The 69,224-nt window shown below is 40.4% G+C and overlaps 2 long non-coding RNA genes across 2 annotated transcripts; one reads left to right on the top strand and one right to left on the bottom strand.

Annotated features, from left to right (window-relative positions):
* Nucleotides 1-29,552: 29,552 nt before the first annotated feature.
* LOC114693807 lies at nt 29,553-36,483 on the bottom strand. The gene is made up of 3 exons (XR_003734606.2): nt 36,397-36,483; nt 29,778-29,902; nt 29,553-29,701 (listed from the first exon to the last, which is right to left on the bottom strand). It is a non-coding gene; the product is annotated as an uncharacterized LOC114693807 (long non-coding RNA).
* A 277-nt stretch (nt 36,484-36,760) lies between these two features.
* On the top strand, nt 36,761-59,349 carry LOC114693806. The gene is made up of 3 exons (XR_003734605.2): nt 36,761-36,831; nt 37,631-37,780; nt 59,295-59,349. It is a non-coding gene; the product is annotated as an uncharacterized LOC114693806 (long non-coding RNA).
* The last annotated feature ends 9,875 nt before the right edge of the window (nt 59,350-69,224 follow it).

The following is a 69,224-nucleotide window of genomic DNA, read 5'->3' on the forward strand; positions in this document are numbered from 1 at the left end:
TATCAACACAAAGAGGAATGTTTGGTAAGTTCAGGAAATTATGAATGAAAAAACAACTACTATTGGCTGAAGAGGTTATAGATTAGAAGAAGGGCCATCAGAAATTTGACAAAGTTCTAATGGCTGGCTGGCTGGCATGACTAGTGTCACTGGGAACCAACTGTATGTGTGTGTGTGAGAGAGAGAGAGACAGAGACAGACAGACAGACAGACAGACACACACACACACACACACACACACACACACACACACTCACACACACAGATTTTTAGAAGAAATTGATACATGGGATAATGGGGCAGAGTGGTCAAATGTGAAGGTAGAGAGGTAACAGGCCAGCAATCTGGAACACAATTCCTTCTTTCTGAGGAGTTACCATCCTGCTCTTATATGTACAAGAACAGAAGGCAGTCTTACCCAAGCTAGGAAACGAGCTCTATACTGTGGTAATGTCTCTAATCCAGCTTTTCTCTGAGAGTCCTATTCAACTGACTGGATAATACTCCTGCACATTGTGGAGGGTAATCTGCTTTACACAAAGTCTACTGACTTCATGTAATGTTGGCTAAAAAAAAATAATTTCATTGAGTAACAGTCAGTACTGTAGTCAACTCAATTTGACCCATAAATTAACGCTCACATCTAGGAAAAAGGAGGCGCTAACTGGGGTAGGAAATGAACTCTAGGTGAATGTTCTGGTGTTGTTAGAGTTTATAGTGTGAAGACCACATATGTGCACAGTAGGCAGACGACTTACAGTTCTACAGTTCTATTTATTTGTGGAACGTTTTGAAGGTTGTTAGGTCACTCAGCTGCAATATTTAGGAGATGTTGGTATTTTTGTTTGGTTGTTTTTGTTTCTTTTGCTAGTAGCGGTATGAATACCAGATGCTCTTCCCTTATGATGCATACATCCCAGCAAACCTCTCTTGAGTTGAAAAATGTGTAAGCACAAAATACACTTAATTCACCCAGCCTCCTTGACATCATAGTTCACAATAGCTTATTGTAGATGTATGCAAACCAACTTACTTTGCCCACCATAGAGCAAAAGGAATCCGACATGAAGCCTAGTCTGTGCTGAAGTACTATGACCACAGAGTTTGGTACTGTACATTGCTAGCTTGGAAAAAGTTCAAAAATCAAAGTGTGACACCTGGATTCTCATCAGCATGTGTTGCTTTGCACCGTTAACAAATCTTAAGTCAAATCATTTCTGCCACAGTTACAAAAGACAGGGCAAGGATGAGCGACACAAATCTATTGTTATGCAGACGTGAAAAAATAAAGCCAATCATTTACTATGTATCAGGTATTACCCCAGCTTTCGGTACATTATCTTCTTGAATATTCATAACCATCCTGCATATAGATACTTCTTGATCAATGGGGGCCTGTGACCTCCTCTACCCCTCCCAAAGAACTTGTCCAAGATCTCATAACTAGTTAGCAAGGAGAGAGGATGCAAACACAAGTCTGATTCCAACCTAAGCCACAATAACAAAGCTGACAGCAGTAGATCTCAGAGGGGTAGACTCTAATAACACTGTAACATTGAAAGAAATTAGTAGCAAATCAGATATCCTGGAGCCAGAGACAATGATCACTGTCACAGTTAAATCTGGATACATATTATAGCAAGAGAAAACTACGATGTTCAGGGAAAATAGAGCAGTCTGCTTAGGAGCTGCTTTCAGACAATTCAGAGGCAATCGGATTCGTTCAAGAAATGCTTATTGAGGCAAATGTACAAAGTGAGGCTCAGTGATCCTGCAGTGGACAAAGCTGACTGACCTCATCACGCTTTCTGTAGAGAGACAAAAGCAGACAGAACAATGTAAATTGCAGCTTATGTCATGACAGATATTGTGAACAAGAATAAAGCAAGGAAGAGAAATAAAGAACATTTAGAGGCAGTCAGGGAGCCCTTGCAGAGAAGCCATGGAATTGAGGACCTCGGGAGGAGAAAAAGCCGGTCTTGCAAATGTCTGGAGGTGGCACATTTAGCTTTTAACTTCATACTTGTACACAGTGTACTGTGGTCCTCCTCATCCCCCTGCTACCTTCTCTTACAACCCCAACTCCTGGAGACCACCCTTCTTCTTCACAGCTAGTCTCCTCTTTCTTTCCTGTCATGTACATACACAAGAGCTCCTTTCTGGTTGTTGTAGTTTTTTTGAGACAAGGTTTCTCTCTGTAGCCCTGGCTATCCTGGAACTCCTCTGCAGACCAGGCTGGCCTCGAACTCACAGAGATCCTCCTGCCTTTGCCTCCCAAGTACTGGATTAAAGGTGTGTGCCATCACCACCTGGCTTACGTGAGCTCCTTTGAAGTTTCTTTCTTTCTTCTTTTCTTTCTTTCTTTCTTTCTTCTTTCTTTCTTTCTTTCTTTCTTTCTTTTTTTTTTTTTTGGTTTTTTCGAGACAAGGTTTCTCTGTGTAGCTTTGCGCCTTTCCTGGAAACTCACTTGGTAGCCCAGGCTGCCCTCGAACTCACAGAGATCCGCCTAGCTCTGCCTCCAAGTACTGGATTAAAGGCGTGCGCCACCACCGCCCGGCTCATTTTATTTTTTTAGTAATGTGTGCTTGTGTATGTATTTATGTGGCCTGTGGAGGCCAGAGGTATTAGATTTCCTAGAGCTAGAATTACAGGCATTTGTGTGATGCCCAACACGGGTGTTGTGAACCCAACTCAGGTCCTCTGGAAGGTAGTACATACTCTGAACCACTGAACTGTCTCTCTCCTGCCCTACTAGTAATTTGTCGATAATTTCATACAATGCATTTGGACCATATTTACCTCCGCTCCTTCCACTTCATCCAAATCCACTCTCGTATCTTTACCTAGCCTAACTTCGTGTTTTTGTCATTAAAAAGAAAAAAGAAAAAATTACTCAGTGACTTCAGTTGAGCCACCCACTGAAGTACAGTTGCCTAACTGGGAATTACATCCTTAAAGAAAACTGGCTCCTTCTTCCAGAGGCCATCGACTGTCCACAGATCCTCAGGGATTTGGGCAGTGAACCTTTCCCTCGCTCTGTGCTAGAATGTTAACTGCTTGATTTTTTCAGGTCTCCTGCAGGCAACTACAGCTGCTGTGAGTGCAAGGATGCAGTGGCCATACCTTGTTCAGAAGATGGTTTTTTCTTGGGTCTTCCCTGATTTCTAGCTCTTTTTCCTACCTCCTCTCTGTGATGGTCCCCGAGTCTTGGGGGAAGTCAGTGTGATAGAAAAATGTTCTGTCTGTGGCTGAACCCTTTATTCTCTTCACTTTGATGATTGTGAGTTTTCGCATTAAATAACTGCACACTGCACAAAGACACTTCTCTGATGAGGACTGAGAGGATCTATGGGTAGAGGGATATGACTTTATAAGGCAGTTTGATACTATGTCCATTTACAGAATAATAGTACTAGGTTGATATCTGGGACCTGTGAGCTCCCCAACTATGGGTTCTTGGCCAGATTTACAGTATCAGGCATGTGTTTCTTCCTGTGGCACAGGCCTTAAATCCATAACATTCATGCCACAATTGCATCACTGTATGTATCTTATCTTGCTGATCATTGTTGCAGTTCACATGTTCACACCTGGGACAGACTCTTGATGATTTCCCTAACCCCAGCAATCTGCATAGTACTTCCCAGTAACTATAAAAGCTAGTCATCAGAGATGACGCTTTCTGCTCAGTACCAACTTGGTTTCTCCATGTTCTATGACCAATGTATGTCTTGTCTTCAACAATAAGGTCTTACTATTAAGTCTGATGGGCAACCAAAAGCAAAGGCAATAGCCTGCATTGTTAGGGGTATCTCCAGGACACCTCTGATTAAAAAAAAAATTCAAGGGAAGTATCCCACAGCAGACAGTGGCTTTTGATTTGGCAACCTATGGGTTCTTGGATGAGCATAATCCCTATGAAGGTTAAATCCAATTAGACTCTTTTGTATGTATATATGAATGTATATATTATCTTTACTGATGAATAAAATCTAATAGTAGGCTTCCTATCTCTCTAGCTCATACAAACTTTCTGTCCCTCTTCCAGGATGTTGGGTGCAAGAGTTGTGTTGTGGATGTTATCAACTGAGACTAGGTACTCCATGGTTGCTTGTTCCCTGTGGATCTCTGTCTGCTGCAAAGAGAAGCTTCTTTGAGGAGGTTTAAGAGTTACACCTATCAGGCAAAGGTGGATAGTGAACAAAGATGGTTTGCGGGCTGTGTGTCAGGAGCAAGGCTTAAGGGTGTGGAGATCCATTTTTTCTTTATAGCTGAATAAAGTTCCATTGTATAGAAGCACCCTATATTCATTATCCATTCACCAATTGATGAAAATAGGCTATTTGCATGCCTTAATATTGTGAATAGCACAGCTATAAACATGGATGACCACATGTTTCTGTAATAGGAAACAGAGTTCTTTGGTTATATATACAGGAATAGACTAGAAGGGTCACACGGGAAATCTATTTCTAGTTTTCTGAGGAAGCTCCACACCGTAGTAGAATATTTTAAGGTGTGTTACTTTGTTTATGTTGCATTTGTTTAACTCGGTTAAAGCTGTGTTACTGTGCCTGTTAGGCTAATAAAGAACTGGCCAATAGCAAAGCAGGAGAAAGGATAGGTAGAGCTGGCAGGCAGAGAGAATATATAGAAGGAGAAATCTGGGAGAAAAGGATTGGAAATATAGGATGAAGTAGCCAGAGAAGGAGGAGGACTCCAGGGGCCAGCCACCCAGCTACACAACAGCAAGCCACGGAGTAAGAGTAAGCTTTACAGAAGAGAATGGGAAAAGCCCATAGTAAAAGGTAGATGGGATAAGTTAAGGAAAACTGGCTAGAAACTAAGCCAAGCTAAGGCCAGGCATTCGCAATTAAAAATAAGCCTCTGTGTGTGATTTATTTGGGAGCTGGGTGGCGGCCCTCTAAAAGACCAAAGAGCAATGTACCAACAACACCACACTGTTTCCATAGTGGCTGTACCAATCTGCAATCCCACTAACAGTGCATTAGGCTTCCCTTTCCCCCTGTCCACACCAGCATTTCAGTCTTTTGTTTTCTTGGCTATTCTGACTGAAGTAAGATGAACTCTCAAAGTATTTTAATTTGTATTTCCCTGAGGGATAGAGATTGTAAACTTTAAAAATATTTTTAGCTATTTGTATTTCTTCTGAGAACTCTCCTAGTTCCACAGCTCATTTTTTTGAATTTGGTTGTTTTCTTGGTGTTCAGTTTTGAGTTCCTTGTGTATTCTGGACACTACTCCTCTGTCAGATGTGAGGCGTTTTTCCTCATTCTGTAGACAGCCTCTTCAACTGACTAACAGTTTCTTTTGCAGTACTAATTTCATGAAGTCCCAACTTGTTGATTGCTGGTCTTGTTTCCTGTGCCATTAGAGTTCTGTTTACAAAGTCCTTATTTGAGCTATATCCTGAAATGTACTTCCTACTCTTCCTTCTAGAAGGTTTAGAATTTCAGCTTTAGCATTGAGATCTTTGACCCATTTGCAATTGACTTGAGTATAGTATGAGAAAGAAGGATCATGTTTCATTCTTCTACATGTAGATATCCATTTTTCCCCAGTACCATTTGTTAAAGATGCTGTCAGGTCTCCAATATGTGTTTGTGGCATCTGTGTCAAAAATCAGGTGGCCATAGATGCAAGGACTTATATATGAGTCCTCGATCCTATTCCCACGGATCACTGTGTCTGTCTTTGTACCAGTGCTGTGCTGTTTGACTACTACGGCTCTACAGTAGAACTTGAAATCAAGTATAATGGTGCCTCCAGCAATATTTTGTTGTTCTACATTGTTTTGACTAGCTTAGGTCTTTGCAATTCCATAAATTATTTTAAGATTGTTTTTTTCAATTCCTGTGAAGCTTTGCATTGAAGGTTGATGGAAATTGCATTGAATCTGTAGACTGCTTTTTTTTTTTTTTTTTTTTGGCAGGAAAGATCACGTTCACACATTAATTGTACCAATCCATGTGCATGGGCAGTCTTTCCATCTTCTGCTGTTGTCTTTAATGTCTATTGTCAGTGGTTTAGTTTTCATTGTATAGTATTTCAATTCCTGGTTAGGTTTCTTCCAAGGATTTTGTTGTTGCTTCTAGCTATTGTGAATGAGATGCATTCTCTGATTCCTTTCTTAGTCTGTTTTGGGTATATACAAAGGCTACTGATTGAGTATTATTTTGTAACTGACACATCCTCGCTGAAAGTGTTTAGCTTGAAGAGTTTCCTGGTAGAGTCCTCGGGTCTCTCATTACAGAATCAGGTAATATGCAAAACACAAATACTTTGCCTTCCTCCTTTCTTTGTGTACTCCCTCTGCTTTCTTCTCCTGTCTTACCGCTCTAAGCAGGACTTTAAGTCTGTTGACACCGCTGCTATCGTGACAGTGAAAGTGAGCATCCTTGTCTTGTTCCTGATCTTAGTGGAATGCTTCAGAGTTGTTTTGTTTTCCATTTGATATGATGTGGCTATTGTTTGTCATAGATGTTGAAACATGTTCCCTTCATCCTTAGTCTCTACAGGATTTTTTAAAATTATGTTAGATTCTATCAAAGTCTTTTTCCTCTCAACTGAAATGAGCAAGTGATTTCTGCTTCGAGTCTGTTTTATGTGATGAATTATATTTATTGATTTACCTATGTTGAATATCAAACTCTATGCATGGAATGGCATTAACTTGATCATGGTGAATGATCCTTTGGGTGTGTTCTTGAATACTAATTTCCAAGTATTTTATTGAAAATTTGTGTCTGTCTACAGATACAGAGAGATTGGCTTATAATTCTCTCTCTCTCTCTCTCTCTCTCTCTCTCTCTCTTCTCTCTCTCTCTCTCTCCCTCTCTCTCTCTGTTGTTGCTAGATCTTTTTTTCAATATTTTGAAAAATTTCTGTAATTTCTGTCCTGATCTAATAATTTTTCTCCATCTAGTACTTTTGAGATTGGTTTGCTTTTGTTTATCCAGTGCCTTAAGAATCATTGTGAGCTTATTGAATTCCCTCTATATTCAAGTAAGCACTTAGAGCCATGAACTTCCCTCTTAGGACTGCACTGTATCTCATAGATTTGGATATGTTTGTGTTTTGATTATCATTTAATTCTAGAACTTTTAAGTCTTCCTTCTTGATTTCTGCAATGATCTGCTAGTCATCATTCAGTAACTGTTTAATTCCAATGAATTTGTATTTGCTTTGGTTTTCTTTCTATTGATTGCCAGCTTTATCTCATGTGGTCAGATAGAGAATGTTGTTTCATTTTCTCTATGTGTTGAGACTTGCTTTGTTTCTAATATGTGATATATTTTAGAGAAGATTTCATGGGGTGTTGTGATGAGTGTATTGTTTGGTATTTGGGTAGATTGTCTTTTTTAATGTGTAGATCTTGTGCAGGCAGTCACTGCTGCTGTGTGCTTTTGATTATAATGCCATGCCATATCCAGAAGACCGCATTGTATATAGTACTCCTCATCCTCTGCTTCTAGTTTCTCTCCTCCCTCTTCCATGAGGTTCCCTGAGCCTCCAAGTGGGCGATATAGATGTCTACTTAGGGCTTCACACTCAACAGTCTCTTATTCTCAGCGTTTTGATCAGTTAGTTACCAGTTTTGGATTTGGCCAATGTCCACTGTCAAAATAGGCTTCCCTAAGACTGGGAGCTGCACCAGTCTGTGGGGCATAAACAAAAATATTTAGGGCAGTTAGACTACATGTCCGTTTAGCAAAACATCAACAGTAGATTCCTCCCTAGACCTTGTGACCTCTCCAGACACAGGCTTTCACCAGGTGTCTCTGTTCCTTTTTCTATTGCTCTTACAAAACACCACAACCAAGGCAACTTATAAGGGAAATAAATCATTTGATTGGGCTTCTGGTTTCAGAGGGTAGAGTCCATGATAGTGGAGCAAAAGCATGGCAGCAGGAACAGCTGAGAGCTCACATCTTGATCCAAATGTAAGAGGCAGAGAGCAGAATACTGGGGATGGTGAGAGTCTTTAGAAACCTCCAAGCCTGTCCCAATGACACACTACTGCAACAAGCCACACCTCATAATTCTTCCCAAACAGTTCCACCCACTGGGGCCAAGTATTCACCATATAGTTTATAGGAGTCATTCTCATTCAAACTACTATACCAGATTACAGGACCAGGTATAGATTGCCTCCCATGGAGTATGATCCAATCAAGAAGTAGTTGGTTACTCCTGGAACAGTCAAGCTGCTATTACTTGGCTGATAGCTTGTTGAGAGCATTGATGACTTTCTTTCCAATAACATGAATAGCATCTTCTGACATGATGAAGTTAATCAGCAGAGAGGAAGCTTCCTATTGGAGGATTTCGTGCAAGTTGTTGTGAGGTGACTTCTGCTTGTAAAGCATCATTTTGGATGCAGAGTCACAAGAGTGTGCAGTAGGATAAAGATGAAAAAGCCTAGAGACTGGAAGAAGATTACAATAGCAATCCAGAAAGAGTTAATGGTGCCCAGAAAGAGGACGTAAAAGTCGTGCTCTGCATGTTTTTAAAACTAGCAGAACAGATATGTGGATATCTGGATGAGTAGACCGGCAGAAAGCTATTTGGAGCACGAAGGAGAGAACAATGATGGAGACAGAGATGGAGAAACACTCACAGTAGTGCCAACCATGCCAGACAACTTTCGGGTCTCCAAAGAAAGGTGAGTGGTGAACTCCGGGAAGCGCAGATTGTGAGAAGATAACAGAGTATAGAAACCTATAATAGTGCAAACGGTTGAGAGTGTAGGAGAGGAAGCAGCAGTGACTGAGGAAGAAGAGAGACCGCCATCAATATATGGAACTTTGTGCTTTGTGATAGTCTTTGGAAAGAGAATGAATCAGTATAACCAGTACTGTTGTTTTGGAAAGCCCAATGGTGATAATATCTAGTCCTATTTGTGACAGAAGCATTTGCCACTGACTCATCATATTAATACACCTGACAGATGACAGAACTTTAATTTGGGATATCAGAATGATCACTTATATTCTTCTACCATCTTAGTGCTCTTGTGTCAGGCTGCTTACTCTGTACTTATGAATAATGTGTGACTCAGCCATGATGAGCAAGTCTATTCTTCCCATGGAGAGTAACCTCACTTTTGTTTGGGTTGTTATTTTTTTTTTAATGTATAAAACTCTAGAATTAATTTCCTGTTCACTTTTGTGCTTTTAAATCCTTGAAAGGAGTAAAAGCTAACGTCATTGGACTTTTCTTTACATGCTCCAAGGCTATGTGAAAATGAGTGACATAAGGAAGGTCCCCTGCACCTAACAGCAAGGCCTAGATTCAGCTGCAGAATGAGAGGTCTTCTCTGTCTCAGTTCCCATTAAACTGTTCAGAATTTTCCATGTGTACATCCCAGGCTCGGGGACGTGTCCCACAAATGCCCTCCACCTTGACTGATTTGAGTCTGGGTTTTCCTTCTAATCCCAGGTCATCAATGAACTCCCCACAGCTGCATCTCATCAGCTACAATCAGCTGTGTGGTTCTATTTCCACCTCCTTTGCTTCGCCTCACCCAGGAAGAGCCTCCTTCTGTTCCTGTTACAGACTACCTGAATTTTCTTCTGGTAGACTATTCCTCCCACCCCTTGGTCCTTTCCTGTTGCTTTATCAGAACACACAAAGAACAACGTACATTATGATGGCCAACCTCCGAGATTTTTCTAGCACACAATAGATTCCAGCCTGAAGATTTTTTAAATTTAGAAGCTTTTTCAAAAAAACGTGTTTGTACATTTTCTTACCTATACTCATTAGCATAGGAAGAACTTGCATGAATTTGTAGTTGCAATAGCCAACCCTGGGGGCATACCATATGCCAAGCACTGTTTTATATTGTATTTACTGCTTACAGCAATATTTCCATGTTCAAGTGTTGCTGTCATGTTCTTATAGCTGGGACAACTGAATTTCAGATCACAGCCAGAAACGGACGTCAAGTCAAGCTGTCTCGCTCCATAGCCCACGCGGAGTGCCCTACACTCCCCTGCTTCTGTGGTTGCTCAAAATGAGAGTTCCACTGATTTTTGTTGCGGAAGTTCCTTGGTTTTTCTTCAGGGTGCAGTATCACTGGCATGAGGGTGGGATAAGTCATAGCTGTGTGGGACAGTGTGGTCAGGTGTTTATACTTGGTGACTGTCCCTGAGTGTAAAGCTCGGTCCTTACTGCCCTTTACCATTGAGACACAGGAAATGCTCATTCACTCCTTGACATGTCTCCCAGCTGAATGTCTCCAGGTGAGAACCAAGGGAGAAGTTTGTATCAAGAAGGAAAAAAAAAGATGTAAAAATACGCGCATCATCTCCCAATCTATCCATCCACTTACTTGGCTTTTCTCAACGTTTTGTACATTTTAAATAAATTTATAACTTTTACAAATGTCTCAACTTTAAAGCACATCATTGAAATTCGGTAGTTTTCAGGTGTGCCTGTGATGCTCTTTCTCATGTGTGAGGCTAAATGATCTTGGATAGTCTAATGCTCACTACAAAGAATACAAACTCTACTGTTTACCCAGAGCCCAGCAGATTTTCTTTTTTTTTATAGTGCAAAGGTAAAACTTGGATCCAGCCTGTGCCAATCCTCAAAGTCATAATCGGAAAGTCATGAGGTTTTTCCTGTTTATTTTTGGCTCTCATACTTGAGAACATTACACAAATGCCCAGCGTCCTTTCCCAAGGAGAACCGGATAGACCAAGAATGAATCCTCCCATCATGCTTTCTAGCTGAGCTAGCCCCCTTCAGTAGACTGTCGACTTGAAGCTGAATCTCCAAGGTCGTCACATAATGCTATCACCTCATGAGGCCGAAATATGGGCTTCCATGGCTCTATTTTAAGTGACTGCTCCCTCAAGAGTTCTGCAGCTACGCAGGGAGCTCGGCACTAGAAGGGATGCAGTCACTCAGGAGGAAAAATGGGCAATTACAAGACATATCCTGAAATAGAAACATCTAGAAACTGTTCTCCTGTTTTTGTTCACTTATTAAAATTGTCTGCCAGTCTTAAACATCCAGATAATTTTACAATGTCTTAGGAGTTATCAGCACCGAGGTAACAGTAGGCTCTGTCCTCTAGTGCCTATAATAACACATCTGTTCTACAGTGTCCTGCCAGGGCTGGGATAATACAGCAGATGAGGTCCCTTGATGTCCCCAAGTACTTCAAATTAGGTCTCTTATTATTAGAACAATTTAAGGGCATAGAGTTTTTTTTTAAAAAAAGAATTTCCTTGAGTGTCACACACCTCGCAGCATAACTAACAAAATGTTTGAAATACACATTACATACACATCAGACAGCGGAAAGTAACTCACGCAAAAAAAAAAAAAGTTTTAATAGTTTCTTAAGAATTGACGAATTGAAACGGCTGTGATACAGTTTTAGAGCTGAGAAAATAAGGTAAGGACCTGTTTTAGAAAGGACTACCCGTATTGTATGTACATGTTATTGTTTCAATTTTGCATTGCCCGCCCCAGGCTACACATTTTACCTATCCTTTCCTTGGGTAAGGGTTAAGGATGACTAAGCAAAATGGCATTACTAGCACTTTCCAGGCTCTTTGTGAGAAGAAATATGGCAGGAATGTGCAGCTAGATTTGTGGTGGCTTCCTGCCAGTGTAGTTTGTCTCCTCTGCTCTGTGGAAAGAAGAAAACCATGGATCTGAGTAGATACAAGGTCTCCTTTGTGTTGCTGCTGCTGGTTTCGGTTTTTGGTTTATTTTTTTTCGAGGCAGGGTCTCTGTGTATAGCCTGGAACTCACTCTGTAGACCAGGGTGGCCTCAAACTCAGAGATCCACCTGGCTCTGCCTCTCAAGTGCTGGGATTAAAGGTGTGTGCCACCACACCTGGATAGGTTTCATATTCATTATGAAAGTGAAAATGGTATTCCTTAAAGCATAAAAGATTCTTGCAGAATGCCCTAGAAGAAAACTGAAAAGCAGTTTAAACTTAATTTTTTTTTTAATCTGCAAAAGATTGAATATTTAAAGGGAGATGATGAGTAAACAGCAAAAGAATGAAATGTTTGGCCCAGGGTGGTGGCACACGTCTTTAATCCCAATACTTGGGAAGCAAGGGCAGGTGGATCTCTGTGAGTTTGGGCCAGCCTGGTCTACATAGTGAGTTTCCAGGCAGCCTTGGCTATATAATGAAATACTATCTTTGAAAAAAAAAAGTGAAATATTCAGGAAAAGCTCATGTGTGTGTGTGTGTGTGTGTGTGTGTGTGTGTGTGTGTGTGTGTGTGTGTATGTGTGTGTGTGTATTGCAAAATGAAGGTACTACTCGAGAAAGTAATAGATGAACAGGAGCAGGTTTGTGAAAATAATTATATGATCTAGCCATCAGCAAGTGTCTGTGCAGATATTATAACAACAATCTAGTTGGTATTGGAATTAAGATTTAATCAAGTGCTCCTCTTATGTGGTTTTCCGATCAGGTCTTGAGCGAGAAGAGTTTAGTTGACAAGGAGGATGCCGAGGATGGCAAGTGAGAAGTGGGGGGTGGGAGAGGATGCAGAAAGGTCGGGTGGGTGCACATTTCAGTGAGGTTTGTGGAAGATGCACAGTCCTTAGAAAGCTACCACTCCGTTCACACTCAGCGACATGAGTACACTTCTGTTCATTTGCCTGTGTTGGTCGGAAGGAGAAATGTTCCTCCTAGGCAGACATAATTTGAACACTCAGTCCCTGGGTGGGTGATGCTGTTGGTGTGGGTGATGGAACCTTTAGGAGATGGAGCCTTTCCAGAGGAACTATGTCACTGGAGGTGGGCTTTAGGAGAGTGTAACCTCATCCATTCCCGACTCACTCCCTACCTCCTGCTTCCTGTGCGATGGACGAAAGTGTGATCAGCCAGCTCCTGCCTCCATGCCTTTCCCACCATGATAAACTCCATCCCTCTGCAACCATAATCCAAAATAAACTTTCCCGACCAAATTGTTTTTGGTCCTGGTATTTTATCACAGCATCAGAAAAAGTAACATGCAAAAAAAAGCAGGGTTGCTGCTGTGAGGAACCTGGCCGTGTTTTTCCTGAGGAATGTGCTTTGGAAACTTTGGACTAGAAAAAGCTGTAAGTAGACCTTAATAGGCCATCCTAGTTGGTGTCTATAAGGCAGTAGTGTTAAGGGTAAAGGGGGGTGGGGTGGGGCTTGGAGGCCTAGCTCATGATGTTTCAGAGGGAGACAAGACTCTAGCAATTCAGCAAGAGGCCGTTCATGTGCTATTTTAGCAGGAATACAGCTGCAGTCTGCCCATGTCCTGAGGCTTTTTGTGAGGGCCACAGTAATTCCTTTGGTTGAGGAAATGTCAAGGTTACTGAACACTGAGACTGAGGCACGGTCATTACTGATCACTCTTATTCAGATCTATGGTGAAAAAAAGCAACCCATGAGGCAGATAGAAATGGAAAAAAATGTCCAGTTTAGAGAGGAAAAGAACATTAGCCAGATTAAGATCGCAGTAAATCGTACGCAAAAAAAAGAGGCTGTAATCATTAAAAGAGATTAGCAGCATTAAAGGGGAGCTTCCTGTCCTGCCCTGAATAGAACAGGTTATAAGGAATAGAAAAGGTTCCCTGATGGCAAGCCTCCAACTTTTTAAACCAACTGAAGCAAACAAAAGCTGCTGTAACTGTGGTCCAAGGGGCCAGGGGCCAACCCAGGCTGGCGACCAACTTGGCAGTCTTGTCCCTGAAGTACTGGTTTTGGAGAGAAAGAGGACACAAAGATGGAGGAGGACACATGCTCTTTCCCTGTGGTTTCAGAGTCACTGAGGCCTGGTAATGTGTGGCAGGGGAGATCCTGAGAAGTTACTGTGTGAAGCTCTGATAATGAAGGCTAAGTGTCAATAGAGACTCCAAGACGTTAGAGGTGCCAGAGCATGAGACACGTGCCTAGGAGAGCTGCACAGAGCGGGAACCGGCCTGTCAGAGCTCTGTGTTGCTGGCAGAGAAGCTGGAGAGCCAGAGCTAGCTCAGTCCCTGGAAAGCGAAGCTCCAGACACCAACACATGGAGCTACAGAATTCAGGGTTTGCCCTGCTGGATTTTCTTCGGTCATCTTTCCTCACTACGCCCCATTGTTTCCTTTGGGAGTAGTCGTGTACGTCCTGTGCCACTCCATGTTGGAAGTATGGAATTTGGTTGTTTGTTTTTTAAATTTTATTTTATAGGAAATCACAGTTTAAAAGATTGCCTTGAGTCTCAGAAAGTTACTTGTATACTTTGAATATTGTTGAGATGGTTAAGACCATAGAGAATTGTTTTTGAATTACTTCTTTTTTTTAACCAGTTTTTTGAGACAGGGTTTCTCTGTGTACCCCTCCCTGGCTGTACTAGAACTCACTCTGTAGACAAGGTTGGTCTCGAACTCATAGATCCACCTCCCTCTGCCTCTCAAGCGTCAGAACTGAAGTGTGAGCACCACCGCGCAGCCAAAGATTTACTTTTGTTTGCACGTCTTTCCCGATGAAGCTGTCCGCAATGCTGTAAGTTCTAGTTCCGTCCATTTCTTCTAGGGTGACTCTCTTGTGTCACCTCTTCTTCTGGCTTTGGAACAGTTCATTCCTTCTCAAGCGATGACCATCTCAGTGTCACAGGGGGAGCACATGCATGCATTGATCCAGCCATGAGCTCTGCAAATTTGACAGCACATCTTAGGTGCGTTGTTCAGCTGGACGAAAGACTAGACAATCTACATCTACATCCTGAAGTTCAGCATCACTCTTTCCATTGTGAAGCATGTGCAGCAAAAAATCAGCACTTGGGGGAGGGGGGCCCAAGCACTGACCCTGTGCCCATCCCCACTGTTTGTCCTGTCATACCTACCAACTCCACTATTGTGCCACTGGAATGACACACATTGCTTCTTTTAAAGTGATGTCTCTCTGATGCTTGGTGGCTTTTTGTATATGTATACCCTAGATGGCCTGGGCAATGTTATAGGTGTTCCTGAAGTGAATATGAAGATTTGAAACTCTTGATTTGTATGATTTTGTGGATTTTCTGGGTCAAGAGAAGAAGATCAAAGAATTCTCAAAGGTCACTTTAGGCTGCTTACCGGAAGAGGTACTATGGGGACCTTTGAAGCAGGACTGAATGGATTCTACATCATAAGATGTAGGCTTATTGTGGAGGCAAAGAGTGGAAAGTTGTGGTTTGGATGAGAAATGACCCATAGCTCATGTATTTAAACTTGGGCCCCAGTTGGTGGGCTGTTTGTGGAGGTTATGGACCTTCAAGAACTGGAGCTTGGTTGGTAGATGTGTGTCACTGGGGTGGGCATTGAGGGTTTATAGTCTCCCCTCACTTCTTCCTTGCATGCATGGGTGTTTCTCTCTCCTCCTCTCCTCTCTCTCTCTCTCTCTCTCTCTCTCTCTCTCTCTCTCTCCTGTATTGGATGAATGATCAGTCAGCTGCTGCTGCTGCCTCGGTGTCTTTCTGATCACTGTCATACCTGCTTGCCATAATGGACTCTATCCCTCTTGAATCATGAGCCAAAATAGACCCTTTCTTCCACAAGTTGCTTTGGTTATAGTATTTATCACAGCAACATAAAAGTGGGAATAGAAAAAGATAATGCGTAGTACTATAAAAATTTTGGAAGAAAATCGTAGGAAACATAGGATATAAGTGTGAAAGGAATATTGGAAAGAAGTCCTTACCTGGATTGTAAGGAATTTGTAGAAAAGTGGATAAAATCAAAGACGTGTATTTTATTTCAGTTATCTTAAATGGCTACCTAAATGAATTCTTCCTTATGAGTACGCCTGACTTCAAAAGTGAGGGTGACAATGGTTAATGCTGATCCAGGTCCTCTGGGCCAGAACAGGATGCATGCTGACTTACAGGGTGGCAGAGGGGTTGAGGGGTGGGGCTTAAATAGCTGACATGAATTAATTAAAAAAAATATTCTTCTTCTTGAGACAGGGTCTTGCTAGCTAGCCCAGGATGACCTCTAACTCTGGATCCTCCTGCCTCAGCTTCCTGAGTGTGGGGATTACAGGTGTGAACCACAATGCTTGGCTTAAATGAAATAATTTAAAGACGGTCAAAGGTTATCTAAAAAAGGCTTAACTATAGATGATGGAGTAAATCTAGGTTAAGGAAAACTAAGCATGAACAAGTTCAAAAGAAAAAAATATACATGACTTTCCAGGGGGACTGAGGTCTCTAAAATTGCAATTTGAATATGTATAATTATATCCATGCAATTTGAATATACATGATTATATTCATTGGCTAATGAATCAAGTGTTTCCATCATTGTAGAGAGAAAAAAAAGATAAACCTTATTCAAATGGAAAAATTTGGGATTGAACTTTGTAAACTGAAATCAATTATTCTTTCTTATTTATATTGACGAGGTTGTCTTGGGAAAGCAAATGTCAATCAAAATCACATCACATGGTTGGGAACACTAAAACTACAATGTATCTGCTGGCAGCATCAGAGGCCCAAACTGCTGCAGGAAATGCTAAGACATCAGCCACTTCCACCACACACTCTTGGCAATATGAGTCACAGCTCTGCAGCCCTTGAGGGGAACACAGCTCTTCTGAATGCATCCTTTCTGTGAGCTTTCCTTTACTGGGTTACTGACTACTCAGAATTAGAGTAAAGATTAAGCATAATGATTTCTGTGTAGAAGGATTGCTTTCAATACCTAGATTATTTTGCCACACACACAGATACACATATGTACACAAACACATACACATAAACACACACAAACAACACACACAAACATGCACACACACTCCTTTTATACTGAGTTTACTTGAAAGATGATGGGTAAAGGTTTTACATTAACTAATTCTCTAATTATATTCTAGGATAAAGAGATTAGGCCTTTTGTTTTAACCTAAGATTGACTCACATTTGTTAACACTTATATGAGACAGATACAGTTCTAGGTGTGTTTCACTAATTTTTTTTTTTTTTTTTTTGTTTTTTGAGACAGGATTTTTCTGTGTAGTTTTGGTGCCTGTCCTGGATCTTGCTCTGTAGACCAGGCTGGCCTCAAACTCACAGAGATCCTCCTGGCTCTGCCTCCCGAGTGCTGGGATTAAAGGTGTGCACCACCACCACCACACACCACCACACCACCACCACACCCCACCACCACGCTGCTGCTGCACCATCCAGCCACTATTGATTTTTTTTTTTAGTGCAGCGATCCAATCAGGGTCCCCAACGTGTTAGGAAGGCATTCTGCCACTGAGTCACATGCCTAACCACAGGTGCTTAAAAATATCATGATCAGAATTATTGTATGAACACAAACTCATTTAATAAAAAGATTTTTTTTTACGTGTATAAGTGTGTGTCTGTGGGTGTGCACATGTGTGAGGATGCCCTTGGGGGCATCTTGCCAGTGATTTTAGATCCATTAAGTTGTTTTATTTCTATAAAATAGTTCAAAGTTGTTACTTTTCTTATAAAATGCATATTGTCCTTTCATTCATTTTATGAAATTAAGTACATTTTTGTAAAATTTCTGTCATTGTAGCCGGCGGTGGTGGCGCACGCCTTTAATCCCAGCACTCGCCTTTAATCCAGCACTCGGGAGGTAGAGCAGGCGGATCTCTGTGAGTTCAAGGCCAGCCTGGGCTACCAAGTGAGTTCAGGAAAAGGTGCAAAGCTACACAGAGAAACCCTGTCTCGAAAAACCAAAAAAAAAAAAATTCTGTCATTGTCACACTAGGCAGTAACACATTACATATTATTTCTTTTGACTCACAAAAACCCAGGGTCCCCACAGAGACAGTATGTGAAGGGTCTTTATTTAACAATATAAAATAACAGAAATAAATGTCACCAGCCAGAATATACCCTACTTAGGATAAAACACACAATTCAGTGACAATTAAAACAACAAATATTAGCAGTGGTGGCGCACGCCTTTAATCCCAGCATTCGGGAGGCAGAGGCAGGCATGATCTCTGTGAGTTCAAGGCTAGCCTGGTCTATATAATTAGTTCCAGGACAACCAGAGCTACATAGTAAATCCCTGTCTTAAAAACGAAAACAAAAACCACAACAATTTTTCCAAATCATGAAACAGAGAAATAGGGCATTTGTATTGTACAAATTCAAGACAACACTCTTTCCCCATTCTTTGTTTTGGAAATAGGGCCTCATGTTTCCTATGCTGGGCCCCAGCTCACTGTGTAGCAGAGGATGATCTTCAACATCTGATCCTCCCACCTTGACCACCACATCTGGTTTCTGGGGTGCAGGGAGTCCAAACCAGGGCTTTGCGCATTCTAGGCAAGCACAGATAGTCTTACCTCCAATACCCTTTTATTGTTACCTAAATAATAATAATAAAATGAAGTTTTAAAAAATTCTGCACCAATAATTAAAAGCCAACATTTTTAAAGCTTAGTAAAAATTTGTTTTCTTACTAAATTATTTTATTACCATATTGAATTTATTATCCATATGAAAACATTTCTTCATAATTATTAGAAAGGAATCTGGGGTTGGTGAGATGGATCAGTGAGTGTAGTCAGCTACACACCTGCTAAACTGACAACCTTAATCTGTTCCCTGGGACCAATATGGTGGAAGGAGAGAACTGACTTGCAAGTATTCTGACCTCCATGTGCGCATGTCCCCTCCCCCCATAATAAATACTAAATAAATGTAAAAAGAGAAGAAATCTAGAGATCTCGCCATTTGTTTAGTTCTCCAGCCACTATTTTGGACCTAGGATGTTCCTGGTACGGCACATGATTCCTCTGTGACTTCAGTTAGTAACTGCCTGCTTCGTGCTCTCCCAGGCTCTTTGTCTTCCTCAGCCAAAAACTACCCTTCCCAGACTCCCTTGCAAGTGGAAGAAGCCATGGGACACAGCTGGCGCCCAGACCCAACAGGAAATTAACAGGGGAAGGTCCAGAAACTTAATTTTAGGGAGGTAGCTTGACTGGCTTGCATCTTTTTAGTCTTTCCATCACTTTTACCAAAGCAAACTTAGAGAACTAACTGGCTAACTGTGGACAGAGAAGCCCATGTGGAGACTAGCTGAACAAGAAAAGAGAGGATGAATGCTCCTGATGACGTCATGGAACAGAGTGGATGCGTGGAGCGCTGACCGCTGGCCTCCCTTCTGACACACATTAGAAAAATAACCCGTTTTTCAGGTTTCTTGTTTATCAGTGAACTCTCAACTGCTTCGCCTGGAGAAAATGTTGACCTTTAGTGTCTGGCAGGAGACAGGCAGGACAGGATAATTGATACATAGATACCAGAATAGCTTCTGATATGAGTTCTTATGGCTTCCCAAACAAGCTAAAGAGCTTTATAAACATTTTTTAAATTTTTTTTTTTTTGTGTGTTTTTCGAGACAGGGTTTCTCTGTGTGGTTTTGGCCTATCCTGGATCTCACTCTGTAGACCAGGCTGGCCTCAAACTCACAGAGATCCGCCTGCCTCTGCCTCCCGAATGCTGGATTAAAGGCGTGTGCCACCACCACCCAGCCACATTTTTTTTTAATTATTATTTCTTTAAAAAAATTTTTTTTTAGATACTGTCTCATTGTGTTGTATCCCTAGCTGGCCTAGACGATCGGGCTAACTTGAATTTAGTGATCCATCTGCTTCTGCCTTTCAAGTGCTGGGATTAAACATGTACACCACACACCTCTCCATTTCTCTCAATTTTATTTCAGTACATTTTTATTTTAGGCGAGTTTCTTTAAATCTAGTTAATCTTCAGTTTACTCATCTGTTTAGATTTTTCAAATTCATTTATTTCTTTTGGTTCTGGGGCTGGAACCTAGGGAACTGCATGTACTAAGCAAGTATTCTGACACCAGATCCCACTTCTAGCCCTAAATCATCTTTGGTATTCTAGATAATTCCTAAGATTCTTTATAGAGATTATTAAGATATTATATACATTGGCATATAGTAAAACAACAACAGTGATGATGGCCTGGCCCTCAAATGTTTAATTCCTGATGACTTAGGATATTTGTGACCCAAAAGTATCCATGAGACGGGTTATTACGTAAGAACATCAGAACTCCCAAGACCCAGAGCAACAGTCTAAGCAGACAGTTTCACATGAAAGGGACAGAGCCACAGGAGGATGTGAGCTCCAGCTTTTCATTTTGCTTTTTGAGACAGGTTGTGCAGTTATAGGAAGAGTGCCGCAAAGTGCTCTTCACAGTCGCTGAGCATCATAAAAGCTCTCCTATCCAATACTGGTAGGTGATGGTTGTAAGGGAAAGGGGCCACCTAAAGAAACCCACCCTGATCCTGGAGTTCAGAACCAGTGAAAGAAACCCAGCCTAGATCTGGGACCCGAGCCAGGGAAAGAAACACTCTATCCCTGAACCCAGAACCAAAGAAACATGCCCTGACTCTGAAACCAGTGCCAAAGAAACACACTTTGTCCCTGGAATCAGAGCCAGTAAAAGAAATATGCCCTGGCCTTAGAATTGGAGCCAAAAAGCTAAGGAAGGACAGTGAAAGAAACACAGTTTGGCTCTGATGTCAGAGCATCTCTGCCCTGACCAAGGAGAACTAATCAATCCTTGAACAGAAAATCTTCTCCCTGGGGAAACTCTGCCCCTAAGAAATCCTGTATGAACCACCTTGCCTGTTCAGTTGTGGCCTGTTCTCTCCCATCCTGGTAGAGGCAGCCACTCTCCTGGACTCCTCCTTCCCAAATAAATCTCTTTCTCAAGAGTCTTGGGTGTGAAGATCTTCATTCACCAGCGCAGAGAAGATGAACCTTGCTAAGACATCCCTTAGGGACTGAGCAGAAAAACCTTGCAGAGATGTTCCCTTAGGGGCTGAGTAAGGCGGAGCTGTACAGAAAAACCTTGCTGAGACATCCCTACAGGATGGAACAAGATGGGAGCAGAAAAAGTAACAACTTCTTGCTGGAGCCAGAGGAGATGGCTACATTTCTGTAGGGGTTTCCCTTTTTACCAAAGTGAAGCAAAAGAAGAAACATCTTGGGCCGGAGAAGAAGCAGAGCTCTGCTGGGAAGCCCCCTTCCGGGTTGGGGAGCTGAGTATAGCTCAGCTATAACATCTCTCCAGAAGAGGAGCAGGATTGCTGTATCATGTAGAGAGACCATTCCCTACTGCACCCCAACTCCAGGTATAGCCTGACTCCCCTGAACAAGCAGCATACCTTTTCCTCCAGAGCTGAGCTGTTCCATTGCAGCTCCAGCTGCCAGAGCTGTCCTAGCAGCTCAAGGTGTCACCTGACTCCCTGAACAGTCAGGAAACCTTTCCTCCAGAGTTGCAACACTCGCTTACAATAGTGGACGGGAAAAGTTAAAACAGAAAATTTAAAATGATAAATGGTCAGCAGACTAGTTCAGTGCAGAGCATGTGCTTAGCATTGGCAACATTTCTAACTCCAGCACAAGCAGATAAGTATTTTAAACTTAACCGCAAATGTATTTCATTTACCAGTAAAATATATGTAGGCTTTTTACTAAACGTTTCTAGGCTTTTGCTTTGGGTTTACATAATACCTAGTTATTCACCCTAATTCCAATCACAAGTTTGACTTACATAAACAAGTGTGGGGAAACTGAGACCGAGTCCATGAGAGTGTGGGTGTGGTGAGAACAGATGGCCTCCCACTTAGAGGAAGTCTGTAGTTTGGAGTGCACACCTTACTGTGAATATGCATTGGAGAAAACGGCTATCATTTACCTGGCAAATTAAGTGGCTGTCATGGCATCTCCTATGTGTCCATTGTTAATGCCAGACAGTTAATGTCCTCTTTAAAGATCACGGGCCTTTGGTGAATTGAATATTAGAAAAACGCACCCACATACACACACACTTTACCCTTTATCCTATCCTGTGCTTAAGAGCAAATTCAAGCCTTCAACGATATTTGATCGACTATCTTCCGGTCATTCTCCTCTGATCATGAATGTCTTTTTGGTTCCAAATTCCTACACTCATCACAGGGATGGGAGGTCCCTCAGCCGATATTCACATGTGCAGGTAAACAATAACTAAGGTCACACCCAGCATCTTGCCTCTGGATTCATACCCAAATTCTAGTTCCATTTTGCTTTGCGACCTCCGACGTTGATCAATCAATCAATCTCCATTAATCACTTTTTCTCAAAAGGGAACCCTAGCCTACAGTCTGGTTGGTTATAGGAGCAAGCGGAGCCCAGAACAAGTCCTTAGTGGCGTGTTTGTTCTCCCCTTTGTGGGGCCATTGCCTGTTAACTCTTCATCCCGTCCAGCCATACAGCTCCGAACACTTGTCACGGCGCTTGCTGAACCTCCCAGCTGCTGACCGCTGGCCCTGTGGCCTCTCAGCCGATCGGGAGCCCGCATGGTCTGCTTTCCCCACACTATCTTTAGGGATTTTTCTGGAACACATTTTTCTCAGTGCAGCTTAGACTTCCTTTTCTACCTTCTCAATCCCCAAATTTGTCATTCAGTATATGTTAAATGACCACTATATAGGCACAGTCTATTAGGGGTCCTCAGAGAAACAGAATTGATGTGAGATATCTACATACATATGAATGAAATGAGGAATTGGCGAGTTCTCAGATCTGCGGTCAGGAAGTAGATGGCACAGTTCCAGCCTGTGCAGAGGCCTGACAGGCGTGAGTCAAATACTAGTCCACAGGCCAGAAGACTCAAGATTTAAGAGTCACTGTTTCCGTTTGTGTTTGAAAGCAGGAAATGACTGATGTCTCCAGTTTGAAGGCAGCCTGGTACAAGGAATTCTCTCTCTCTCTCTCTCTCTCTCTCTCTCTCTCTCTCTCTCTCTCTCTCTCTCTCTCTCTGTCTCTCTCTCCCCCTCCCTCCCTCCCTCCCCCTCCCCTCCCTCTCCCTCTCCCTCCCCCTCACCTCAGCATTTATTAAATTCTAATTGATATTTCTCTGCAAATTACTCCATTTATTTCTATAATATTGGTTCCAAAGGGAAACATCTAGCCTTTGGTAATCTGTATTTGATTTTCTTCCTTAAAATGTGTAAATTCGGAATATAACACTTCATTTTCTTGGTCTCAATATGCTGCTCAGATTTATCTCAAGCTACTGGATTGAAGTGGTTTCCTGGCCTCAGCTTCCTGAGCTGCTGGACTTGAGTCATGAGTGGCCATGGCTTCCTTGCCTCTCAAAACCTTTTTGTCAACTATGTCATTGGGAATGGTGGAAGTATGAACTAGAACTTCTCAGGTGGACAATTTTGCTGTACATCTAAAGAGCCCTTAACATGTACGTAGTAACTCCTTCTTCAAGGAAATTTTCCAAGGAAAATACCGGAAATATTTGAAGTTATTCCTTCCTCATATCTAAAGTTATTTTCACTGTTAACTTCATGTATTGTTTTTCAAGCCACCACTGCTGCTGGAGTACAGTAAGCACCTCCTGATGCTTCTTGTGTCTACTCATCCATCTTTCTGCAATCTGCTCTAATTTAAGAGCCAAAAGGATGCTCTGCTCAGAGTCCTCCAGTGGTTTCCTGTGCCACACGGAGGTGAATCCACTTCTCAGCTGTTGGACATGCGCTAGTGTAACAACCTCCCATTCCACTCAGACCGCCTCTCTCGGGTCCCTTACATACGAAAGCTCCACTCCAAATTTAGGGGTGTTAAGTGATTGTTTTTCTGCTGTCGTCCATTATATACCCGGCTTGTTGCCTCATTGCTGTTGGGTGGTACCCAAATGTCATTTTCTCAGTGGGTCCTTTTGTAAATGTCCCATCTGAAAATACAACCCCCAGGCTACTACTGCACTGCTTTAATTTTAAAAATTACTTTAAGTATATGGTTGCTTTGCATGCACACATATATGTGCATCACATATATGACAGTGCTGGTGGAGGTCAGAAGAAGGAATCGGATCCCCTAAAACTGGGATTATAGTTGGCTATGAGCCACCATGTGGGTGCTGGGTCTTCTACAAAAGCAGTGCATGCTCTTAACTGCTGAGTCATATTTCTAACTCCTGTTATTTTTACTTGTCTTTTTTTTCTTCAGTGAGTGTTGTGGTGTGCATTTGAATGTGTGCATGTATGTATTGTTACTTTTTTTTTTTTCTGTTGTAAACATTATGGCCAAAAGCAACTTGGAGACGAAGGGTTTATTTCGTTTTACAGGCTGCAGTCCAAACCTGGGTCCTCTGCAAGAGCAGCCAGTGCTCTCAGTTGCTGAGCCATGTCTCCAGCCCCCTCCACCTTATTTTTCAGATACCGAGCCTCTCACTGAACCTGGCGTTCACTGTTTTGAGTAGACTACCTTGCCGGTGAGTCCCTGGGATCCACCTGTCCTTCCTCAGTACTAGTTACAGAACTGTGCCATCATGCCTTACTTTTTACACAGGTCCTGGGATTTGAACTCAGATCTTTATCCTTGTATAGCGAGCACTGTACCTGCTAAGTCATCTCTCCAGCCCCCGGCTGTGTTTTCCTCTGGAGCAATATCACCATCTGATATAATGCATAGTTTACAGCTTGTAAACACTTGTCTGCCTTGTGAATGTGGGTAGCTGTTCACTAATGAATCTCAAACATTCAGAGCAGTAGCTAGTGTGCAGAAAATAGTTATGGAATTATATAAAGACCTTGATAAGGTGTATCATTATCCTTCATAATTGAAGATATAAAGTTATTTTCATATAACCTATTCTGATCACAGTTTCCCTTCTTCATCCCCTAGATCCTCCGCACTTCTCCACTCCTCCAGCTCCATGCCTTCTCTCTCTCTCTTTAAGAAAATAACAGGCAAATTAAAAAAGATAAACAGGAATAAAACAAAATGAACAAATTAACAAACAGAAGAAAATGAAGAAACTAGGAAAGAGCATAAGAAAGGCATATATATGTGCTGGACTCTCCTGACTCCCCATGGGAGGCCTCGATTTGGGGGATGTGGGGGTGTGGGGTGGCTCGGGAAAGAGGACTGGGGGGTGGGGGAGGGAGGAGGGGGATCTGTGGATGGTATGTGGAGTGAGTAGAAAAGTTTTAATAAAGAAAAAAAATTAAAGAAAGGCATACGTAAGCACATCGCCCCACACAAACAAAACTTATAAAAACTCCAAATCATAAACCATATTATACAAGCAAAAGATCAGGAAGTACAAAAAAAAATTCCCCAAAGCAAAATAAGACAAAAAAATCTCCAAAAATACCTTTTAGTTTGTTTTGTGTTGGTCATTTACTGCTGGGCATGGGCCTGGCCTTAAGTGTAGTTTGTATGTCCAGTGAGACTCCCTTGGAGAAACTAATTTTCCCTTTGTGAGCAGTTGTTAATTGGAGTCCTATTGTGTCTGGAAAACACTGTTTCCTTGGTATCACCCATCTCTTCTGGCTCTTAAAATCTTTCCACTTCCTCTTCTGCATAGTTCCCTGATCCTTGAGGGGAGGGATTTGATGAAGACATCCCATTTAGTATTAAGTGTTCCAGGGACTCTCACTCTCCGTACATTGTCCATTTGTGGATCTCTGTGACAGCTCCCATCTTCTTCAGGAGAAAGTTTTTCTGATGAGGGCTGAGTCAGACACTGATCTATGGGTATAGAGGAATACCCCCCAACACACACCTTTTGTTTTTTTTTGTTTTGAAACAGGGTTTCTCTGTGTAACAGCCCTAGCTGTCCTGGAACCAGCTCTGTAGACCAGGCTGTCCTCGAACTCACAGAGATCCACCTATCTCTGCCTCTCGAGTGCTGCGATTAAAGGCATGCACCACCACTGCCCAATAAAGAATATCTTAAACAGTAATTTTATTGCTACATTCCTTTAGCAGAACAACAGTATTAGGTTTCCCTTAGGCCCATGGTCTATCTAGTCTCAGGTTCTTAGCCACCTGGGCAGTGTCAGGCCTGGGTTCTGTCTCATGGAGAGGGCCTTAAATCCGATCAGATAGTGGTTGGTGACTCCCACAAGCTTTGTGTCATTATTGCACTAGCAATATCATGCAAGCAGGTCACCAATCAGACCGAAGAGTTTCTCCTCTGGTAGCAGGCAGAGTACCTTCCAGTATCACGAAAGCAGCCAGCTGGGGTGAAAGCTCTAGTTAGGTACCATCTTCCCAAGTTCAGTAAGATGTATAAGCATTGTCTTCAGCAATAGGGCCTTACCACTAACAAATGGAGAACAACCAATAGTCTTGGCAATACCCTGAGTAGTTCCGGGGTTTTCACAGGGCCCCTTTGGCCAACAACTCAACTAAATGTAAGCCGGTACTGGAAGTTTCATTTGGTGGTAAGATTGTTTAGTTAGGGCTTTGTCTTCTCCATTGCTTGATGACTTCACTTCTATTTCTTTCATATGTGTACATCTTAAGAAGCTTCTACTGTAGTAGTTTCCATATGACCCCTCAAGTGTCCCTTAGTGTTAGCTGCCCCTCCCTAAATTCTATCCCTTACTCCCATCATCTTCCACCCCCCCCCTCTCCATTTGCATTCCAGTCTCCCCATTATCTTCCCCCCCATCACCTTTTAATAGAATTTCATGTGTTCCAGCCTGGCCTCAAACTCACTATGTAGTTGAATCCTCCTGGCTCTACCTCCAGAATGCTGGGATTACAGACATGCATCTCCAAGGTAAGTTTATGTAGTGCTGGCGACTGAATCTAGGGCTTTATGCATGCTAGGCAAACACTCTACCAACTGAGCCACAGCCCCTGAAAATAAACCCTCCTCTCCTCCAGATCCAATCTTTTTCTGTCTCTCATTAGAAAAGAACAAGTGATAGCAACCAAAGATGACAACTATAACAAGACAGGACAAAACCCATCATACTGAGGCTGGACAAGGCAATCCAAGAGAAGGAAGAGCCTCAAGAGCAGGCACAAGAATCAGAGGGTGGTGGTGATGCACACCTTTGATCCCAGCACTCAGGAGGCAGAGGCAAGTGGATTTCTGAGCTTGAGGCCAGCCTGGTCTACAGAGTGAGTTCCAGGACAGCTAGGTCTACACAGAGAAACCCTGTCTTGAAAAACAAAGCAAGAGAGAGAGAGAGAGAGAGAGAGAGAGAGAGAGAGAGAGAGAAAGAAAGAAAGAAAGAAAAGAAAAAAGAAGGAAGCAAGCAAGCAAGCGAATCAGAGACCCATTCATCACACACTCAGGAGTCCCATAAAAACACTTAGCTGAAAGCCATAACATATATGCAGAGGACTGGTGCAAACCCGGGTCCGCTCTGTGCTTGCTCTCTCAGTCTCTGGGAGTTCACATGAGCCTTGTTCTAATAGGAGGAAAATTAAATTGTGATATGTTCATGAATGGAGACGCAGCACTTACTAAAAATTATATTAGCCATGAAAGTAAAAGGGATCAGTGGGAGTTGGGGGACAAGAGAGGCTCCAGGGTCAGGGTGGTTTCTCTAGCCAGCCCCTTTTTCCTACAGGGGTGACTATGGTTAAAACACATTATAGACACATAGAAAACGTCATAATGAAACCCAGTACTACGTATAATTAATAGATGCTAATTAAAATTTTTAAATTATTTTAACATTTAAAGATTAATGATATGTGCTAGGCATGGTAGTGCCACCTTTAATCCCAGCACTCAGAGGTTAGAGGCAGGTAAATTTCTGTGAATTTAAGTCCAGACTGGTCTGCACAGATAGTTCCAGCCTGCCAAGGTCCCCCACATACCCCAAATGCTCACAATATATTAGGTAAAAAAAGAAGAATATATATATATTTTAATATAAAGGAAGGCATATATACTAAAATTCTATCAGTAGTTAAATGACTGGTAGTGAGATTAAAATACAAATTTTCTTTTTTTTTTTTTTCTTTTTTTTTTTTTTTTTGTTTTTTTCGAGACAGGGTTTCTCTGTGTAGCTTTGCGCCTTTCCTGGAGCTCACTTGGTAGCCCAGGCTGGCCTCGAACTCACAGAGATCCGCCTGGCTCTGCCTCCCGAGTGCTGGGATTAAAGGCGTGCACCACCAACGCCGGCTACAAATTTTTCTTTTTTTAATCTTTTATATTTTGAACAATGTCGACAATACATCTACTTTCATTTTATTTACTTTCTGTGGTACTGAGGATTGAACTGAAGGTCTCCACAGACCAGTCAAGTGATAGATTCACACCCCAACAATAATCTCTACTTTCAAGTTTTTAAAAAAAATTCTCAAAAACTGTAAAGCTTTGAAGGAAAATCCTGTTTCTTTCTATCCACTCCCAGCCTGAATAAACTTCCCACTTCAACTGGAGGTATGATTTGCACATCTCTTTCGGCAGTGATTACATCCCTGCTAGTACTATGTATCTTTATTTCTTCTCTTAGGCCACATACTTTCTGAAGGCAAAAATCTATGCATTATCATTATTTTTAGGGTCTAAAAGACTTTCTCTATTTTCATGAATCATTTAAAAGAAAAACAAATTTGAAATGTTTTAATAATCATGAATGATATATAGTGTTAGCAATACAATTTTCATTGAATTTTTTTCATGGCAGCTTAAAAACAATTTTTCAATTCTGTTTTTTTTTTTTTCTGTTAAAGGCAGGGTCTTACTATGTAGCCCTGGTTGTCCTGGAGTTCACTATGCAGACTGGGGCTATCTGAACTCAAAGAGTTCTACTTGCCTCTGCCTCTTGAATGCTGGGACTAAAGGTATACATAACTACATTCAGCCAGAAATTTATTTTCTGACATAAGAGTGTTCTTGGTTGTCAGGTAGATTTCCTTCACTCATTAGGGTCTCAATGACTTCTAATTTATTTTCCTAGGTTACATAGTATATTCCCCATATCCTAACCGTATTTACTAATAATTAGTTTCTAGTCTGTTAAATTATAAGTAAGATGAGGACATAGAGTTGCAATGGTTGGTAAACAAAAATACAGGATACATAAAGTATGAATTCAGAGAATATATAGTTTCCATTATGAGTATGTCCCAAATACCACAGGGAACATACTTACACTAAAATACTATGTGCTATCTAAAATTCCAATTTAATTGTCAATCCTATGTGTAGCTGCTGACCTACTTAGGACGTGATCAGTTCTATCTGACTTAAATACTGAATCCCAAGAATCTCATAGGGCCAGTTTACAATGACACAAACAACTCTACTACATCTAATACAGACAGACACATCCAGAAAGCTGCGATTGGGGTGTCTGGGTTCTCAGATCGAGAAACCTCAGCACCTTGGAAGTTCAGCTTGTTTATTATTTAGAGGTAAACAGGGAGGCAAGCTTAATGCATACAGCTGAGCATGGAGTCAGGGTTATTACACACAGATAAACAAGGGGCGGGGTTTATGATGTACAGCTGGATCAAGGAGACACACAAGTTAATCTCAGTGGAGCAGCGTCTGCAGGGGAGCCGTCTTCAGAGGGAAGAAAGCTGTGTTGGACATTTTCTATACACATTATCAACGTCCACACAATGCAAACGTTTTCCTAAAGTTAAACTCTGATTCTTTGGGTCATTCCCTGACCCCCTACCATTTTTCACCCTATCATTCAAAGAACAAAATTCAAAATATCTTAGCTGGGCACATGGAATCTTCAGGGAGTTGTCCAGTTTCTGTTCTCACACTCTTCCACACGGAGGCCCTGGCTCTCCTGCTCTTCTTACCTCTTCACAAAGCCTCATGTGGTCTCTGCTTTGCCACCATGTTATGAGAGTTAATTGTTCATCCTTGGTGCTCACGGTGCTCTCTGCATTTTCTCCCAACACTTAATAGATATCTGCAATAAATGGTATTTTCCCATCACTACCACGTGCATTTCATTTTAAAATGTCTAAGATTGGAATCTGACTTACAATGGCATCTTATAGTGCTGCCTCCAGAAGGCAGTTCTGAATGAGTTGTCGAGCTGCAACAGGTGACCGTCATGGTGCTTATTCCCAGTGGCATGACAATTGTCAACTCGCTGTTTTCAGTCAACCTGCCATGTAAAGAAGGGGTTTTAAGTTGACCGCTGCCTGAAAACCTTGTAGTGACATCTATTGGATCAAAAACTCTCAGAATAGACACCAAGAGTTTAGAAGAAAATACCAGAGATACGAATGGAGTATTGGGAGTGGGGGATGGGGAGAAGGACAAGGGAATCTGTGGCTGTTATGTAAAATTAAATTAAATTATAAAATAAAATAAAATAATGGAGTATTCTTTAAAAAAATGCTCTGCCACTCACGCTCTTGACATTCATTACTATGGATGATTTCTAAGTGATGAGATACTGTTGTTTCGTAGTATAACTAGCAGTAGTCCTACCCCACTGGCCCAAAATGAAGATTCTTTAAAGTTATTTTATGTGGATAGGTATTTTGCCTGCATGTGTATCTGTGCGTTGCACGTGTGCAGTGCCCACAGAGGACAGAAGAGGGCACCAGATCCTGTTGAACTGGAGTTGCATCTGCTTGTGCACAACATCATGGGTGCTGGGAATTGAACTCAGGTCCTCTGGACGGGCAGCAAGTGCTCTTAACCCCTGAGCCAACTCTCTAGCCCCCCACCCTAATGATGGTTGTTGACATTATAAGGTATCCCCAAACTGATGAAATATGGTACATTACCTTCAATTTTCCAAGTAATTCTTTAAGGATAAGCCTTATTATAGCGTGCTCCAGGGCTTCTGAGGACACTGTATCTCATCGTTTTACCTATTTCCTTTCTAATGAAATATAAAGTCTCCGAGAGCCTAGCACAGTGCCTGCCACATATTCCACATGCACCTAGGATTAGTTGAGCAAGGCCTAGTGATTCAGGCCTGTAGTCCCTTGGGAGACTGAGGCTAGGGGACAAGTTTAGGGCCAGCATGGGTTACAGAGGGAGTTTAAAGCTGGTGTGGGCAAGCTTAGTGAGACTCTGTCTTAAAACAAAAATGTAAAATATAGATCAGTGATAGAGCTCCCACCTAGCATCTGTAAGGACCTTAGTTCAGTCCCAGTGACACAGACAGACACAGACACACTGAAAGGATTTCTGCAGAGTTCATGTTCTTCTATCAGAAAACCTGTCTACTTTGCATAACCCTCAACCTGGATAAGTGCACACTAAAGGCTGACCTTGAACCGTTTGTGACTTCAACTTATTACTATAAAACACTGCTTAGCCGAAAGATGTCATTTCTTTTCACTAGCATTTTTTGAGGACTTACATAATGTGTGCAGCCAAAACTAAGTTTCCTTTTATGAATATTATCTATCACCTTGTTTTACATAATTTCACATCCAATTTTATGCTTGCTACAATTTTTCTTATGTTCTAACCTCACTATCATGACCCAAAAGGAGGGAGACCAGCAGAGAGCTGAGGAAGTGATAAGACAGTCAAATGCAACTTTTACATAACTTTGAATGAACACTGGGTTCATCTGATTGTTCTAGTCAGACGTCGGTTGCTAAATTTCTTACAAGAAGACATAAACAATGTCTAAGTTCTCAATGACAAAATGAGGCATGAGTTCACCAGAGTTAACTGTGGGGAGCTAATGAGTTTATTCGACTTCCTTTCATAGATGAGTGGTTACTTACAGGCGCGTAGGCCTCCCCTCTTGTCTTCCTGGGACTATATCTACTCCAGCCCCTCCCTCAGGCCATGTGCAATTAAAACAGAGTTGCATACAACAGGCGGTAGAGCCGCTGGACAGTCGGGTGAGAATATCATGCCTTCTCAGTCCCTCTGTGCTGGGCAGTAAACCATAAACAAGCCCAGCTGGGATGATCTGCAAGGGAGTGCATCTGAATGCCCAAACTGGGAGTTACTTGGCTCAGAGGACAGTCACTCATGACAATGGCACATCCAGATGTCAGAAGTCAAGTCACTGGCACATAGTTATTTGAAAAGTGTTACCCTGCTTGTTGGTTTGAAGTGATTTGAAAGGGTTCTGGTTGGGTTTCATGAAAGAATATAATTCACCAATTCTTAATTCTGACAGAACAGTTCTACTTGAACATTTTGGTTATTGTTTAAGTCAGAGTCAGCAGGCTTTCAGTTTTCCATATAGTTATTCCCTTTGAAAGTGGAGCAAGGACATTTGGATTGTACTTCCTATTTTAAAAAAAATTGCTTTTATGTTTGTGAGTGTTCTGCTTGTATTGTGTGTGCCTGGTGCTCACGGAGGCCAGAAGAGGATGGATTCCATGGAACTGGAGTTAAAGACAATTGTGAGCTGCCATGTGGGTGCTGGAAACCAAACCCTGGTCCATGGTAAAGGTCCTGGTCCTGGTGCTCTTAGCCACCAAGCCACCTCACTGACTTCTGGATGCATTCCTTTAAAAACACCAGCAAAGACCTCTCCTCTCCCACGACGGCTCTAACTAGTGCCTCTCAGAAATAGCTTTCACAACGCGGCACAGCCCTCGCAGACACCGTAGTCTGGCACTTTAGCAACACCAGAGCTATTTCTTCAGTGAATTTTAGGAAATACTCGTTTGAGTTAGGGACCCTGTTTTAGGAAAGTAAGCCTGACTATAAGTAGATGTCTTCAAGAACCCCAAGAAGAAAATGAACGAAGGAGAGATTTGCTGTGCTCTTGTTTACCCAGGGGCCAAAGCTCGCAGAGGAATGGGCACGCTCTGCACAGCCATTTGTCTTCTTGTTTCTGTATCTCTTTTTGCCAAATAGAGCTGAAGTTATACACATGTCACAAATCCACTGTACAGAATGGTGATCACATTTAGCATTGTTTCTCTTCATTCTTTTTTTAAAACAAGTGCAGTAATTATAAGGGTATGTGAAAAACACTACCAGATACCAGATACATATGTAATTCGTATACATTAAACATGTAGTGTTGTGTATGTGATGTATATGGGAGGGGTGCATGCCACATGCTATAAGTGTGAGGATCAGAGGACAACCTCATGGGGTCAGTTTTCTCCTTCTGCCACGTGTGTTATGAGAATCAAATTGAAATTGCCAGGCTTATGAGGCAAATGTCTTTACCTCCTGTGCCATCTTGCCAGCTCTAAATATGGAGTTATTAATCAGCACTATTAAGATTCAGCAGAATAAATTTTAAAAACATGGAGACCAGGGTCTATCCCAATTCTAATTTAATTTTATTATTGCACTTGATGGATGTGATGCACATGAGCAACATCAAGCATGTGGAGGTCAGAGGGTAATTTTGTGGAGTATGAGCTTTCCGTCCTTTAAGTGGGTTCCAGGAGCAAAGGCAGGTCACTAGGAGGCAAGTGCTTTTACTCTCTCAGCCATCTTGCTCATCCCCATTCTAATTCCATTGAATCGTCTTTCTCTGGGTGTGGATCTTGGGGCATCATGTGTGAAAGCTCTAGAGGCAATGCTGATGTGTAAATCTTGGCTAAGAACTGCTTTTAAACCATCATCAACCAACGATGAAATTGTGAACCAGAGTCACTTCAGAATAAAGGTGGCCCATGTCCCATTTTGTCTGAGGACTGGCTGATTGTGAACGTTTCCTGGTTTCTGACTGTGTATCTGCTGCCTATCTCTTGCCTTGTCAGTGAGAACTTCCGGGCTGAAAACCTGATCTTTGGTCCCAGTGCCATCACAAGCATGGGTTCTGGCGATCTGCTTCAGGTTAGTTCTTTGGACTTGGCTTCCCTCATCTTTGCAGCTGTCTCACACACACACTCCAGGACAACCCTAGGAGGACAACCTGCCCACGGCACTGGGTCAGGGAGGAACTGCCATGGGTCTACTGGACAGTGATTTCAAATAACTGTAAAAGCTACAGTGTCACAGCAGCAGACTCCTTTGATTTCCTGCAAACATGGTTTTGTTTTTGTCCCCCCCCCTCCAACAAAAACTGACCTAACATAGAGTAGGAAATTCTTTCTCTGGACTAAAAGGTGTTCTGTTATCTGGGCCTGGCTATCATCAATGCTGTTCTACCTTCCTTCCATTTTTTTTTTTTTTTTTTGGTTTTTCGAGACAGGGTTTCTCTGTGTAGCTTTGTGCCTTTCCTGGAGCTCACTTGGTAGCCCAGGCTGGCCTCGAACTCACAGAGATCCGCCTGGCTCTGCCTCCCAAGTGCTGGGATTAAAGGCGTGCGCCACCAACGCCCGGCTCCTTCCTTCCATTTTTAGTGGCCTGTTTTTTTTTTTTTTTCCCCTTCTCCTTCTTTTCACCAGCAACTGCTGCTTCTTTAACTCGTACAAGACTCATATTATTCCACAATACACAGGAAATATGACATTCTTATGGCTCTGAGTCTGTTTTCAGAGAGCCAGGGCCCCACACACCTGAAAGGCCTGGTTAAAAAAATAAGATTTTGTGAAAATTATGCTCTCCCATGAAAAGAAAAAAGGCATGGCTGTGAAGACAACTTGTCATCGATCCCTCATTAGGATCTAGACTCTCAAGAAGTGCTAAACACAAACCTTGGAAACTACTTCATCACCCCAGTTGAACAGGTTTTTTTTCTTCCCGAATCATGGTAATCATTTTCTGATTTTCAATGTCTTTATATTTTCTTAGACTACCACAAACTCTGAAGTCATGGCCTTCATTTTCTCATATATTAATTCCCACCAGCCTAGGCATAACATAGTCTGCAGCAAATACTGGCTGTTGGCTCATCGTTTTTTATAGTCTTAACCTCTAATGATCTCATGCCTCTCCTATGGTTCATTCCCACAAAACAGTACGCTACTTTATTGTTATTAATTTTTTTCCTGAAATATTAGGAAAAGCTCAAACAACAAAGGCAGATATTTTTTTAAAAAAGTGCCACAAGCATGCCACTTTAGTTGCCCAGCAGCCCAGAATCTCAGCGTAGAGAAAATCCGGAAATGCAGGGCCGGTGGGAGAGGCCCTATAAATACCTACAGTCTAACAAGGCCTCTATGTCCCAAATTCAACTTGTCTATCAGGCAGCGTCTCGCAGTTTTCCAACTACATTTGAGAACAATTCTTCGGACTTGCGGGCGCAGATCGAAGACTTCAGGTAATGTGACATGGGCAGGGAACGTTTTCTGACACAATACTGGAGGGACTGAAAGGCGGTTTCCGGGAAACCTATTCTCTGGGTCACCTGCGCAACGTGGTCATCCTTTCCATTTTAAAACGCGGCGGTGGATTAGGATTTGGCAAGCCCCCCTTTTTTTTCTGAATCTATTCTAGTGCCCTAAACGAGTTGGAGTGGTAACTTGGTTGGGGAGGGCAGCCGTTTCACTCGTCCACACGTGAGTTCCCCTTCGTGTTTTTGCAGGGTTGGGTGAGGCACTCCAGGACTGCCTGCCTTTTCTGTGGGTGCTCGGATCGGCGGCAGCCGGAGCCGAAGGACTGGCGGGGGATTAGTACCAGGTCATAAACAACCTTCCCTTCCCCTCCCCCGCCCCGCTGGTCGTCCCTTCTAGCGCCGCGTGGGCCTGCACGGTTCCCTCTCCCTCGTCAGTTCCCTCTTCTCAGCCCTGCACTCTCAATCACGACGCCGGGCCCTCGCCCACAGGCGGAGGGCGGCTTCCACTTCCCTTCTCCCCGACCCTGTCACCGAGCACAGCCCAAGAGGCCGGCCGCCCTGACACGCGCACGCCTACAGCCGCGGCCGCCCTGCGCCCGCCAACCCGAGTCCCCGCCCCCCCGCGGTGCTTCCGCGGCGTGTCCCGCCCCTTTCCGGAGCCCGCCTCCCGGCTGCCGGCTCCGGCCGCCCCGCGCGCCGGCTCGAGCGCGCCCCGGGGGCCCGCCCCGCGCGCGTGCTCAATAACTGTCCTCTCCGTCGGCCGACAAGCTTCCCCCGCCCGGTGCTGTTTGAATATGCTAATAAGGGCCTAAGCCCAGCCAGTAGAACGGCGGGCCTGCGCGTCACGTGACGCGACTACGTGTCCAGGGCGGGGCCTACGTGGCCCCTGCCCGAGTTAAAACCGGAGAGTGAGAGAGAAAAGCGCTTCAGTAGCGAGAGGGGCTGAGAAAGTGGTGACACCGCTGGGGTGCGGAGGGAGTCCCTGAAACTTCTCCCAACAGCCCCAGGGCCAATCTCCCCTCAGCCCACTCCCTCTCCGCCAGATCCCTGGTCCCCACTCCCTGCACGGGGGGTGGGGTGGGGAGCTGGGCCCGTCTCCCGCGGGACACACAGGGGCCGGGAGTGGGGACGGGACCCCCCAGGCAGGGGGACGGACGGACAGACGTCCGTGTGGCCGCCCAGCGGGCAGACGGGCCAGAGGCGGGGGTGCGACCGGGAGGACCTGGGCTGGGGAGTTTCCTCTCAACTATCGGGGAGAAACTCCCCACAAGCCGGTGTTTTCCTCCCGGGGGCCGCGTTCCCGCCCCGCGTAGCGGCGGTTGCCGCCGCCGCCGCCGCTGCCGCCGCCGCCGCCGGTGCCTCCAACCTCTGCCATCTCTTCACCACCTCGGGCCCCGGTGTCCCCGGCCAGCACTATGCCCATCTTACTGTTCCTGATAGACACGTCTGCCTCTATGAACCAGCGCAGCCATCTGGGCACCACCTACCTGGACACGGCCAAAGGCGCGGTAGAGACCTTCATGAAGGTACCGACTGACCGAGCCCCGGCGGCGACCCCGACCCGCGGTGGCCCGCGGGGGCAGGGCGGGGGGCGGCGGGGCCACTGCGGGCGCCGCGGGGCGCGGGGACCCCTCCCCACCGCGCGGGCGGCGGGCGGGCGGGCGGGCGCCGGGAGCGGGCTCCGCCGGGCCTGGCCCATGTGGGGCGACTGTGGGTGCGGGGGGTCGGCGGAGGGGCGGCCCTGCGTGTGCGGTACTTAGGGGGGGGGGGCGCCGGGGACCCTTCTGCGACTGGTTAACCTGGCCTCTGTGCTTGCCTTCTCTCCCTCCCGTCCCCACCTGGCCCGCAGCTCCGTGCCCGGCCCCAGCCGAGGAGACAGGTATATGCTGGTCACTTTCGAAGAGCCGCCCTATGCTATCAAGGTAACAGCCCTCGCCCTCCCCTCCCTCCCCTGCTCCTTCCTAGCTCGCCCTCCCCGCCCCCTCCATTATGCTCCCCTCCCCCACCGCCGCTCCCGCCTCCAGGTCCCTTCCCCTGCGGCCTCCCACCCCTCCCCAGCCCCGGGAGCGCCGGCGTGGTGGCGGTTTCTGGCCCGCCGCGTCCCCTCCGGGTCCGGCTCGGCCTGGCGGCGGAGGCGCTACGATCAACATGGCCGACATTTCCCCTCCGCGGCGTGAGCGGCAGCAATGAACTGTGGGGGATATTTATTCAAGTTAGCCCGAGTGACAGCCGGCCCAGCCTTGCCTAGCCCGGGTTTGCATTAAAAGGGAGTCAGCCAAAGCTGGCAAGGGAAGCCAGGAGGGGGCTTCGAGACTTGGTCATCACCGAGTGGAACTAGGAAGGCCACCGATTGGTGGGACAGCTGTGGTCAACTTAAGAAGTCCTGCTGCCATCTGCCTTCCACTAGTACCTTCGCAACGCCCACCCCTTACACAAATTTGGAGGATGTTATGTTAGCACATTTCCCAGGGAAGTTATTAAAGTATTAAGATTGTTGTTACTTACCAAAGGGTGTCGGGCAAGCAGGTTCGTTCTTGACCACCTTTGGAAGAGTTTCCTTTCCCACCAGAGACAACAGTTACCCAAGCCATATCAACCAAAAGTGAAGTTAACAAACCCGAAGTGGCATACCTGCTTGGTGGACATCACATTATAATCGGTGTCCATGTGTGTTCGTGGCTTCAAATGATAAAAAAAAAATTCTCACATCTTTCTTTTCAGGCTGGATGGAAGGAAAATCATGCAACGTTTATGAATGAACTGAAAAACCTTCAGGCAGAAGGACTTACGACTCTTGGCCAATCCCTAAGGACAGCTTTTGATTTGTTAAATTTAAATAGATTAGTAACTGGCATAGACAACTATGGGCAGGTAGGTTGAATACTAAGATAGAAAAGAGTTGTTTTTATTTATGTGTATAAAAACACAATCCAGTCAAAAAATGCAACGTGGAATGGAAGTATAAAACATAACAAGGTTGAAATACAGTGTGCACACAGTTCTAAACACCTAAGGTGTATGATTTTTATCCCTCATTTCCCCTTTAAATGTATTTGCATTCAGAATTTGGATTTAAATTCTTCGCTAGAAAGTTGACCTGAATTTGGTTTCAGTCCCTCAAAAGTTCATAAAAGACATAAAAGGGAAGATATACACCAGTCTGAAGCTCCGTTACCTGTAGGCACATAGGCAACTCTTGCAATGGATCACAGCTGTTGGTTGATGTAGCAGTTGCTTCTATATTAGTAAAGATATTAGAGGAAATGACTGTTAGATTAGGATTTATCCTAATCCACATTGTATATTCGGAAAGTAAGATTTGTCAGGAGTGCAGTAATTGGTTGACTATATTCAGATGTCTCTTGAAGCATATACTATTAGAAGTTACTGCAGTAGCAAGTCTGAAATTAATGGCAGATTCAGAATTCTTAAAGTTTAAAAATTTCCAAACCCTTGGGAAAATGCTTTCTGTGAAACATGAAAGTTTGCCTGTTCCTGAAGCTCCCCCAAAGTCCCTCTCATCTGTGAGGATGAGGCAAGAGCTTTAAATCACAGCAATCACTAATTTCACTAAGGAAATGTGAGGTGATCCATTATAAATAATGCTATCCTAGAAATACAAGATACCAAAGAATATGTAGTGCTACACACAAGGAGTAATATCACACCCAAGGAATTCCGTATGCAAAGCACTATTACCATAATGCTACATTTAGGAATATATATTGTATACTTTTCCAAGTTTCATAATGCACAGTTCTCATGAATTTTGAACATTTCAAGGCATTTCTTCCTGTGACTTCACAAGCTATATGCCTCATTTGGGGGATAACTCTGAAACATTTAACCATCTTTAGAAATGGTTGAATTTAGTGCTCAAGCATTTAAAGTATGCATTACAAACCAGACTTTCCTGAAAAGCATTTTCATCCTTTAATTAGTAAATATTTAACACATTAAGTTTTTTTTTTTTTTTTTTTTGCTACTGCTTTGCCACTTGGTCTGTTTCTGTAAAAGTATCTTACTCCTTTGTTGTATGTAGTACTGTTTTCTATTATCGTTTAAGATTTTAATCAAACTTTGCCGAGTTAAAGACACATTTGAAACTTCCTATTAAGTTCCTTTATTTGTTGTCAGGTTATGTGTTGTAGAGCTATCAATTTCTGATTTGTCTGTGTTACATTTCATAAGAGGGAAGGACATTTGGATACATCCACCTTCAACTACACAGTTAAACAGCAAAAAGTCCTTTAGGAGAGTTCCAGGGCACTTGTGTACTTACTCTCTAGGAAGTTTAAAGTTGAAGGCAGGGCTTTTGTGTTTTGAGATGTTCTTACTGACTAGGGTTTATTAACTTGCAACAAGGAAGGATAATGCCTTTCAGTCATTTGAGTGAATCAGCTAGGATTCAGGAAGCAATGTTAATGGTTTTTACTTATATCCTGAATTTGCACATAATGAAACTAGCTTTAAAATAATTAAGACACTACAATTTCTCAATAAATGGAACATTTTTGAGTAAATTTTACTTGGAAGAAGACATGCTTCTGGATTTTTCATCATAAAACCATTTTTCTATATTTAAATATTCTATAATTCTATTTATACAAAAGTTACCAGAATTTTGGATGATTGAAAATACTTAATACTAAATAATCATTTGGATATTTGGAAAAGAATTTGTAGGATCTGTAACCTTAATATTTTTGTACTTAAGTATTTCATGCTGAATAATAGGAATACTGGATATAGTCTCAGTTGAAGGAAATGAGAAAAGGTGGTTAGCTGGAAGACATGTTAGTCTTATAGAGCATCTATACATCTTAATATAGTTTTATTTTCTTAAAAATTTATTTCTTGTGTATATATATATATATATATATAATTACTTTCCTAAATAAGGGTTAAATGTACACGTATTTATTGGTATATTTACATTAATAACCTTTTCCTGTATACATATAGACACATAGGTGATTTTATATAATCAATTGCAAGAACATTGCGTTTATTAACTTGGCATTCTTAATTAGGTAGGATACTTAGAATTGTAAGGTTAAAATAGCTGAGCAGAAAAAATTTTTAAATGATTTTCTCAAGCACCTTTAGCTATTCCACTAACAAATTGTCTGCCTATGTAGAAGATCCTTTTAAATATTTGGTAACCAGTACCATTTGCTGATATTTTTACAGTTGTAGATGAGTGTGAACCATGAGTGTGAACCTTCAGTCACCCCTTCTCTTTAAAAGCAGCATCTTATTAAATTGCTTATTGCAGATAAACTTGCAAGTTTTTGTCCACATGTTAATAGTTTCAAATTATGTTGATCCTTTGAGAATCTGAAAATGAGCTCAAGTAGATAAGATTAAGAATGTAAGACACATAGGACAGTTTTATTATATAAATTGACATGTTTTTGTATTCTTTGTTTTTTTGTTCTTTTTCTCAATGTTTGTAGCATTTTTTAAAAAAAAAGATTTACTATGTATAAAGTGTTCTGTCTGCGTGAATGCCTTCCTGCAGGCCAAGAGGGCACCAGATCTCATTACAGAAGGTTGTGAGCCACATGTGGTTGCTGGAAATTGAACTCAGGATTTCAGCAAAAGCAGCCAGTGCTCTTAACCCCTGAGCCATCTCTCCAGCCATTTTTTTTTTTTTTAAGTTAGGTTTAGCTGCTGAATCTGACTCTGGCCTGCACATCATGATTGTTTCCATTGGTCTGACTATTTCATTCTTCAATATAGTAGCACTGATTGGATTGTTTAGAATGGTGCCTGACCTACTGTGCATTTTAAAAAAAAAATATTTATTGCTTTGAGGATTTTAAATGAAAGTATTTACCCCCATTTGACAGTGATGGCTTTGGTGTGAGATGAGTTGGATGTTCTGTTTTTTGAGCTGACCTCACTATAGCCATTACTCGCCTGGAACTCAACTGTATAGACTGGCCAGCCTTGCACTTCTGAGTGTTGGGATTACAAGCCTCCACCACCATGCTTGACCAGGCTTTTCTTCTAATGTTATTTAGTGAAATTAGTAAAAAGTTGGCTCCTATTTGAGTTTTTGATTTTTCTTTCCCCTTAGATTATCAACAAGTTCTTCGGTATTTATTAAGCTATTAATAACCTTTTCAAGTGAAAGGAGATTATTACTTGCCTGTATACTGCCTGTACTACAGTGCTGAAATGTGACCTGAAACAATAGTGAATAGTTAGTCTTTGTGTGGTGTTGGATATGAAACCCAGATCCTTGTGCCTGCTAGACAAAGGTCCTACTACAGAGGTACACCCTTTGTCGATCGCACTGTTGTGAAAATTGTAAGTCCCTTATTAAAATAAGTTTTATTTAAAAAGATTTAATTAATGACATTTGTGTGTGGGGGAGGTGTAGCATGCCATAGTACATGTGTGAAATTAGAGGGTAACGTGAGAGTGGTTTTATCCTCCCACCATTCTGGTCCTGTGCTCAAATTCAGGTACTTAGGTTTGGTGGCACGTGCCTTTCTTTGCTGAGTCATCTTCCCATCCATAAGTCCCTTAATTAAAAAAAAAAAAATTAAGATGTAGAAAACAAAATTTCCCATCGTCATTTTTAAGTGTGCAGTTCTATCATTTTTAAGTGTGCAGTTCTATGGTATTAGGTATATTCACATTTTTATAAAAGCAGTACCTAGAAAAATAAAACTATTAATAACTCCCAATTTCCTACATTCCTTGAGGATGCTTTTTCTACTTCCTGCCTTTTTTTTTTAATTGTTAGACTACTGTGCATTCCTTATCACATAACATAGATGAACCCTCCATCTGTGGGCTTGCTAATCCATGGACTCTGCCAACCACAGATCAGAACTATCTGAACAAATCCTGCATCTGTACTGAACTTGTTTCTATGTCACTGTCCACTGAATACAACTCTTTACATAGCATTAAGATTGCATTAGGTAGGACTGGAGAGATGACTCAGAGGTTTAAGAGCTGGCTGCTCTTCCAGAGGTCCTGAGTTCAATTCCCAGCAACTACATGGTCGCTCACAGTCATCTATAATGAGATCTGGTGCCTCTTCTGGCATGCAGGCAGAACACTGTATACATAATAAATAAATTTTAAAAAAAAATTGCATTAGGTATTTTAAATAACCTAGAGATGATGTAAAAAAGTACATAAGAGGTTATGTGTAGGTTATAGAGAAACACTCTTATTTTATATAGAATGCTTGAGAATCTGGATTTTGGAATCTTTTAGGGACAACCAGGAACCAATTTTTTGTGGATACTGAAGGGATGAGTGTGGGTTTTTTTGGTTTTTTGTTTTTGGTTTTTTCAAGACAGGGTTTCTCTTTGTAACAGCTCTGGTCTTCCTGGAATTCTCTTTGTAGACTCACAGAGATCCACCTGCCTCTGCCCTGCCCTGAGTGCTGGGATTAAAGCCATGTGCCACCACCACCTGGTTAAATTTTATTTAGTTATGTGAAGGCTTTCGCCTGTACATATATATATATATCTGTGCGCCACATGCATGCCTGGTACCTGAAGAAGTGGTGAGCCTCCATGTAGCGGCTGGGAATCAAACTAGGGTACTTGGCAAGAACAAGTTCTCTTAACCACTGAGCCAATTCTCCAGCCCATGTTTGTTATTTTATGACTAAGGATTATTTGCCTAATCCTTAAGGTTCATCCACCTTGTAGTGTGTAGAATTTTGTCAGAATTTTCTTGACTATCAGGAATAATACTGTAATTAATATATGTAGGTAAGCATCTCTTTAAGACTGCTTTCATTTCTTGAGGATGTAAATGTTGAAATAGAATAGTAAATTCTTATTTTTTTTTTTTTTGAGGAGTTCTCCATATTCTTTTCCATAGTAATTGTACCATTTTACATTCCAGCAATAGTACACAAAAGATGCTTCCTATATCCTGCTGAACCATGCAGACTCCACAAGTTTTCCTTAGCCATCTTAATGGGTTTTAGAAGATAACCATTATTATTTTGATTTGCATTTTTTGAATTATTGTTTATATTTAGCATCTTTTTATGCATTGGTAAGCCATTTATATACAGTCTTTGGAGATGTGTATTTAAAGTCTTGTGTTAAACATGGACTTAAGACACATACATACTGGAGTTGTGTTATTTAAAGTGTTGGGAGTTGAACACACCTAGGCAAGTACTCTGTGACTGAGCTACTTCCCAGCCCTTTGGGGTTCTTTATATGTTTCAGTTATAAACCCTTTATCATACAATTCACACTTCTGTCATTCTGTAGGTTATATATTTATACTGTTGATTATGTTCTTTTGGTGCTCAGAATTTGTTTTTATGTAGTTGAGTCTATTTTTTCCTGTACTTTTTCATGTCTAAAAAGGTTTACTTGGGCCAGCGGGGTGTGGCGCACGCCTTTAATCCCAGCACTCGGAGGCAGAGCCAGGCGGATCTCTGAGTTCAAGGCCAGCCTGGTCTACCAAAGTGAGTTCCAGGAAAAGGCGCAAAGCTACACACAGAGAAACCCTGTCTTGAAAAACCAAAAAAAAAAAAAAAAAAAAAAAAAAAAGTAAATAATTTGTAGTGAGGGAGGACTTCCTCCCCATAAAAGTATTGTTTTAGAGAAGAGCAGTAGCTGGCAATGGAATGCCCAGTCTTGACTTTGTCATTGAATCACTGTATAATACTGAGCCAATGTCATTGTCACCCTGTGTCTCTGCTGCTTATTCTGAATAAGCAACTATGTACCCATACTGTTAGAGAATGAATGAGAGGCTTAAATCTGATTTATATTTAAAGTGTCTGTAGGGCTTAGTTAGGGACAAACAAACTTTAAAGACATACAGGAAAATGGGCTTGGTGGCACAAGCCAAACTTAGTCCCAACAGAGGCAAGAAGGCCAGCCTGGTCTTCACAGTGAGACACTGTCTTAAAACAAAAAAAATAAAGATGGACAGTGGTTTACGTCTAGTTTAGTATTTTCTCCCCTTATTTGAAATTACAGTTATAAAAATCTAGTGAGTTTTAATGTTGAGTTCTGTTATTACATGCTTTGAAATCTGTTAGCATGTTGAGATTTTTTTCCCCTTGGATTTTGTAGTTCATCCTGGAGAAGCAGGTGTGAGAACATTATCTGCTGAAGTTGTCTTAATGGTGGTTGATTAGTATGAGCTTGTGTCTTTAGAGAGAGATACATTCAGTGGAAGCAGGAGTCAAGTATTGGGAAGACATTTTTGTTTTGCTTTTCAAGAGAAGGTTTCTCTGTGGAACAGTCCTGGCTGTCCTGGAACTCACTCTATAGACAAGGCTGACCTCGAACTCACAGCACCTGCCTCTACCTTCTGGGTGCTGGAATTAAAGGCTTGTGTCACCACCACCCAGCTTGGGAAGACATTTTTAAATCAGTGTGCTGAATAAAAGCTGTATATGAGTTTAGCTGACGGTCAGAGATGTGACAGAAGTCATATTGTCCTTGGTTTTTTTTTTTGTTTTCTACAGGTTTGATTTTTAAGGAGCTTTCAGGAGCATATATTTTCTTCCAAAAAAAAAAAAAAACCAACTTGCTATAGTATCTTTTTATACTGTAAATCTGTTTTCCAAACTTTTAAAAATTACTTTTGGCATTTCAGAAGGAAATGAAGAAATTGACATTGTTTGTTTGGTGTTTTGAGACAAGGTTTCATTGTGTAGCCCTGGCTGTCTTGGAACTCATTTTGTACACCAGGCTGGCCTCAAACTCTCAGAGATCCACTTGCTTCTGCTTCCTGAGTGCTGGGATTAGAAACTTGTGCCACCACACCTGACTTTAGGTATTTTTTTTAAATGACAAAAAGCTCATTTTTCTTCCATTTTACAAAATTGATTTCCTTATATAAACTTTATTTTCGTTAGCTTAAATTACAAGCATGTTACATTGATTATAAACATGATACAGAAGAGTTTTTGGGTTTGTTTTGCTTTACTTTGTAAATTCTATTTATTATGTACTGGGGGACAAAGCAGACCTTTGGAAGTTAGGAGGAAAACTTGCAGGAGTTTTTGCCCCCCTTCCCCCCTTTGGAGTCAAAGTCTCAAGTATCCCACTGGCCTTGAATTCACTATGTAACTGAGAATGATTTGAACTTACAAAAATATTTACTTACTTATTTTGTGCATATTTGCTATTGCCTGTATGTGTGTATATATATATATGCATTCATGCCTGGTATACTGGCTTTGGATCCCCTAGAACTGTGGACAGTTGTAAACTGCTGTTGTGCTGAGACCCAAACCTGGGGCCCTCTGCAAAGAGCAGAAGGTGTTCTTAACTACTGATTCTTCTTGTTAGCCCTGTTCTTGAACTCTTGATCCTGCCTGCCTGTACTTCTGAGTTCTGTGTTCTACATGTGGGTTTATGTGGTACCAAGAGTTGAATGCAAGGTTTCAATGTGTGCTAGGAAAGCACTTTACTGAGCTACAGCCTCAGCCCTGCTTTAGTTTTTTTTTTATTATTTATCTTTTCTACTCCAACATTTTTATTGGGCTAGAACTTCAAAACACAAATCCTGAACTTGAAGGTTAGTGAATTTTTATATATACTCTTGAGCAGAGTTTCATCTGGCAACTTTTTGGTTTTTTTTTTTTTGTGTGTGTGTTTAGTGTATCTTCTTAAATTTATAGAATAAAGGCTCAGAAAAGTTGAAATGCTTACTTTAACCTTTCTTGTAACATTTTATCCAAATATTGTTTGTTACCTTATTAGCTTCAGTTCAGTTTTTCCTCTCTGGTTTGGAAAAAAGGATACAGTATAAGGGGTGATTGATAGGATTTTATGACATTTTAAGGACAAGGTTATAATAATATAAATTTTGCAATTTAGTTTGTTTTGATGTGTGTATGTATCTTTATCTGCTGAGCCATGTTTTCTAGGCCAAGGTTGTAATATATGTATGTAGTTAATAGAATTTTTGTTTCCACATTTTAACACTTTATTTTCTGATTTAGGTAGTTAACATATAGCTAATAATTTGTCAGTTAATTAGTTGATCTTTCCATTTGAGCCAGCCAGTAATAGGGCTACAATAATAACTTCCCTGGACATCTTTGTAGTTGGTTAACTGTCATGCTTTCTTTTGGTCTAAGATGGTTTTGAAAATATTTAAGCCTCATGTCTTGAGTCAGGAAAATGTGACTGGCTTGCTTATGGATTTTCTACCACACTGGTGAGTTCCTGGCAGGTCTTATAGCCTTTCATCCTGCTTTTCCACTAGGAAAATTAAATAGAAGAGCTCACCATAGATGACTATGGTGAAGGTTGAGTAATGTGCAACCCACTTTATTACTGAAATGTAATTTTTTTTGTAAATTTCCTTCTAGATTTTAAAAACTGGAATAATGGGAGCCTAACTTTGGTTTAATCCTGCTTCTCCCCCTCCAGAACATTGTGGTGATAGAGAAAACCAAAAGCCCAAGCAAACAACAACAAATCTATGTGCTGGTCTGTCCCACTTAATAGCTTATGTTTTGACAAGTCCTTTAATCCTTAACTTTCTCATTCACAAAGTGTTTCTAGTACCAGTCTTGAAAGTTCTGTAAGGATTAGAAATACTGATTGTTAATCAGTCTGCCCCCCCCCAAAAAAAAAAAATCAGCCTGGCAAAAAATAACTACCTGGCAAGTGGTAGAAACTCGGTTAATGAGGATCATCATCCTCATTCATTATTAAGGAAAACACTTACCAGGATGAAAGCTTTGTTCTGAAACTGACCAGACCCAAAATCTCTGTGGTATACTGTGTGCTCCCACCCCACAAGCTATCCATTACTTCTGGCTGAAGTTGTAACTTTCGCTGTAGGGAACATGTTTCTTGGTTTTAATTTTGAGTCTCAATATGTTGTTCTAAAAATATATATATATTTTAAAACTTTACTTAAGTCTTTCCTAAAATCTTCATTTATCTTTTCAAAAGCAGTTTCATACCAATAGACACATGCAAACACATTTGTGAATTTTAGAATAAGAAACATCTTCAGACTTTGAGGAATCTCAGGTCAGTCTATTTCCAGGACTATATATTTTAGAATTCATATTGGTGATGGTTAGAATGGGCAAGGTTAGAAGATAACATTGTCTAAGGAGTCCAAGTGTAAAATGTTCCTTTTTGTAGATTTGTGTGACAAAAGCTATTAATAGGATAAGCCTATGAATTACTTTTTTTAATATGAAAGGTATTTTTGACATGCTATTTAAAATTTGATTACTTATGAGATACAGTTGTATTTTGAAAGACCTCTTAATTGTCAGCTTAGTGACTTTTCATAATGAAAATGTATTCTAATCCTTATATACTTGTCTTTTCTGAAATGTGTACCTTAAAAGACTATGGAGTCTTTTCCATCAGTTTGATTTGCCCAAATACATTATGGGGCTTGTGGTAAAGGTCCTGACAAGGATTTAGAAGGATTATATTTTCTACAACACTTTATTACTAGTTTTAAGTATGTGAGCAAAGGTAATTGTAATATTACCTGTTAGGTGTTACCATTTATGGTTAATGAATGACAGAACTGATATTGGTTTGTTAAAATGCTTTTTTCATCTTAAAGCTTTTGAGTCTTGTTAGATATTAGAAAACATATAACAAGATTAAAAACTTCAAATACAATTATTTCAAAGTTAAAAACAATTATTTTAAATAAGAAAGTTAACTTGATTGCGTACTCAAAGTGCTGAGGAAAGTTAGGCCGTAAGACAGTGGGCAATTACCAAGGCTATGTTCATGAGATGGCAAGGTTTAGTGCTTTTAGATTGCCAAGATTTAGCAAAACAGTAATTTTCATGGTCTTTGGTAATGCCTAAATTGTAATAGTTCATGGTCATTTATGTACTTTTACAATTGTAAAAGTTTGAATTTTTGACCAGTAAGTTAGAAAAAGAAGGTATCAATATGCAGAAAAATGGCACTAAATGAAATAGTAAAAGGTCTTTATTTAAAATACTTCTACTTATTCTAACTTTTATTGTTAATCCAGAATGGATAATGATAATGTCTGATCTCAAACAAGGTTATATAGAATGCAGATCCTAATGTAAAAAGGTATTATATTGTGTTCATAGAGTTTCTGGTTTAATGAAATGTTTTTGGTAAGTTTTTTAAATTTGTTACAGTCTGTATTTTCATCCATATGTGACATCTGCTTTTTATGACCATATTAACATGCTAAAGCCATTGTCTGTGTGTGCAGCTCAGAAGGCTTATGGACATTTTGGGAGTACTGTGGAGGTAGAGCTTCATACTACTTGCCTGGCATATATAAACTCCTGAATTTGATCTCTAGCACTACAGAACAGATAATAAAGCCATTTTTGAAAGATAGGTCTGGATAGAAAACTAAGTTAAAATCCATTAAAAAAAAACTCTTTAAAAAGTCTTGAAACTAACGTTGTCTTACCCAGTTAGGATTTACTTTCATCATAGCATATGGGACATAATACCCTAGTTTTGAAATTTTTTTCCCTTCAAAAATGTAAAGCTTTGTCACTAAATTTTGTGATCTGTTAACATATATCAACTAGGTTTTCACTATAGGGAAAGCCTTTGCAGAATTTCATGATTTTGTTTTAAAATTTTTAATTTAAAGAAGTAAAAGTGTGTGTGTGTGTGTGTGTGTGTGTGTGTGTGTGTGTGTGTACACACACACACACACACACACATATATTTGAGACAGGGTTTCTCCGTATAGTTTTGGTGCCTGTCCTGGATTTCGCTCTGTAGACCAGGCTGGCCTCAAACTCACTCCCGAATGCTGGGATTAAAGGCGTGCACCACCACTGCCTGGCAAAATCTTTTTTTATTTACATTTTATATATGAGTGCTCTGCATATATACTTGCATGCCAGAAGAGGAGTCAGATCCTATTATAGATGGTTGTGAGCCACCATGTGGGTGCTGAGAATTGAACCTCAGGACCCCTGGAAGAGCAGTCAGAGCTCTTGACCACTGACCCATCTCTCCAGCCCGTTATATTATGTGCATTGGTGTTTGGGGTGGGTATGTGTCTGTCTATGCATCACAGATATACCTGGTACCCTTGGTGGCCAGAAGAATGTGTTGGGTTTCCTGAATGAGTTAATGAATGATCAGTAGTTGACAATATAATACTGGGCATTAAACCAAGGTCCTCTGGAAGACCAGCCAGTACTCTTAACTGCTAAGCCTTCTCTCCAGTACTCCTATACTTTTGTTTTTAAAGACAGCATTGTAAGTTCATTCTTTTGAGAGCCTGTTTGTGATGTACAGAGAGAAGTAACTAGAGTCATCCTACTTAATCAGACATTTATGGTCTGCTTGGTGTAGAGCATTTAAAAATCAGTTTGACTTTTGAGTTCAAGAAATGATTTAGGGGGCTAGAGAGATGGCTCAATGATTAAGAACACTATCTGCTTTCAGAGGACGTGGGACAATTCCCAGCACTTACATGGCAACTCACAGCCATCTATCTGTAACTTGAATCCCAGTAGATCTGTCACCCTCAGATAGCAGACACACATTTGGTATAGATATGTACATGCAGGCAAAACACTCATACATATAAAGTAAAATAAATAAATAAAGTGATTTAGCCAGATTTGTGCCAAGGTAGTGTCTGTAGATTCTGTGGGAGTCAGCAACCTAAGGAGATTATTACACTTGAGGATAGGATAGACAGATCTGAGTGAGTTGTTGAGGCAAATTGAGTTTTAAAAACTTTGTGTGTGTGTATTTATTTTTTTGAGACAGGGTTTCAAACTTAGACTTATCATTTGTACCTCACATTAGGATATGCATTCAATATAACCTTGTTTGAGATCAGACATTATCCATTCTGGATTAATAATAAAAGTTAGAAAAGTAGAAGTATTTTAAATAAAGACCTTTTACTATTTCATTTAGTGCCATTTTTCTGCATATTGATACCTTTTCTAACTTGTTCTGTCTTTAAAATGTATTTACATTTTTGCATTTATTTTACTTCCTTGTCATCTTTCAAACATTTTGCTGCATTAATTTTCCCACATTAATATTGCCTAATCCCTGTAATATATAGGTTTTTTTTTTTTTTTTTTTTTTTTTTTGGTTTTTCAAGACAGGGTTTCTCTGTGTAGCTTTGCGCCTTTTTCCTGGAACTCACTTGGTAGTCCAGGCTGGCCTTGAACTCACAGAGATTCGCCTGGCTCTGCCTCCCAAGTGCTGGGACTAAAGGCGTGCGCCACCACGCCCGGCTTATATAGGTTTTTTATTCATATTATTAATGTTCTTCAGTAAAATTATTCTTGCATCTTCATTTCTCTTTCTATGGTAGTATAAATTCTGTTTGCCTGCTGCTACTATTTAGGAGTTACCAGAATGAACTTGCTAATCTTTTTCAAACTTTAGAATCAAGTTTAAATGTAAAACCCAAATTCTGTTTTAATTATTAAATTAGACTTATCATTTGTTCCTTAAATATTGTCTTTTCAGAAAGTCAAGCATTAGTAGTTTTTTAGTTTTTATGGTGAAGTTTTTATCTCTTTATTATTTGATTTAAATGAAATTCCAGAATAGAGTTACCTAGTCATTCTGTTAAAATAAATTTGTTAAGTCTCCCTAACTTTATTTTCTCCAGTACTACAGATTGAGTTTATACTTTTGCTCAAGTCTTTTTATTCTATATTTTTAATGCTGTTAAATTTACCACATAAGAAATTATAGGGCTGAAAAAAGGGGTCATATTGGCATACAGTTCTATATATAGTAGAATTAACTTGAAAATAAAATGTTTCTTTAGTGTATAATTTTAACATTTTTTTTTATAGAGACCTCGATTATGTACAGATGCACTAGGTTTTTGCATACTACCTTTTTCTGTTTGTTTTTGAAGCAGGGTCATAATAAGTGTAGCTTCGTTGGCATTGAAATGGCCATGTAGCTCAGAATGGCCTTTTAATTCCCTGTCTCCCTGCCTCTCCAACTAAGTGCTGGAATTATAGCTGTTAATCCCTATGCCAAGCATACACTTGGAGATTTTTAATGTTTTATTTTGGAATTTTAAGCATATTTTAACTTCCATGAATATTTGGGATTTGGTAGTAAATGTACAGTTGTAGTCTTTTTTTTAAAAAAATCTAATCATTATTTTAAAAGTGATAAAATTTTAAGATGTATTAAAAATAGAAATAAGCAACTTTAGCTAATGAGTTTCTAATGAATCCTTTGTGTATAGTCAGGCATACTATTTTAACAGCATAGTTCAAGATGAGGGTTTTAGAGGCTGGAGAGAAGGCTCAGTGATTAAGAGCACTGCTGGCCATTACAGAGAACACAGATTTGGTTCCTAGCATCCACATGGAATGTCACAACCACCTGTAACTCTAATTTCAGGGGAGCCAGTCCTTTCTTGTGACTTCCTCAGGTACCAGACACATGTGCACATATATACATGTAGGCATAACACTCATATACATAACAAATCTTAAGAAAAAAATGACTACTTTAGAATTTGATTAAAAAAAAAAAAAAAACTGTGCTGCATCATTTGAGGTCTTAATAAATGTACTGTTTCCAGATTCTAAAACATAAAACCTAAAATTCCAGTTTTGGAATATGACTCTGGAGGTAAGCCTATTAATTTTATTGAAGTCTTTATTGACTGCAATAATTATATTTTGTTTGGAATCTCTAACTCACCAATTGTATATCCATTTATATAACTTAATGAACAGCCTACCCTTAGGAAGGAGTAGCAGTATTTCATGTTTAGGAACCTTGCTGATGTGCTCTAAAGATATAACGGTTCTACTTTTCAACATTCCTTTGCTTACAGCTGTTTATTTGAAATGGAAGTTTTAGATTGAAGAAAATCATGAGCTAGTTTTGGAAATTAAAAAATCTTCCTGCTCTTGGTGGTAGCTTTGGCCTAGGGATATACATTTTAATATCTCATTTGTTTATTTCTGAGCATTTCTTCCTGTCATATAGCAAAACACTGAGGTTGGATAATAGATAGGTGTTAAGTGAAGATGTTGTAGTAGGAGAGGCAGAGAGCTGACTAACTCTTGGTTCACATTTTTTCTTCAATAGAAGCCTCCACTGTAGCAAATAGTAGTAGCCAGGCTTTGCACATGTGTGGAATGTGGTGGCATAGGAAGAAAGTTTGGGTCCACTAGGCCAGTAACAGATGTAGCCACAACCATTTGGACTGAGTGCTTAGGGCTAGTTATCTTTTGCTTCAGCTTAATTATAACTGGTTTATGGGCCCAGTACAAATCTATGTTCCTCTTCCATTGCTTTTTTTTAAGGTTTTGAATAAAATGAACAAACTTCTGTCCCTGAGATTTGTTTTTGTATTTTAAAGAAATTGACTTACAATTTTAAAACTAATTTCAAAATAATTTATTTTAACATTTCACAAGCTTATCAATATTGCAAAAATACTGTTGGTTCTAAGTGGGCTCTCTGCATTAATCTTTTAACTTTTTGAAATTTTATGCTTTCATTGACATGTTTAACACCACGATCAGTTGTTTATTGAACTGTTAGTTTTTGTGAAGTGGGAGTTTTTTACTTCATATTATCTTGGTCAGTATAAAAATCAGATTTTCTTTCCCATTTCTTTGGTTTAAATTCTAATTCCCACTGTGTACTGTGGCCTAGCCTTTAGGTTGTATGTAGCCTACTGTCCTCTTTAGGCCTTATACCTAAAACTTCTTATTCGTGCATAAGCTGATAAGAGAAAGTGTCAGTTTATTACGCAAGTGCTGTGAAAAGCAGGGGAAGAACAGTGTAGAACTGTACATGAAAGTACAGCATGTCCTGCTACTGTTAGTGTTAAACTCACTAATTTTTGTAAGAGGGCTTTTTACCCTGAAGAATAAAAATAATTCATTACATTTTTCATTTTAGATTTTTTTTCTTTTTTTTCTTTTTTTGGTTTTCGAGACAGGGGTTTCTCTGTGTAGCTTTGTGCCTTTTCCTGGAACTCACTTGGTAGCCCAGGCTGGCCTCGAACTCACAGAGATCCGCCTGGCTCTGTCTCCCGAGTGCTGGGATTAAAGGCGTGCGCCACCACGCCCGGCGAGGATTTTTTTATTTTTATTTTTGGTTTTTCAAGACAGGGTTTCTCTGTAGTTTTGGTGCCTGTCCTGGATCTTACTCTGTAGACCAGGCTGGCCTTGAACTCACAGAGATCTGCGTGGCTCTGACTCACAAGTGCTGGGATTAGAGGCATGTGTCACCGACACCTGGCACCTTTAGTCATTATTTACTTCTATAATTACTTTGTGTGTGATTTTTGCTTAACTCATAGAAGAAAGGATCTTAGTTATTATAGAGGGGAATAGTTGGCACCAAGAAGATGATTATATTTTTTCTTTGATACTTATGTGATTTTTCCAAAATTGAAAGACATTAATATTTTTACCATCTATTCATGAGTATGTGTCTGTGGGTACACTCTGGAAGTTGGAGTTTTTACAAGTAATCATTCCTGTATGTTGTCATTTGTTTTATGCTGGAAGAAGGTATATTGATTTATATGCAGAAAAAACTGGTGTGAAATCACGGAACAGGCAGCTATCCTGTTTTAGTTAATTTTGCTGCTGATAGAATACATTTAAAAGAACAGTGGTGGGCCATGTAGCTCAGTGATAGATGCTTGTCTAATGTGTGCGATTCTGATATATTCCATTGTCAGCTGCAAAAGCCATGGAGAAATAGCAGTTTGATCATAGCAGCAGATACTGTTAGTTGATACAGCACAAACTATGTTGTTGTAGAATTGTATCTAGAGAATTTATGTGCTACTAGTACAACATTTATTTTCTATTCATCCATCCATCCATCCATCCATCCTTCCATTTATTTTCCTTGGTTTTTTGAGGCAGAGTTTCCCTGTGTAGCCCTTGCTGTCCTGAAACTGATCAGGCTGGCCTCGAACTCACAGAGATCTGCCTGCTTCTGCCTCCCGAGTGCTGGCACTAAAGGCATGTGCCACCACCGCCTGGCTTCATTTTATTTATTGTGTGTTTTTGGTGTGTGGAGGTTGCAAGACAACTAGTGGGGGTGGGTCATTTTTTGGCTTTCTTCTCCCACTGGGGATCTAATTCAGGTCATCAGGGTGCCTACCTGCTGAGCGCCTTTGCCAGTCCTTGTGTAACTTCTTGCTACCATGGAATAATCATGATTTAGAATTTCAAGTTCTGCTTAACATTGCTGCTTACTAATCCTACTAGTACGTCTTGTGTTACACCATTTCTTCCTGAAAATTTGATCTCTCCAAGACTTTTCGATCATGAAGTACTCTGTTACTGCCAAGATCTGTGGTAGTGGCTTTTGAGAGTGTTATGTGTAGTATAAGACTAATACAATTTTAGCTAACAGCTTTGTTACAGAAAAACCAATGTGCATCCTTTCTGAACGGTAAATCATCTGTAGATTATAATGCCTAATTTCTTGTAAATTCTGTTATTGTAGTTGCTATGCTTAGGGAATAATCAGAAAAATAAGATAACATTTGCAGTATCGACAGTTTTTCTTTTCTGAACATTTTTAAGATTTATAGTAGTTGAATCCATAGATGTAGAACCTAAGGAAAAAGGTCAACTGTATTATTTTTGGGGTGAGCTTCATCATATACAAGGGTCCTAATTCAATAGCATTTTGCTACTTAATTAAAATTTTGACCAATTCTCTGGCATCAAAACCTAATTTTCATTGTGCTTATGTAAGAATAAGAATGAAACTAAAAAGGTGGGCAGTGGTGCACACCTTTAATCCCAGCACTAGGGAGGCAGAGCCAAGCGGAACTCTGTGAGTTTGAGGCCAGCCTGGTCTACAGAGCGAGATCCAGGACAGGCACCAAATATTATTTTTAAAGATTTATGTATTTTATATGTATGAATGTTTTGCTTGCATTTAAGTGTGTGCACCATGTGCATGCCTTGTTTTCAGAGAGCCCAGAAGAAGGCATCAGATCTTCTGAAACTAGAATTACAGATTGTGAGCCACCATGCAGGTGCTGGGAACTGAACCCAGGTCCTATGCAAGAGCAGCAAGTACTTTTAACATCTGGGCTATTTCTCTTGTTTCCAACTAGATGGTATTTTTTAATCATGATAAAAACCCAGCATAAAGTTTAGTATCTTAATTATTAAAATGTTTTTTAAAAAATTGTGTTGACTCTGGGTGTGTACACACACACTTGTGCTTACACACACATGCCATGACATGCCCTATGGAGATCAGGAACAACTTTCTGGAAATCTTTCTACCATGTGGATCCTGGAAATTGAACTCAGTTTGTCAGGCTTGGCTTTTACTTGCTGAGCCATCTCCTCGGGGCTCATAATTTATTTTTAATCTACAGTAAGCAGTGTTAAGTATGTTTTCATTGTTGTGAAAATGATATATATCATTGTTATTTATTCTTTGTTGAGACACCTTGTTGTGTTGTTCAGGCTACCCCCTAATACATTGTATGGGCTCAAGCCTACTACCTCAAGGGTCCCACAGGTAGGCAACTGCTTGACTTTAAATGTGCTCCATGAAACCACTGGAAACCTCAGGTTTATTTGAAGGAACATTTACCTTAATATAAAACTTGAAAAATCTTATTTTTAGAATTTTAGAGTGGAAGGTTTGGCTCCTGACAGCCTTAGTGATAAGGAAGACTTCATGGGAGAACAGAGATTTCGACTGGGTCTTTGGAATGAGTAGGAATAGGAGAGGTTTTCAATAAGGAATATAACAAGCATTTACTTGAGAGAGACAAAACTCAGGTGGGAGTGGACATTGCCAATATCTGGCTTTGTGGGAAAACTTCCACATTTTAGAATTTAGGATTGACTTTTAGTGGGACTGTACTAGAAGCCATAGAATGTAATGGTTCCAAAATGTGTTCTCTCTAACATGAAAAGGGAGGTTAGCAATTATGTTTTCTTTCTATAAGGGTTCTGAGACATTTCAATGCTGTTGCGCATTTAGAATTAATATCTCTTTGTGTTTCTCTTGTCTCTCTCAATCTTTCTGCTGTCTCTGTCTCTCTGGGTGTGGATGTGGAGATCAGAGGCCAGTGTCATTCCCAGTTGCTTCACTGTATTTCTTTGAGACAGAGTCTCTCAGTAAATCTAGAGTTCATCTTTGTGACTAGATAGCCAGCAAGCCCAAGAGAGCTTCTTGTTTTTGTCTCCTCAGTGTTGGAATTACAGGTGTGAACACGACTGACTAGCTTGTTAATTGTGTGTACTGGGAATCTGCAAGTTATATCCAAAGGTTTTTTTCAGTCGATACAAGATTTCACTTTTGGGAACTATTTTTATTCCTTTGATATCAATTTGAGAAGTATATGTGCTACTTACAAGTTGGCATGACTTATCAAAAATACTTAATCTAGCAGATCTCCTTTATGGTGATTAGATTTATAATCATACAATTTCTGTAACTGTAAGTTCATTCAGCAGATAGTATGTTGCGTTACTCTGGTAAGAATTAAGAGTAGTAAATATGAAGGAAAGGGAATAAACTGCAGGATGGTTTGTGCATATAACCGGTGTACCTTACTTTGTAGGTGTGGGCTGTAGACCTTAGTATCTCCCAGTCTGTGGTCTTGTTAAAGCACTGACATGACTACAGTTTACCAAGATGTCCAAGTGATTCCTATAATCATTTAAACTTTTGTCATATATTGATATACATCAAATTCAATAAAACTTCACTCCATTTTTGCTGCTGATGATAGCAGAGAATTTAATCTATTTGAATTTCCCTCCTTTTTCTTTTTTGAGATGGGGGGTCTTAACATGTTGCTCAGTTTAGCCTTGAATTCTGCTTCAGTCTCTTGAGTTGTAGAGACTGTAAGCATATGCATTCATGCTCATCTGCAGCTTCAAACAAATTTGACATACTTGAAATTTCTATCTTTTGTCTTACTATTATTCATTGTATGTGTGTGGTGTGTGTACATGTGTAGAGGCCATTGATTAATGTTAGAGGTGTTCCCTATTTTGAGACAGGGTCTCATTGAACCTGGGAACTCATTGATTTCAGCTAGGTTGGCTGCTCAGTGAAGCTTCAGAGACTTGTTTGTTTTTGGTTTCTCCTGCCGTGACTGGGTTTACAAACGTGCACCATTGGGCCTGGGTTTATTCCATGGGCATGGGATTCAAATGCAGGTCCTCACGTTTGTGTGATTGTACTGACTGAAACCATCTCCCCAGCCCCTGCCTTTTTTTTCTTTTTTTTAAACAAGGTAATATGGAGGGTTGGAGAGATGGTTTAGATTATAGTAGTAAAGGCACTTTTCACCAAGTCTGATTTACCTGACACATGATGGAAGGAGAGAATGGACTCCTAAAGTTGTCCTCTGACTTAGCACATATATGCTGTGGCATGTGTCTCCTTCGCCACCAAATTAACAACAACAAAAAGCTAAGGTAATACAAGAAATTAAAGGGTTAATAGTGGATTTGCTTAGTTGGCAACTGGGAACCATTTGTATATAAAAGGCAAGGTTGTGTTTTCTTTCCCAGAATTTATTCCCTTGAACTGATCAGCATAACCTAGTGCTAGGTCAGGATTTGAATGGAAGATGGCTGAAGTAGTTTGACCTTACAAAAAACATTTGGATAGCAGCATGTCATTTTGTTCTTGACCCTCATTGTCCAAGCATTTACTTTTAAGTACTCGTTAATTTTTAACTCTTTGTCTTAGACTCCTGCTAGTTTTTCTAATTCTGAGGGTAACCCTAATATTGTAAAAATTAGTTTTTGTAGTCCTATCCATGTTCCTTGTCACTTGCTTAGACATTGTGATTACAGGCAATTTTGATAATGGTTATCTACCGTCCTACTTTCTTCTTCAAGAATAAACTTCTTTCTTAAAATATTGTCCTTTCCCCCGACCCGTAAGGAGCGAGGACAGGTGAAGCAGGACAGTGACTGCTGCTTTCTGCGCAGCCCTGGAAGTCACTTTCTTCTGAGTCAGTTCATGGTGCTAGATTTGAGTTGTGTGCCATTGCACTTAGCTTTTAGACTGCTGTTTTTTATTTTGAGATGGTCCTGCTTGTTATACAGCCTGGTCCCAAATTCATGATCCTCCTTGAACTTCCCATGTGCTGGGAACACAAGGTGTGTACCACCATTTTCCTCTAGTACTGGCTTGCAGTTTGTACCATACTCAGTCTTAGCCAAAGATCACTAGGAAGTGATCTTTGGGTTTTTAAGACAGGGTTTCTTCTATAACAGCCCTGGCTGTCCCAAGAGCTTGCTTTGTAAACCAACCTGGCCTCGAACTCTCAGCCACCTGCCTCTGCCTGCCAGGTGCTGGAATTAAAGGCAGTACCTGGCTAAGATAGCTCCTGAAAATCAAATTACCAAAATTCAACTGTTAGGGCACCATTTAAGAAATTAAATACTGGGGCTGGAGAAACGGCCGGTGGTTAAGAACATTTGCTGCTCTTCCAGATGGCTAGGTTCAGTTCCCAGCACCCACTTTGGGTGGCTCACAATTGTCCATAACTTCAGTTCCAGGCATCTGAATTGTCTTTTGTCTTCCTTTGACCTCTGTGGCACCAACCACATACATAGTACATATGCATGCATACAGGTGAAACACTCACACACTTAGTATAAAATCCTTTTTTTTTTCTTTTGAGATGGTTTCTGTGTATAGCCTTGACTGTCCTGGAACTTGCTCTGTAGACTGTAGGCTGATCTCAAACTGATCCTCCTGAGTACTGGATTAAAGGCATGCACCACCATCACCTGGCATAAAATCTTGAATTGGAAAAAAAAAAGAAATACTTTATAAGTACATAATGTACTTATATATACATAAATATAAATGTACACTGTATAAGTCAAAACACAAGAACATATAAAGAAACGAGAAATCCATCTTTATATCTAATTAGTGCTAACCACTATTAGTGGTTACATATATATTAGTATCCTAAAAAGTTGGTTTTTTCGAGACAGGGTTTTCTCTGTTTTAGCTTTGCACCTTTCCTGGAAGTCACTTGGTAGCCCAGGCTGGCCTTGAACTCAGAGATCCGCCTGGCTCTGCCTCCCGAGTGCTGGATTAAAGGCGTGCGCCACCACCACCCGGTAAAAGTTTGTTTTAAATGTGCAAACAGGTATATGTTTCTGTAAATTTTATTAGTAGGAGAGATGGGGTTTAGTGAGATGCCTTAATGGGTAAGAGAGAACAGACTAAGTTGTCCTTCAGTCTCCACACATGCCTTACGGCATTCTAATACACACTCAAAGTAAATTAAATGCAATAAAAATGTTTTAAAAATGAAAAGAGATGGTATACATTGAGGGGAATTGGGGACATTCTAAGAATTGGCTTTATAACTAAAAAAAGTTAAGTGAGAATTTAAGCCTTAATACCTGTTTGTGTTTTGACTTCAGGGAAGAAACCCTTTTTTCTTGGAGCCAGCAATAATTATTACAATCACTGATGGAGCAAGTTGACTACTACCAGTTGGTGTCCAGGATGAGGTAAGTCATGTGTGTGTCACATGGGTCATACAGATGCAAGAAAACCTCTCTGTGTATGTGCATGATAGGGATTGAAGACGTTGTAGTAGATTTTCTCTTTTAGTTACCTTGTGCAATTTATAATAACCCACCTCTTGGGACCATCTGTCCTTGTTCATAGCAGTTGTCTTTATATTTTCTTGACTAGGAATCCTTTCTTTGCTAAGTTTGTGAGCATACCTCCTGCTCCAGTGTCAGTCTATATAGTAATAAAATTATTATTTTCGGGTTAAACAAAAAACAACCTAGAAATAAAGTTTTAATAATTTTACTTATTTTAGTTGATTATTATGATAGCTTTTAATCACTGACAGAAGGTCTGAATTAATAAGCTTATAGCAGGAAAGGTTTCCATCCACAGTCAGTAGACTGAGAGTTTGGGCCCTTGGGTGAGGCAGCATTGGTAGGACAGTGTGAAGGAGTGAGCTGCTCACTTCATGTGGCCAAGTAGCAAAGAGAGGTAGAGTCTGCGATCAGGTAAACACTTTGAAATTTGAAGACTATCTACCATTGACCCAACTTCCTCCAACCAGGCTTCATCTCTCAGAGTTGCCACCATCACCCAATAGCATCCTGAACATGGGACCGAGACTTAATACATAGGCCTTTCCTAGACATTTCCTCTCCAGTCATGTCATCTGGGTGGTTTTTGTTTGACTAGAGTCCAGGCTGGAGTACACAGTGCCGAGAGTAGCTTGAAACTAGAAAAGGCAGGATTCTCCCGCATTGATGTTTCCTCTGAGTCGGGTAGTATGAATAATTGAGAGCTAATGTTATTTTGCTGTCTGTCAGTGAATTGTGTGTGCTGTGGTAGGATAAGTTCATTAGATTAAAGGAAGCAGACTTGAGAGTGTTTTTTATTATATTTGAACTGTTTGGTAAATGTGTTATTCATTTTCTTCTGGACATTCTGATGTACAGGTGATCTTTTAAAGACTCGTTACTGTTTGCATTAGCTCTTAGTTTCTGTGGTATTTATTAGAGTTTGAAATGGGAAAGGTATGGACTTTAAAAGAATTAGATTTAGATTTGCAATTAGAATTAAAATGTAATTAAAGATTTGGAATTTATTTCCATTTGTGTGACACTGTGGAATATAAATTACATGAGGTCAGAGTGTGTGGGTTTCTTTCTTAATTCAAGTACTGTAGTAGTGAACTTTGTACCAGTAAATCTAATTTCCCTAAATCTCTCCTTTATTGATGAAATGACAATAATGCTTGCTTTCCTTCGTAGTGTTGAAATCTAAAATGAAAAAGATGTATGTGAAAGTGGTGGGCTATAAAGAAAAAGTGTATTGTATCATTCCATCATGAGGCAATAGAAACAGTGGCAGAACTTAGATTACCTAATTTGAATTAGGAGAAAATGCTAAAATTACATTGTTTCAGTAGTTAATGTTAAAGAGATTTTAGGATATAATCATTGAGATAGCACAGAAAAAATAGATTGTAAAACTATATTTAGCTATTTTATTGCCTGCTTGAAAGTGGAACTGAATGGGTTATTGGACTTTCTTAGATTTAGTTGACAATGTATAGCCATTTATGGTCCTGCCACTCTTAGTAGACAAACACTGATTGTATCTGTAATCACAAACAATAGAAGTGTCACTTAGCTTGAACTTAGAAACTCTCAAAATTGATTTTTCTCTCTTATCCATAATAATTTTAGTGTTTGTGTTCATTTTGTAGAAATTCTAAGTCTTTTTTTGTTTGTTTTTGTTTTGAGACAGGGTTTCTCTGTGTAGCCCTGGCTATCCTGTAGACCAGGTTGGCCTTGAACTCACAGAGATCTGTCTGTCTCTGCCTCCTAAATGCTGGGATTAAAGGCATGTGCCACCACACCTGGCTCAAAATTCCAAGTCTTTTTGTGGTCATTTTTTTTTTACCTTAATGATTTTGATTAAGCAGTTTTTTCTGTTTCTGTTGTAAAATATGCCTATCTGTAAGGCTATCTATTCATGGCACTCTTTCTCCTTGCCTTTCTAGAAATGCCTTTGGTGATGTAGTTTGTTCCTGTATATCTGGATCTGTTTTATTTATAAAATTCTATTTATGAGACTTCTTTAGCTTTAAGATACCTTGAAATGTACATGGGAATTGGAATTGTTGAACTTTCATTCTGATTCCTTCCTTGGGAAGGATATTACTGTGTCTTTATAATATTCTAATATTAACTTGCAAAATAAGATTGAGAAGATTTTCTTGTGGGCAGAGATCTTAACCTTTCTGTTCTCCTTACTGTTGATGTAACCAACCGTCTTATTAAATAAGAAACACAAGAAACAATGTAAAAAGAGAAAGCTGAGAGGTCAGAGCTCAGAGCTAAAATCTCACCCTTTCCTCCTGCTGTCCCAGCTTCGCGAAAAAGAGCTACTTCCTGTCTGTTTCTTTTTTTTATAGTATGTAGTTCTGCCTTCTCATTGGTTGTAAACCCAAAACACATGACTGCCTTGTCACTGTCTGAATGTACAGCCCCCTAGGTCTTAAAAGGCATATGTCTCCAATGCTGGCTATATCCCTGAACACACAGATATCTATGGGATTAAAAGCGTGTGCCACCACCGCCACACTCTTGCTATGGCTCTAATAGCTCTGACCCCCGGACAACTTTATTTATTAACATACAATCAAAATAATATTTCAGTACAATTAGATTACCACCACACCTTACCTTGTGTAATATTTAGTATAATACTAAGAATAGAGTTTATATTAAAATATTACAGATGTTGATGTGTTGAATCTAATAGGAAGTTAAAAAATTGATTCCTGTTGCTGCTCCTTACCTGAAGCAGAAAAGGTCATTTATTTTTAAGGCAAGCATTTTGGATTATGAAGTTTATTCATGTTTGAGAAAGCCCCTGCATGTTTCTCTCCTCTTCTACCTCTCTCTTCCACCCAGTGCTGTTGATCAAACCTGGGGCCTAGTGCATGCAAGGCAATTGCTCTAGCATTGAACAATATCCCAACTCATTGTTTCTCTCCACTCTGTGAATATGTATACGTGCATTTATATGCTTGCTCCATGCATGATCTATATTGTTATTTTTACTAGGGAATGTCAATTTTGTGTTTACATCTCTTCAAGTCTCTTTACCTTTGCTTTTGGCAAAACTGGATTCTCTTTCTGTATTTTTGAATGAGTAAATGTGATTAATTTCCATTTAAGGAATTTTATAGAATGTGTGTATGTAATTTTTAGTGGTTTGTGGGCTGGTTTTTATTTTATTTTTTAAAATAGACTGTCTCTCTCTCTCTATAGCTCAGACTGGCTTTGAACTCATAGAGGAACACTGGCCTCAAACTTAGATCCTCTTGCTTCCACCTCCGAAGTAGTTGGATTATAGGCATGCACCACATTTGCCCCGCTGTGACTACTGTTGATGTAACCTATTTCTCTTTGTGGGTTTGTGTGTTCCACTGTCATGATGCACTTTGCTTGAGAGGTATGACATCTGCTGTGGTAGGTCCTGTCTGCTCTGTTAGTACAGAATGAGTGACCTTGCTGCGTCTCATAATCCTCATAGCATATATATGTTTATTTAGTCTTATCTTGTATTTTACAAATGAGGAAATTGAGATCAAAAGAAATAAATGATTTGCTTCAGTTATGGTATTTGTTGCTGCCAAAATCTAGATTAGAATTAATCTAAATTGTGAAGGTATCCTAGCCCAATGGTGCTCCCCCTACTTCCTGGGTCTACCCAGCACCTCTTTGATTCTGTTGTTGAATGTGTTTAGAATTTTCTTCCATTGTGTATGTGCTGTGAGTGTATTTGCAGATACATGTTCATTCCATAAGTTGATTTTGGGTATCTTCCTCTATTGCTCTTTACCTTATTTTTTGAGACAGTTTCTTCCTGAACCTGTAGCTCACTACTGAGCAAGATGGATAGCAAATCTCAGGGATCCTCCTGTCTCTGCCTCTCTAGTGCTGAGGCTTTCCAGGTACTCACTGTACCTGGCTTTTATGTGGATACTGGGATCTGATGAGTCCTTGTGCTTGTGTGATAGGTACTTGTCTGACTGAGCTGTCTCCACAGGCTAATTTACTTCCATCTGGATTCTTACCTTTATTTCAGCTTTCTATGCAAGTATGATATAGAGAATTCTGTTCAGAATTTGTTTAGTCTCCCATAAATACTGAGCAGAGCATTCCTAGGCAATGAATATAAAACGGTAAGTCTTTGGTGTTGTTTCATGACAGTGTTTAAGTAGTGTTTTGAGTGATAAAAATAGTGATTCTAGTTCTGACTTCATACCCCACTGCAAAGCAAGCTTATGCTTTCAAGCCACTCTTCTTGCCACAAGAAAAAACTGTCTTGTACTGGCTAAGTCGTTCCAAAAAGTGGAGCATGGGCTGTAAAGTGCTATAACCTTCTTTGATGGCCAGCTGGAAATGCACATTGCAGACCTTTAAACTTTATGCCATACACAGTGCTGCCTCAGTATTGGGCAAAGAAGCTTCTTTTTGCAGTGAGTCAGTCACAGTAATACAGACTCAAAACTGATCAAGGTGCTGAGAAATAAAGTGTTGAGTGCTCGGCCCTTAGTAAGACATCTGTCACCCCTCAAAGCTCAGCAAACACTGCAAGGCAGACAGACCGTTAGAGCAGAGGATGGGGAGGAACAAAAAAAAAATAGTGATTCTAAGTATGTGGAAGCACTGAAAAAGTACATTCATCCCATCTCATAGGCACTGCTACCTTTCATGTAATTGGCAAATTCTTTCTAACATTACATACAATTTAATTTGATCTAAAGATCTTAGCATAACAATTTACTGTAGATGTAACCAACCGTCTTATTAAATAAGAAACACAGAACCAATGTAAAGAAGAAAGCCAAGAGGTCAGAGCTCAGAGCTAAAACCTTACCCTTCCTTCTGCAGTGGTCCTACCTCTCCGAAAGAGACCTACTTCCTGTGTGTTTGTCTTTGTATAGTCTTTCTGTTCTGCTTTCTCATTGGTTGTAAACCCAAACACATGCTGCCTTGTCACTGCCTGTATGTACAGCCCTCCAGGTCTTCTATGGTATTGAGATTAAAGGCGTGTGTCTCCAATGCTGGCTGTATCCTTGACCACACAGAGATCTACCTAGCTCTTCTACCAAGTGCTGGGATTAAAGGCGTGCGCCATGAACGCCCAGCTCTGCTATGGCTTGCTATTAGCTCTGACCCCCAAGCAACTTTATTTACTAACCTACAAATAAAATCACATTTCAGTACAAATAAAATACCACCATAATTTACTGTGTGTGATTTACTGCATATATTTGTGAAGTTTTGTATTTAAAAAGGGCCCAATATTTTTTGAGTATAAAAAAGGAGTTAGTTTAAATATTTAGAGCCATATTAAGCCTTGGCCTGAGTATGTATAGGCCCTAATTTTTTACAGCATGTTTGTGAGCAGGATAATAGAACAGCTGTGCATTCTGTCACAGCTCACAGGAGAGAAGACTGACTGCTTTATGCTGTAAAACTCTCAAGCTAGATGTGATCATTTTATATTAATTAAATGAAACATTGAGAGTCATTTAATAAAAGTCTAGGCTATTTATTGCTTGAGGTGACCTGAGTATTGTCTAGGACTTTTGATGACTGTTTGGATTGCAAGTTTAAGTGTATTATTATGGCCTTTTTGGAGTGTTTTTATGTGTACATGTATACAGCCATTTAGTAAAACTGGTTGTCTCCAGTATTTTCATATAAGGGAAATGGGCTACGTATGGATTTGAATTCTGATATACCAAGAACACTTGCTGAAAACTTGATTCTTTTTATTGTTTGCAAAGATCCTCTGGAGTACTAAGTTGCAATGGGAATGGAATGTGTTCTGAACTGATTCCAGAAACACATGGCCAAAATTGTTCAGTAAGGCAGCAGAAGAAATCCTGCTGTAACAGTCAGTGTATCGAACCCGTTATTTTTCTCCTTCCTGAAGATGCTAATAGTAGTCTTCTATGTCAAATATTGAGATTTCTCTGTATAAATGAGTATGTTGGCATTCCTGTATTATGATTGCCATGGAGGTAACGTTTTTTGAGAAGTTTTTTTTTTTGTCAAAGTGAACTGTTGGCTTTGCAGTATTAGCTAGGTTTAAAGACCAAGTTGAATAATTACTTTTACAACTTACTGGAGAGATGTCCAGTTAAGACACTTGCATAGAACAAGAATGTAAGAGCAGTCTCAGTTTATGGGTTCAGTTGGGCTTATATTCTGATTTGTCAGTTCTTAAAGTAGGTACAAAAGTCATTCAAGCTATTAGTTACTGGATTTGATAGCATCATTTTTTTTTCCTGGATTATCCTACACATTACACATTGAAAATAGTTTTACTTTATCTGACAAGGTGTGTAGTTATGCATTTGCCTTCTTAATGATTCAAAAGCAATATAGACTCTAGCATCAGATGTTTCAGAAACTGCTGTTTCCTCCCTCCCCAAAATATTTTTATCCACTGAAATAAAACTCTCTGCCAGAGGCTCTTATAACTATTTTATAGGTAAAGACTCGAAAACACATTTAGAGTAGGTTCCCTGCTCCCTGGCATACTGAGAACATTGGGCAACTTCCTTTGTTTCAAAAAAAAACTGAAAGAGAGGGGCTGGAGGGATGGTTCAGTGGTATAACTGTAGTTCCATGCTACCTAATGCCCTCTTCTGTATGCAGTGTACATACAGACAAAACACCCACATACATGAAGTACATAAATAAATCTTATCTGGAGGAACTTGATAGTGTGATAGGTTTCTGAGTTCGGTGCTGTCTTGTAGTGGCCTCTCCATATTGGTGTTACTGGAGTCTAGTAACCCTTAAAGAGTGACCACGCATTTGTGGTGAAATATTTCACCCTGGTGCTTTGTGTCACCTCTACCAAGGCAGCTTTGTAAGAACAGCTAAGGGAATTTGTTGGATTATAGATAATTTACATTTTCTTTTTCTATCTATATTTTTGCCTCTATTTTCTCCATTCCTGGATTTGCCACTGTTGGTATAATTTAGAAATGTTCATACTTGTAATTAATAGTTTCTTGAAAATACATAATTATAAAATAAGTTTGACACAACTTTATAGTGCACATTCAACAATTTATTTATACAGTAATACTGTTAAACTTAGGTAGTAAGAATAACCCCTAAGAAAAGCATCTAAACAAACAGAATAATGATAAAGAAATGTTTTGGTCATCCTAATGAAAGTGGTATGGCAGTAGTAACTATTACCTAAAAGTCTGTGGTAAAATACATCAAAATAGTTTAGAGACATTTCTGTCACTGCTTGTGGCCCTGCCATACACGAACTACCGTGGTACTTACACAGCTGCATCAGAATCGCCAAGTGAGCTTGTAAAATAGACAGGTCTCGGCTCTGATGATGGGGCCATTGCTGTCGGCTGGAAATGGAGACATCAGTATTTTGTAAAAAAAATTCCAACTGATTCTGATGATGAGCAGTCAGATTTGAAAACACAATATGCCCATACTTTTCCCCACATAAAAACATGTGAGAATACCTTTATAAACAGTAGTGAAATGTTTTTAACTTAACAGGGCTAGCCTGAAGTTATTCTAAGGAACAAATAATTCTTTATCTTGGTAATTGTTATACTTGGAATCCTTTCCAAGGTTGTGGAATTGGGCTTGTATGAATATTTATAACAGAATTATTTTCTAATCTGTTGATGTTGTATAGAAAAGATTATTGGACAGTCTTTTTTTTTTCCCTTTGGTTTTTTTCAAGACAGGGTTTCTCTGTGTAGCTTTGCGCCTTTCCTGGAGTTCACTTGGTAGCCCAGGCTGGCCTCGAACTCACAGAGATCCGCCTGGCTCTGCCTCCCGAGTGCTGGGATTAAAGGCGTGCGCCACCAACGCCCGGCTCGGACAGTCTTAAAATACTAATTTTTATACTGACTACCTGTCAGTCTAAAGTTACTGCCTCGGATGTGGGTGTGCTGTATTGAGGACTTTCTCTCGACCATGAGTTTAAGATGTAGGAGCAGAGATGGAAGTAAATAAGACTCTTGCCCCTAGAAAACACACTGTCTTTGGAAACAGGCAACAAAATTAGTACTTGTATAGTGAGAAATGTCATAGCACAAATAGGATGATTTTCTCGGCATAAACAAAGGAGCTTTAAATTTTGAGTAAGGAATTGAGCTGTGGTATTCCAAGAGAGAATAGTATGCCAAACTATGTATACATGGACACCATTTAGTAGATGATTATAACTTGGAAAGGATAAGACACAGAAAATATAGGTAGAAGGCAGATGATAGTGATACAAGGATTCAGGACTTCATTATGCTAACGTTCGTAGGGGAAGATACTAAGATTGAAGTTGCCCAGACACGTGAAATTTTTGTTTTTAGCAGAGTTGTTCTGCCATCCAGGTGAGTGAAGATGCACTAAAGACTAAAGGTGAGTGCTCTGTGGAAAGAATTAGCTACATTCAGTAGTCCAAGAAAAGAAGTGTGTGCGCCAAAATTAAGCCAGGGTTAGACATACAGGGAGAAATCGGAAGAGATTTGATAGTGTGTGATGCAGGTTTTTAAAGATGTGTTAGGTAGGAGGAAAAACGTATTTATAGGGTTCTGAACCTAGACTCCTGGCCTACCATAAAATTCTTAAAGTAATATCTAAATATTGTGTTTGTGTGCATGCACACTTTCCTGGGGCGAAGTCCATAGATTTGTCTTGACTTCTTTTGTTTTTGGTGACAGTGCTCTGGTTAGTAAATCTAGGCTGCCCTTAAACTCAACCACCCTCCTGCCCTCAGTCACCTCAGTGCCTTGATCACAACTGCATTACTATACCCAACTCAATAGCTTTTCAGACAAGTTAAAAAATGGTCTAGTATTATTTCTCGGCTTCCATCTTGTGTGTCTATGTAGGTAGTAATATTGTTATCTGGAATATGGAGGATATAGAAAAAAGTAGAAGAAAGGAAAGTAAAATAATTGCTTTTAGAGTAAGTCTGTTGTCAAGGAATTATGAGGCAACTTGTAAAACACTCATCTCAGGGCTGGGATAATGGCTTAGTCAGTAAAGGGCTGAGGATCTCCTGCTGGGCTCTCCATGCCACTGAGGGCAGAGATGGATCTCTGGGACTCCCTAGTCAACTAATCTAGCCTAATTGGTGGGCTCCAGGTCAGTGAGGGATACACAGATAGTCCTTTAGCTTTCATGACGAACAATTGCCTCAACTTTTGTGTGTGTGTGTGTGTGTGTGTGTGTGTGTGTGTGTGTATGTATGTGTGTTGTTGTTGTTGTTATTGAGACAGGTGCTATTATGTAAAGCCCTTCTGCTTCATTGTTCCAATGCTATGAATGCTGCCATATATGCCCAGTGTGGTCAAGGTTGTCTTGTCATATCCCCTCACCCCACACTTGAGCCACCTCTCTGGCCTGTTGTTGGTATTTTATTTTTAAAAATTAATTTTGACACAGAGTCTCTTTATATTCCCTTGGCTGGCATGGAACTGACTATATAGACCAGGCTGGCCTCACAGAGATGTGCTTGACTGTCTCTCAAGTACTGGGATTAAAAGTGTATGACACCACATCCAGCCCCATTGTTTTTTATTTTTAAGAATATTTAAATTTGCTTATTTAAAGCAACCATTAACATTGACATTTAAAAATTACTAGAACAGACTGGAATATTCTCTCTCTTCTCTCCCTCTCTCCCTCCCCCGTGTGTGTGTGTGTGTGTGTGTGTGTGTGTGTGTGTGTGTGTGTGTGTGTGTGTGTGTACACACGTGTACACATGTATATCAATATGGGCATCTATACCCC

The sequence above is a fragment of the Peromyscus leucopus genome, unplaced genomic scaffold (assembly GCF_004664715.2).
Source record: "Peromyscus leucopus breed LL Stock unplaced genomic scaffold, UCI_PerLeu_2.1 scaffold_243, whole genome shotgun sequence".
NCBI lineage: Eukaryota > Metazoa > Chordata > Mammalia > Rodentia > Cricetidae > Peromyscus > Peromyscus leucopus.